Source organism: Vigna umbellata, chromosome 1, assembly GCF_029865625.1.
Source record: "Vigna umbellata cultivar VRB3 chromosome 1, Vumbellata_1.0, whole genome shotgun sequence".
Lineage (NCBI taxonomy): Eukaryota > Viridiplantae > Streptophyta > Magnoliopsida > Fabales > Fabaceae > Vigna > Vigna umbellata.
The window spans coordinates 18,528,760-18,589,707 of NC_142165.1; the positions used below are offsets into that span (position 1 = coordinate 18,528,760).

A 60,948-nucleotide genomic window follows, 5' to 3' on the forward strand; every position below is an offset into this window, starting at 1 on the left:
ACAAAATTTGGCTAAAAAAACTAAATTCACACAGTTCTAAATATCATGGACTAAATTAGTCCAAAGTTTCAAAAAAAGATTAATTTCAATTTTTACTTAAAGTTAAAGAACAAAAAATATGTATAACTATATATTTAAAGTTTTTTTAATCTTAAAGTAATATCATAATTATTCAAATTTTATCTTAATGATATTAATTATTTATTGAATCTATCCTGTTAGCAGTTTTCAAATCACTATATTTGAGATTTTTATATGTAAAAGTTCAGCATCAATTAAAAGTAGTATATAAGTGTAAATCTAACTTTACAAACTAATTTTATAAAATAAAATTATATTTAAAATTATTTTTTTAACATAATATCATGACTTATAAAATTTGTTATTTGTTAGATTTATTTATTTCACACACAATAAAAAAAACCTTAATAGCTCATCCCACAAAATATATATTCTTGGGTTTGAATCAATAATCTTAAATAAAGTCTACACTAGACAATTAGAATCAATGTCTGAGATAATCCGTTTCACTTCAATAATTTCTTTTCTTATCCTTCGTGCTTATTAAATGAATAGGAACCATGAGCCTACAAGAATCACTTTCTTCTGAAAGTGCTTATTATGGCACATGAGAGTACGTACAGAAGTTGATTTAGTTCCACGTTTTGGAAGCAACTACTTGAAGGAATTAATAGAAATCCACTCCTAAAACATGGTTATCCAATTTCAGAAACACTAATCCATGGATGTGATGGCTCTCTCGTTTTGTTGTGTACGTGGTGAGTGCATTAAGCTGTGTATGGGACACAACATTGACGCTTGATGACAAACAAACACAGCCTTGTTTGACACTGCTTTTACTTTTGTGCCACCAACAGAGTTAGGTGTTGGGACCAATTCACACCACAGTGGAGGACCATGAGATTGATAGTTACATCAGAGCTTGAATTTTGGTCGGAAAACGTGAACGATGTTACACTTTCCAATTTTGTATCATTATGAACCTTTATGTATCATCTATTTTCAAAAATTTACAGCATCAACTATCTTCATTAATCTATGCAAACATTCTCATTATATTACATTATAATTTATGATAAATGATAAAATTAAGATTATTCATTGCATTCTATCCAAGAAGGTAATTAAAGTGGCATTATATTTTTTATCATACGTGACTTTGTTTGACTCAAAACCATGGTTTTTAGTGCATTTCTCTCTCCCCCAGTCACCGAGTTGGGTCTTATCACTAGATTATATAACTAGATGGCATTTTAGTCACGTAACTTCTGTAGATTTTTGGTTTTTTCTTCTCTCTTTTTTCTTTTTCATTTAAAATGTGGTCTTCTTTTGTCATGTAAAACTGACGAGTATCTATCATTCTGAGCCTCGAGAAGGACACTACACCTGTTGAACATAGACTTTCTGTGTTCTGACATTTCTTCTTCTGTGCACATAATTAACTGATATTTTAAGGTTTAGTCTTAATTTTATTTATGTTTTGCAAAACATCAAACTGTTATTCTTTACTCATGTTTAATTATTTAAATGTAATTCAGTTGATTGATTTTACTATCATATATAGTACACACCAATTATTGAGAGCTCATCACAGTTGCTAAGGAAACAGTGTTCAAATTGATTAAAGCATACTACAGTTTCATAGCAGATTATTCAACTTCACATTACTGCTATACCAGACATCAGAACAAAGCAACAGTTTATGCAGAAAGAGGTTTCTGAGTTTATGCAGTTCATGCCGTATATATATATAAAAAGAACTTGAGAAATACCATAATCAATTATATAAACATACATAGAAAAAGAACACAAAATCAAGTAACAAAAAGGCCAAAAGAACAAGCTTGAATCCAACACATATGTTTATTTATGAAATAAGTACACACATGTATAGGTATTATTAATTGTATATTATTTTTTTGTATTGGTATATTTGATCCTGAGGGTGGTGTGATGCCATCAAGGTTTGGGTTTATTCTTCTGAGTGTAGATATAATCGACATGCGCAGCTAGTGTTCTTCTCATCAAACATTCCTCAGTTTCTTCTTCGCAAAACTCTCCGTCTACCTCTGCCTTCAGTATTCAAACATGCCAATTCTCAAAACCAGAAAAAATGAACAAAGAACAAACAAACAACTATAGTATTTATCAGACACAGCAATTCATGATCTGATGCTAAAGGAAAATATTTGGACTTACATAACAGTCAATTTTCTGAAGTCACTCATACCCAGAAAAGATTACAGAAGAAAGTTTCACAAGGATTGATTCATTTAACTGTATCTAGATGGATGAAATCAAAGTGAGAAGAAATTAGACGTACCTCATGCAAAGAAGAGAAAGTGTTGAGTGAAGGGTGTGGACGTGAGGCATGGATGAGGTTGAAGCTTAGGAGAAGAAGCAAAGTGAAGAAAGTGGCTTGTTTAGACATGCTGAACTTTCTAATCTTATTGTTTATCACTCAGATTCTGAGTTGAGTGGGAAGAGAGTGTATATATAGAGAAATGAATAGAGGGTATGTTTGGGATTGAGAGTGTAAACACAACCACAAAGAACCCTATCTACACTTCAAACATAAAATTCTCGTGTCTGAAACTTTGTTGACTTTTTACTCCCATTTTGAATGTAGTTTGTATTTTCCAAGGAAGAAATTGATGTTTCTCCTTCTACATATACTTTTACATAGGTTAAGTAAAACATAACAAAATGGTCGAATAAATGTATTTGGTCACAAGTTTATTAAATTTTAGCAGTTTCCAGTGTATTTCTATAAATTAATTTAATTAGGTTAAAAGAATTAATATTGGATACTAGGTTTGTTTTTCATATGCATATTTTTATACAATAACAAGTTAAAATATTATTGTATTAAGAGGATGATTTATTATAATTATAAACATTCTAATATTTAAGATCGTGTAATTTAATCAAATAGTTAATTACATTCTTTCATATTATTTTGCTTGCTCAATAATTAATTGACATTTTTTTAATTTATAAATTTTGTCAGTTTACAAATTTTAAGTTAATTATGAATTAGCTTTTCTTAAGAGGTTAATTCTCACTTTTTTTTTTACTTATTTAATTTTTTTTATAGGAGACAGTTAAATATCGGAAATTTTGAAGAGTCTATAAGATAAAAACATCACGATGATAAAAATTGAAAATTAAATTTATCAACTATACAATTTGCTATATAAAATTAAAGATAGTTTAAATTAGTATTATATAAACGCCTGAATTGTGTTGTATAATAAAAATTAAAAATTTTAAACACTGAAATTTAAAGTGTCAAGAAAACTCGTAATTACTTTAAAAAACTTAAGTAATTTTTTTATTTGCAAAATTATTTATAAAATAAAAGCACAACAATATATTCATGATAAATGATTACAATAAAAGGTGATATTTAAATTAAAGGAAATGCATCATTCGTTTCTTAACCTTTTAAGTCACTACAAAAACACATTTATATGTCATGATATTTTTATGATGATGACAAGGTCATTACAAAAAGGGGGAAATTCTTTGACAAAAATTAAATTTTTGTGACGAATTCTGTTTTATAAATGTATATGATGCATTTCAAAATGAGTACATACTACCTTGTTAAAAGAAATTGTTAAGTTGTCCTTGCTTAAACACACTTAAAACAATGGTACTTATTAAAAAAATTGTTATTATCGTTAAGTGAAATTGTTAACTTGTCACTTAGTATTGAAGACCCTTAAGATATTTTCTCGATATAGATCAAATTTAATCTATTAAAATATAAATTAAAACATCTTCAAAATTTGTGTAACAGTTAATTTCAAGAAGTGATATTGGTTTATTGTTTTATTTACAAAAAAATATAAGAAAAAATTGCGCATGAGGTTTAATAATAAATTGCATCTCTCTAAAATTAATTTTTAATTGTCTGTCGAATATTTGTACTTTTCCTTGTAGTGTATGTAACTTGTGAATATTATTTTAAAAATATTATTTGGAACATAAATAAAAAAAGTTAATATTATATAAAAGATAAAAACAATACTTATTTTAAGTTTTTTTTACACTTATTATGAACTAATAATTAATTTGAAAAAAAAAATTTACTTGCATATTTTCTTTTAACTCATCCGGAACCTACCTCATGAAAAAAATAATACATAATATACATTCAGACAAACTTTTACATAATAATTTCTCGAGAAAAAAATAGTATTCGGAGAAATTAAAATTTTCAATTTTTCCTCTTATTTTTTCTCTCAGTGAACAGATGAAAGCAAATCACTCCAAAGTCCAAACTAATTTGTTGAAACTCTCTCATACAATTTCTTCAAATTTAATTTTTAACTTATGCATCAAAACATTTTAAGTTACCAACAAATAAAAGTTGAGACTGAGAACAGTTTATGTGTGCATTCCTCCTCGTATAATCTTTCGAATTTTAATAATTAAATTTTTTTCAAATTTTCTAACTTCAAAACGGATAATATCTCATGTACAGATACAATGATTAACTCTAATAGTATTATTATTAATTCCACATTCACATTTAATAATAATTAATAATAATTAATAATAATCAAATAGATGATAAAATTTTCACATAGACGAATTCGGTAGCACAATTCGGAAAACTCAGCAATATTGTTTAATTAGTCATTTAATGTGCCAAACGTTTTCTATAGTTTCTCCAATAGCTACGACCCGAATTAAAATATAAAAATTAATAATTTTTTTTAATTAAAATTAATTTTTTGATAATGCAAAATTTTCATCACACTTGCACTGAATGATAAAACTGAAGCAAGATTGAAGAAAAGGAGTTTATTAATATATGAAAAAGAAGCAGAGAGAAATTACGATTCCATCAATCGTGTTGACCCTCTTTAGCATTTTGAGTGTAGATGTAATCAAGATGTGCAGCTAGAGTTCTTTTTCTCAAACATTCTTCTGCCCCTTCTTCACAGATCTCATCTTCTATCTCAACCCTTGAAACACCCTTCAATTCAAACGACCCAATCAGAGAATGAAAAATCAAATTAGAGAATGAAGAAAATTAAATTTACCCCATCAAAGAAAGAGTTAGGACGTGAGGCATCGATTAAACTGAAGCTCAATAGAAGAGCCAAACTGAAGAAGATGGCTACTTTACTCATTTTTCACTTCACTCTCTTTTTTTTCTATCGCTTGTTATTTTCTTTCTTTCGATTGCCTTTTTATAATACAAAAAAATTAGGGTTTTTTTGGGATTCATAATGTAAGCTCCACAAACATTAAATGTAATTAATTTTAGGTTAATAAAATCTTATTCTCTCCCATATCAATTAATTAATAATTATTAATAATAAGAATCACAAACGTATTTTTTTTCTCTTCTTTTACCATGTTAGGTAAATCGTATTGAAACAAATTGAAAATCTTGATCCGTCTTGCCAGTAGATGAAACAGCCAGTTGTTGACACGTCAGTCTACTGATTTTTTTAATTATTTTTCAAAAATATTTATTTTAAGAATTTATATATGTATATATATTTTTTAAGATTTCAATTGAGTGATTAATGTTTTTAATCGGATAAATTAAAATAATTACTTTTATTTCTTTAATTACTTTATTATAATTAATAGTTAGAAATTAATTAAATGTTAATGATTTAAATTACCATATAATTATATATTTACATATTTACAGTAATATATTATAAAAAAGTTAACCTAGATCATTGGTTTACTGATTTGACATACAAGAAAGAGTAGATCATTGGATTGAAAATATTAACGTGACCTCCAAATCTTAACATAGTAAGAGATCGATTTATGGATTCTAACTTATTTTGTCAACTTTAATTAATAAGTTTCAGAAAATAAAATTTATTTTAAAAATTTGAGTATTTTGTTATTGGAATATAGAATTCTTTATAACAGATTTTATGATGTCTTGTAGATCTCCCTTTGGTTATGATATTGTTTCACCGTTCTTTAAAATATTTTTTTCATGACATATAATACTAATTTACCTCTTTAACGATTACTTTTTTAAATTCAAACAATTATTCATAATAAAAAATTATTTTTTTAATTTAATATTTATGATAAAAATATTTATATAATAAAAAATATTTTATAATTTAACAAATTTTCTAACAAATGAAAAAATAAACATAGCTTGTAGTGCACAATGTATGTTTTCGCTAGTGGATAATAAATGTCGTAAGCTAAATTATATATATATATATATATATATATATATATATATATATATAAACATCTGGAATGAATAATTATTTTAAATATGTGATTGAAACTTGGTAACACTTTTGATTCGGTAGTATATATATACATTATGATATTATATTTTATTTAACATTTTGTTATGTTGTAAATTTGATGTTTTCTCAAAGATTGGTTGCAGTTAAAGTGTTAAGCTTAAATTTGTTTGACGACTTTATCTCTTTGGAAATTTAGATTTGAACAAATAAACAATAAAATTCCACAAGAAAAAATATAATTGATAAAAAGATAAAAATATGATTTAAATTAGGGTGTGATTTCGATTTTCCTGGAAATAATAATTGGGCTAGCTTAAATGAATTTGGGATCAGAACTCCATGAAGACATTTCTTTCTTCACCCCCTAAATTTCTTATTGCATTCACATAGGGGTGATGAAATAATGTATTTGTCCTTATCTTTTATATTTAATTTTTCTTGTTTTTATCTCAGTCGTGTACTCCTTTTACATGTTCATGAATGCATTTCTATTTCCTACTATGATTTCTTCCAGGGCAAGTTTAATTTTATTGCCAACAATTTTTTTTTTGTTGAAAAGCACCTTCTGAATTATATACCATTTAAAATGTATGTTTTATTTTTTATTTCAGAAAAAAATAGAATCCAAAATATAAATTTTTATTTCAAAATTTCATTTTAAAATAAAAATTTTAATTTTAGGTTATACATTTTAAGATATAAAAATATTAATGTTTAATGTTTTGATTATATAATTTAGACTTAATTAGTAGTTTTGTTTTTATATTTAGACTCGTGTTCACTTTGATTATATTTTTTATTCAATTAAGCCTAAATATTTGTTAAATATAATTAATTTGGATTTTGAAGATGAAAAATGATTCAAAAATATTGACATATGTTACCTTTTAAATAAATTCAACTTTAATTTAACAAAAATAAATAAATTAATTCTATTTAACAAACTTTAAGACTTAATTAAATAAAAAAATTAATATTAAAATGAATCATACATCTAAACCAAAATAGTGATTAAAGTTGAAACTGAAAATTGTAAATTTTAAGTCTAAATTTGTGAGGGAGCAGAAAGAAATCTACTACACCCATAAAACCAAAAGCATCCAAGCCGAAGGTCAAATTGGTCATTATCAGTAAGGCCTTGTTCACTTGAAGGGATTTGGGGAGAGTAATTGGAGAGATTTTAGAGGATTTGAAGATAAATTTTTTTGTTGTTTATTTGAGTGAATTTGGAGGTAAATTAGAGTGTATTTGGAAGTAAAATTTGTAAGAATTAGTGTAGGATTTTATTGACGTGACAAATTAAAAAAATTTACTTCCAAATCCACTCTCGTTTACCTCCAAATTCACTCAAATAAACAATAAAAAATTTTATCTTGAAATCCTCTCAAATCCTCTCAATTACTCTCCCACAATGCATTGAAGTGAATAAAGGAGAAGTGCCGTGATATAGTAGATACTTATTATATAGAATTAAGAAAATTTCAGTTAATATGTTTTTGTTTATAATTATTACAAAAAATAGTTTGGGATTTTAATCAGATTCTTTTTTGGTTGCTTTTATAAATGCTATAATATATAAACATATTTTCAATAATCGGTAAAATAACTTAAATTAATGCTTCTATAATATTGATTTCCAGATAAAACTTTGATATATAAGCATATTTCCAAATCTAAAATAAAAGACATGGCGAGAAAGGAAATTCGATATGTGACGAAAAGAAAATAATATGTTCATATCTACAAGTGTAAAATAAGTCACTCTAGACTAGCTCGATAAAACTAATAGAATACTTAAAATATTTTATTAGGTTAGTCCAACTCATTCTTTTATACGTATGTTGAACTATCGAATTCTTTTAACTTTTTAAAATAAAATAAAATATATACTTTTAGAATTAGAATTATCATAATAAAATTACTTTTAATTTTAAATATAATTTTTTGATTATATGATTTGCAAGTGGTCTTAATGCATTATAATTTTTTGTTTATTTTAATGGTAAGACCTACTTAGGGATTTGATTTGTTTATGATGGTTGTCACTTTCGATTTACCATATTAAATTTAGGTATTGGGAATGTGAGTTGATTATAATAAGCATGAAGTGATCGAGAAGGTTGAAGGGATAATCAAGAAAGAAAGGCAATGATGAATGGTGCATAAAGTATGCTACATTCACATGATATCCACACCTTCACCTACACACTTCAAATTAGGTCACCATAAAACAATATTTCTAACAACTATCACCAATCATTCTCATGCCCAAATCGCATCTCTACCATAATCTAACAAAAACATATATCTAATTCACAAACTCTTTCATAAAATATGTTATAACAAAAAACATGTATACTTTTTTTTATGTGATAAATGAAGCTATATACAAGTGGATTATATAATATAACTTTCATATATTATTTATTGCGAATGAAGTTTTACATTACTTTTATAAGTTGCGGAACGAAATGACTTATAATTTAATTTAAGAACAAAATATTTTCTAATATGAGAAAATCTCAGTATAAATTAAAAATTTACGGTACATGGTCCAATCAAATCTTTCGCTAATAATAATTAATGAAAATATCACAAGTTATCTTGAAACTTTCAAGAATTAATAAAAACTATTTTGTCCACCAACAAAGTGGATAACAACACAGAAAATCTCAATAAATATTTAACTAAACAACAAAATAAACCTAATATATAAGATATGGTATAAAACATTTTCTTCAAATTAGTTTTCTTACATTTTTAGTGACTTTTTTCTTTTTTTTCTTATCAAAGAAGACATAGACATTCACAACACTAGTCTCTTTGTCTCTAATTTTATTTTCCTCTTAAAATCTGATACAAAGAATTGTATAATTTTAAATTGGATAATCAAGACTTATGAAGAAAAATAATATTTTTTTTCTTTTTTTATCAAGTGCAAACGTAATAAATTGGTGACCCTACGTACATAAAGAAAAAGAGTTTGATAATATTTCACTGTTGTGTAATAAAAAGCTTAATTAATAAAAGATCAAACTTACCATTTTAAGTTGCGTTGGTCAAATGAATATTTTGTTAAAATCAAATTGAAATGTAAAATTGTTGCCTTTTTTTTTCTTCTGCCATCCTTTGAAAGCAATATTCTGAACCAATTATTACTGGGCCCTTCCCATGGCCTGCAGGCCCATTACTGCAATTAGCACTATTGTTTGTTTCTATTTTAATATCATCACCATCATCATCACTACACCAAAACAATCAATAGTACTAATGTCATTGACACCCAATTCTTCTGTTTTTAACAACACACCATCTATATTTTCTGTGCTCTCTTAAAATATCATTATTATTCAATTGTCACATCAACAAATTCAAAGTCATTGAGGGACTAAATTCATATAATTATGATATTTAGATGGCCCAATCAATAGTTATTCACTTAATTATACTTTCAATTGGTGTTTAACTTTTTTTTTATTTAGCTTGATCCCTCTTATTTTAATTATGTTAATTTTACCATTAATATTTATAGGAGATATGGACAAAACTATTGCCTAATATACTTTAAATAAATATTAAAAAATTTCACATGTTTCTAATTCATAAAATTAGGTAAATATGTTTTTAGTTATTCAATTTTTTTATATAATAATCTTCCGCACTTAAAAATACCTTTTTTTTTATGTAATATGACACTTGGACACAACTTAAACAAGGGTCATGGGATCATTTATAATCATTTATGTTAACATCACACGTCTTGATAAACTAAAATATATATTGAGAACATTAATTATTTTTTTTAATTTGAGAAACTAAAATATATATAAAAAAGTTTATTCCAAATCTCATAAAGTAAAAATACAATTAAACAAACATTAAATGTCAAGAACAAATAAATCCAAATTGTTAAATGAAAACAAAAAGGAAGCCTAATTGGGGGAGTGAAAAAGACTAAATTGAATTTCCATTATATTAGGACACCAAGATTGCAATTAAGATTATTATTATTTTTTTAATTTTGTCAATGTTCATCTATATAATCAAATTACACAGTTATAACTAAACCTAGCAAAAGTTCATTAGCTACCAAAACCTTCACCATCTTCTTCTGGTTGTGGCCACTTCAACAGTAGCCATGGCAGCCACCACCACCTCCTCCACGAACGGCTTCTTCACTCTCCGATCAACAAATAGCAGCGAAAATGGTGGCGAAAACAAGGTCAGAGGTTGCGGAAAACCTGATGGGGTGGCCATGTGGTTCATCAATGGCGTCACAACAGCTTTCTTTGCCTCCTTGGAACATTGCTGCATCAGAATTGCCACCCAAGAAGATGTCGATGAGGCCAACGACGACATGCCGTTGATCCTCAACGACGGAAACCTCCGCCACCGCCCCGCCGCCGCCACCACCACCGGAAAAAGGAAAGTGAAAGGAAAGAAAAGTTAACATTTTTCTTTTTGACCCACCTGACAGTAAAAGTCAACGTCTCTCTTTTCTTGGTAAGTGTTGATGTTTTATATAATATAGTGTGAGGAAGTTCTTGGAGTTATGTAATTTCAGCACTGTGAATGAAAAAAACTGGACACCTTTTTCATTCATTGCTTTTGGATATATACAGAGAATGTTTTAAGTTTGCTGGGAAAAAAAATGTTCTTGTAAGCTTGATTGATTTCAAATGCTAAAAGGGTTAACAACTTCAACTGGTTTGGTTGTTGAAATTCTCGACATTCTTGATATTCAGCAATCTTAGTGACAGATTTTAAACTCAGAAGTTTTAGATTGAGTTCTATTCAAACAAGGCAAAGCAGATTGATGAAAAGAAAATACCAGAAACATTAAAACCAATGTGGGTGTGGAATTTCTGAAAAATTAATGATCGAATTTGGAACATTATTACTTGGACCATCATGATCATGCGGGTTTTGTTTTGAGTTCATGTTTGTGAGAAGAATTAGCAGTCATTATTGAAGATTGAGCACGCTCTAACAATCATTATGAGATAAACTTGAAGAAAAAGTTTAAGGTTAAAGATGGTTTGAAATTTTTTGTTTGAAAAAAGAAAAGCTGTTGCTGTGTTTGTGTGTCCCTAACATGTTCAAGATATTCAATGATGTGGTCTTCTTGGTCATGATCATCGCCATCTTTCACTGGGTAAAGTTTCTTTTACTTTTTTTCTACTTTCTTTTCCGTCACAAAAGTGATACGAAGTCCGAGAAAAAGTGAATGTGCGTCAGAGTAGATCGAAATTATTGCTCCTTTTTCGAATTTCATCGGTTTTTTTCTTCTTTCACAAATATGGTAATAGGGTTATGACTTAAAATATATGTTTTTGAACTGTGATTAGAAAAAATGGAAATTTTTAAAAGAGGAAAAATTAGAGGGATGCTGGGGAAATTTGGGAAGCACGTGAAGAATATAGGGTAGATGATGATAAATTATAATTTTAGAAAATACACTTTTAGGTAATAGAATAGTTGAGTAGGTTAAATAGTAGTTATGTCATTATTATTTAATAATTTTGGTTGGATTATCTCTCCCAAAAAAAATAAAAAATTCAATTTATTTATATTAAATTAAGTCATCATATTATTCAACCTAATAAACACTCTTATTAATACTTATTAAATACTACACTTTAGTTAACTCTAAAAATGTTTAAAGATTACATATTTCTCTACTTACAATTTAAATTCAAACGTTTTAGACATTTTGAGAAACATAGGGATAATATATAGAAAGAAAGTTTAGGAATTAAGGCTAGGATTGAATCAAAATATGAAAAACCTTCTTAACTTTACATATATGCATTTCCGATTTGTAAAAGCCTAAACTTTAAACTAAAGAGAATGGGCCACATCAGAAAGTAATAGGCCCAGTGGCCTTTAACCCAAAACGCACGAAATAAACCCAAAACGCAAGAAGCTTTCGTTATAGGCCGAAAGCTGTCTCGAGAACAGAAAGACAGTGTGTGATAGGAAGCATCGAGTGGGAAAGGGAGATTCTAGGGCTTCATGGAGACCCGTCACCGGAGCGAGGTGCTACCTTCACCGGAGGCAAGGAAGAAGACCGGAGGAGCACGGATAACAGGTTAGTAAACAAAACTCCTAGCTTGATTTAAGAAAAGAAAACTGATGTTATTATTTGAAATGAGCATGAAAAATTACAACTGTCTGTGTGAGGGAAAACTCTATTTATAGAGTTCAAGAGGGAAGGGAAAACAAACGGAAAACAAAACAGAAAACAGAATAACTAAACCTAACAAGGTTACTGTATTCAAAAACAGTAATCAAATAAAACTGTAATATTTAATAGCCTCCCCTCAAGCTGGATGGTGTATAGTTGCCAGTCCAAGCTTGGGAACAATCGATCCGAACCGAACTCGGTGAGGAAACTTGGTAAAGATGTCTGCTAGTTGTTCATCTGAGCGAATGGGAAGAAGATGTAGAAGGTTAGCTTGCACTTTTTCACGAACAACATGGCAATCAAGCTCTATATGCTTGGTTCTTTCGTGAAAGCTCTGATTATGAGCTATATGTCTGGCTGATTTGTTGTCACAGTATAGAGCTGGAATTCCAGCTTCCTTAATCTGTAAGTCCTCTAATAGATAGTGAATCCATTGTAGCTCGCAAGTAGTGGCTGCCAAAGCACGATATTCAGCCTCAGTAGAGGACCTGGAGACAGTGCTCTGTTTCTTTGATTTCCAAGAGATGAGTGATGATCCAAGGAAGACACAGAAACCTGTAGTGGACCTCCTAGTATTTGGACAAGTTGCCCAATCTGAATCACTGAAGGCCTTTAGCTGTATGGGAGAGTCAGCAGGAAAGAATAATCCTTCTGAGGGTTTAGACTTTATGTACCTAAGGACATGCTGGATAGCCCGATAATGATAATCAGTAGGAGATTGTATAAATTGGCTTAGCAAATTAATAGAAAAACACAAATCAGGTCTAGTGTTAGTGAGATAAAGCAACTTCCCTATCAATCTTCGATAGGAGGTTGGATCTTTCAAATAGCTGTCATTTCTGTACAGAGTACTCGTGTCACTCAAAAAAGGAGTTGAACAGGGCTTGCAATTCAGCATTCCTGTCTCTTCAAGTATGTCTAAGGCATATTTTCTTTGAGACAAATGAATTCCTTTCTTGGACCTCGCCACCTCCAGCCCTAGGAAATATTTAAGTTCTCCTAGATCCTTTACTTGGAATCTGTTATGCAAAAGGCTTTTTATGTGACTGATTTCTGTCATGGAATTCCCTGCTAATATAATATCATCAACATAAACAAGCAAGGCTGTGAAACCAGTAGGTGTGTCTTTGATAAAGAGAGAGTGATCACTTTTTGACTGTATATAGCTAACAGAGGTGAGGAAACTGGACAGCTTCTCAAACCACTGTCTACTAGCCTGTTTTAAGCCATATAGGGACTTAGTTAGTCTGCAGACTTGACCTTCTTTGTGAACATTAAGACCAGGGGGTGGTTCCATGTAGACTTCCTCTTTTAGGTCTCCATGAAGGAATGCATTATTCACATCTAGTTGATGTAAAAACCAGTTTTTAGAAGCTGCCAGTGCAATGAGTAATCTAACGGTAGTTAGCTTGGCAACAGGGGAGAATGTGTCCAAATAATCTATCCCTTCTTGCTGGGTGTAACCCTTAGCAACTAGGCGGGCCTTGTATCTTTCTATGGTGCCATCAGCCTTGTATTTAATCTTGTAAACCCATCTGCATCCAATTGCAGTCTTCCCTTGAGGAAGCTGTGTTAGAAACCATGTGTTATTGTCCTGCAAGGCTTTAATTTCTTTGCGCATTGCTTCTGCCCATTCACTCACCCCTTTGGCCTCATTATAAGAGTGGGGCTCACTGTTAGCAGTGATAGCCATGGTATATCTTGAGTGTTTTTCTGTCAAAGAATCACAACATAATAGATCAGAAATGGGGTAAGGTGTTTTAAATTTATTTTTCACAGACAAGGATTGATTAACCTGATGAATGTAGTCATCTAGATATCCTGGAGGCTTTCGGATCCTATCAGATCTCCTGTAGCCATGATCCCCTTCACTGTTATTGATTTCATTATCAATCCTATTCTCTTCAACAACATCATGCTGTATCTCTTCTTCTGCACGCCTTTCATCATTATTGGAGGCAGGACTGCCTAGGGAATCATGGAAGAAAGTGATTCTGTCAGCTTCTTCATCATTCACACTTGGGTTGTTCTGCTGATGCTTCCAAGGAAAAATGTCTTCATAGAAAACAACATTCCTGCTTATAAAAAGTTCTCTAGTGTTGATGTCAAGGACAATATAACCCTTGACTCCACTTTTGTATCCAAGGAAAATTCCTTTCCTTGCTCTAGGGTCAAGTTTGGTCCTGCCAGCTTCTAGGGTGGAAGCAAAACAGAGACATCCAAAAGTCTTTAAGTCTAAATAAGTGGGGGGAACATTATAGATACGATCATAAGGGGTTTTATTGTTAAGAATGGGAGTAGGCAATCTATTTATGAGATAGACTGCATGGCTCACAGCATAGGACCAATAGCTATTAGGGATGTTGGATTGAAACATAAGACTACGGGTAACATTTAGAATGTGTTGGTGCTTACGTTCAACAACAGAGTTTTGCTCAGGGGTCTCCACACAACTAGTTTGATGACTAATACCATGCAAGTCATATAAATTGACACAGTTGAACTCGGGTCCATTATCAGTTCTAACAGTCTTAATCATTTTTCCAAACTGATTCTTAATTTTAATAATAAAATTCTGTAATAAGTCTCTAGTTTGGCCCTTGGTGTTCATCAAAAATATCCATGTATGTCGGCTATAATCATCAACAATAGTAAGAAAATATTTATGCCCATGAACAGAAGAAACAGAAAAAGGACCCCATATGTCACAGTGAATCATTTCAAAACATGCAGTAGATAAGGAATTGCTTATGGGAAAAGGCAATTTATGTTGTTTAGCATAGTGGCAAACATCACAAACAGTATCATTATTCATTTGAACATAAGGAAAATGTTCACAAATCTGTTTGACAGTCTTGTGTCCAGGATGGCCAAGTCTATAGTGCCATAGATTTACATCAACATGTTTAAAAGAAAGAACAGATCCTGGAACAATGCACTGGTTAGGATTCTGAAAATTTTGTAGATAGTAAAGGCCCTTGTAAGAGTTAGCACACCCAATCATCCTCAATGTAGAGTTCTCCCTTATCTGACAAAGCTCAGAAGAAAAAATTAGGCTACAATTCAAGTCTCTTATAAGACTTTGAACAGAAATTAAATTGAAAGAAAAATCAGGGATATAAAGCACATTAAAGATAATAAAATCTTTAGAAAACTGAACAGTTCCTGCATGTTTGGCAGTAATAACAGAATTATTAGGCAATTTAACAGTAACGGGTTTAATCTTATAGAAGGTGACAAAATTCCCTTTCTCATGGGTTACATGATCAGTGGCCCCAGTATCAATAATCCAAGAAAGATTACCTGGGTTGTCTTCCTTGTCATTCCTCTGCATTTGATTGATCTTATGTGTAGGCTCATCAGCTTTCTCAATCAGTTTTAGAACTTTTTCAATTTGCTCTGGGGTGAGCTTGTTAAAAACAGTGCTGGTGTCTCCCTGACGAGTATTCTCTGATCCAGAATTGCTTTGGCAGACATTAGTAGAGTTCCAGCCATTGTTTTTCTCTTGATTGCTATCATTCTTTTTGTACCAAGGTGGAAAACCATGCTTGGAGTAGCACTCATCCACAGTGTGATTCATCTTGTTGCAGTAAGAGCACTGTTTTCCGTAATTAGGATTCTTTCCTCTCCCTCTGCCCAAACTATGTGACCCAGCACCACGACCTTGATTTTTCCAGGTCTGGTCTGTTTTCCAGCTGCTGTTCTTGTTAGTAACATTGGCTATGACTTTACTGGTTTCAGTAGAGTGATTATGGCTGGCAGTGCCAGATACAGACCTTTCTTGTCTTTCTTGCTGCATAATGAGGGAGAAAACACGATTGATGTTTGGTAAAGGTTCCATCAACAAAATCTGGGTCCTGACAGTATTATAGGTATCATTTAACCCTTTTAAAAAACATATAACGTGCTCTACTTCTCTATATTTTAGAGAAGTTCTTGAGAGTTCACAGCTGCAAGGGATATCACAGGTGCAGTTGGGTATGGGTCGAAGGGATTCCAGTTCTTCCCAGAGAATTTTTAAGTCAGTAAAGAATTGATTAACAGTTCTTTCCCCTTGTTTGATTGAATGAATGTCTTGGAGAAGGTCAGAAATTTTAAAATAGTCACCTTTAGAGAATCTCTCCTTTAACTCATCCCATAATTCTTTGGCTTCTTCAACATATATTACACTTTCTGCAATTTCTGGAGAAAGTGTTTTTACAATCCACGAGAGTACCATCATGTTGCATCTTTCCCATGCATCAAACAAGGCTTCAGTTTTCTTGGGTTTCTTGATAGACCCATCGATAAATTTGATTTTATTTTTGGATAGGAGTGCTCTTCTCATGCTTCTGCTCCAAGAAGAGTAATTATTCTCACCCAGTACTTGAGAAATGAGGGTTAATCCTGGATTCTCCCCTGGGTGTAGGTAGAAAGGACTGGCAGGCTGGTCTGCAGTATCCATGGTAAAAGAAAGCAAGAAACTAATCAAGAAACATCAAAGAACGAAATCTGGGCAGCGGAAGTGAGTTTCTGCTCTTGATACCATAAAGAGAATGGGCCACATCAGAAAGTAATAGGCCCAGTGGCCTTTAACCCAAAACGCACGAAATAAACCCAAAACGCAAGAAGCTTTCGTTATAGGCCGAAAGCTGTCTCGAGAACAGAAAGACAGTGTGTGATAGGAAGCATCGAGTGGGAAAGGGAGATTCTAGGGCTTCATGGAGACCCGTCACCGGAGCGAGGTGCTACCTTCACCGGAGGCAAGGAAGAAGACCGGAGGAGCACGGATAACAGGTTAGTAAACAAAACTCCTAGCTTGATTTAAGAAAAGAAAACTGATGTTATTATTTGAAATGAGCATGAAAAATTACAACTGTCTGTGTGAGGGAAAACTCTATTTATAGAGTTCAAGAGGGAAGGGAAAACAAACGGAAAACAAAACAGAAAACAGAATAACTAAACCTAACAAGGTTACTGTATTCAAAAACAGTAATCAAATAAAACTGTAATATTTAATATAAACCATAGCTTAATAATAAAAAAAATACAAAAACTCAATATTTAATTAAGATTTGGATAATGGTGTGGTAATGTTTACGAGAAATTTATTATAGATGGTTGTTGATAGAGAATTTTAATAATTAGTATGAAAATATATCATTGGTTCAAAAAGGATTTTACTCGTAAATAAGAATTTTTAAATATGGATTATATTAAACTAAAATATTTAAATATTTTTTATTCGAATATTCCTATTTTTAATTAAAATTATGTATGTTATTTTCAGTAGACATTGTAACAATGATATCGATTTTAGTATGTTATTCTTCATATTGCAAATCCTATTTTGAAAGCTATTCTTTATCTATGGTGACTTTTGAATGATATTAATTGTTTTTAAATTCTTTAATTTGAAAAATATTATCCGCTTTATCAAACCTAGTCTTGTTTGAATTCCGTCTACTATGTGCTTTCTGATTTTTTTATTTGTCAAGCATTATTTGTATCTATTGCTTTCAAATCTTTGTCTTACCGTAATAACTTTCTAACATTGTTTATGAAACTTTAAGCATTACACAATACTTATTGAATATAATATCTCATTATTTTAATGATTAATTGAAGGTTAAGATATTATTTTATCTCATGCTTGATTTTTTTTTACTTTATCTATGATTCACTAAAATATAATTGAGTCATTTTCAACATAACTGAAAAAAAAATCTTGTAATATATATATATATATATATATATATATATATATATATATATATATATATATATTGTTTACTTTCAAATTATTCTTGCATGACTATTTTACTTATTTGAGCATTTACAATATGTCTAAATAATATTGTCCCAATCTTAACAATTCTAAACCAAATGAAGTTAAAAGAAGATTTAAATATGAAAAGCATCATCACTCATTCTCTTTCTAAAAAACTTTAGTTGACTAAATTTATGTATAAACTATTAAAATGATGAACTAAACATATGTATGGTATAAATTGTAAAAGAATTACCATTCAAAACCATATAAAATACATAAGAAGGGATATGATTAATTGTGTATTAATATTTTTTTAAAAACCTTTTACAAAGCTTTGTTTAATAAATACACACAAATAAAGTTTAAAGTTGAACAAATGCATAGTCAAACAAGTATTCTAAACGACTACTACATTTGAAAATTATCTGTCTTATCCAACTTCAAATTAACATAGGTATTACTTTTAGATATTTTTTCAACGATTATTTATTTTTTTAAATATCTCATTTCAAGATTAGTTAACATTAAGTAATAAAAAAATAGAGAGATTTGCTTAAGATATTTGTATACTAATTTACCTAAAACCATAAGTTATATATAGTTTTTACAATATAATCAAGTTTTAATAATGGAGATCAATACTGAAAAGTAAAAAATAGGTAATTATTTAGACTAAACTATTTTCTGATAAACAACAAGTATTATTTGTATTTAATCACTTATAACTAAATATAAGTATTTTCTATACTCAATCATTTATGGTTAAGTACAATTGTTATTTGGAACACTATCAGTCTTAATTAAACACAAATATTATTTGGATCCAACAATCTCTTATTAAATACAATTATTTTCTTGAACACATATCACTTTTAGCTAAACCACTTTGTTGAATGTGTAATCTACAAGATCACATGTTGTTAATTAAAAGAGGGTAACGTCTTAAGACATATAACATGACAAACACTCTTTTAGGTTGCTTATGGACACAAACATCTACAGGAAACGCGCTATTTATCGACGACCTTATGGCCTTTGGTAAAGCGATGGTGACATAATTTACCGAGGGCTTTTGACTATCCGTAATGTCATCAATGGCTTTAAGTCAAAAATTTGGGTTTCGTCCCCAAATTACCCAAATTTCAGAAATCCATCTCTTTCCCAAATTACCTAAATTTCGTCTTGCGCTTGCCCTGTGCCAAACATCAGAAGGTGGAGTGCCATTTTGGTCACCCTAAGGCGTTCTCGTGTTGTTGACGCGAAGCTCTGTTTGTTGGTGTGGTTGGTGTTTTGCGGTTTGTGCGGGTAGGGTTTGTGGTGTTCCTAGTAGGGTGGTGAGTCGTGCTAGTTGGCGTTTGTGGCAATAGTGGTGTGTCATCGAGGTTGGCTTGACAGCGGCGTTGGGGTGAAGTGGGCTTATTAAGTTCGTAGGGGTCATGGTCTGCAGAGGTTGGCATTGTCGACCATTTTGCTTTCGAGGTAAGTTTTACTTTCAAAATTGAATGGTTCTCGAGAACAAGTTCTACTCAAGTGATGCTTGCTTTCTTTCTTATTTTCGTTTTCATGTTGTTTTGTCTCTGTCATTGTGTGTGTGGCAGAAATTGTGTTCTTTTTGTGTGGCCTTAGACCCATAACCACTAGATTCAAGAAGGTACTTCACTCTCAGAACATAATCTTCTGGCAATTCCTTTGTTGTTGAAGGAGCTGCAAATATGTGTTTCAGGTTCTCAAAATAGAAACAGATGATACAAGATTAGCATAATCAAAACAACTAAGGTTTTACTGACTTTCCAAAACAAATGTATCATGTGAATCACAAGTTGGGTGTTGTTGGGGCTGGAACAGGGCATCAAAGTTCCAGAAGTTGCATATTTTCATTCAAATGTAAAATTCATGATGAGAAAAAACTTATAACATTATAGCCTGTCAGATTTAATACTTTTAAAGATAAAATCTATTATCTACATAAGACACATAAGAGTTAAGGGCACAGATTAACAATATGAATCTAGATTTACAAAATATATAAATGCAACTTCTTTTATGATGTTGTAATGCATTGTTCACAAGATAGAACAAGAGTTTCTTCTCCAAGTCTCGATTCACTGTAAGAATAACCTTTCCAAGTCATTTCTCTGTCATAACAAAAGAGAAATAGCTCCACTAGTTACTTTGATGTCATTCAAAGGTCCAATGAAACAGTTTATAGAAGATAATATCATCTTTGAATACTCCAACAAAATAAAAGCTACATTTTTCTGAGTCATTCTTCCTGCACCTCACCACCCTCATCCTGCACCTCCAAAAAAAATTATAATTCCAAATGTGCCCTTTCACAGTCAACGAGGAGAGAGAAAAAAATTATTTAAAAAGGTTCACTCAATTTGAAACCCTAAAACTTATCTCACTCCCTTGTCGCATCTCACCTCACTCCCTGCCGCATCTCAGTAAAACCCTAGACCTACACCCCCTCCTTCCTCCCTCTTTTTCTCTCCGTCATCTGTCTCTGGCATCCGCTGCTTTGCTCGCGTTCCTCGCTGGCGTCCACGTTAGCAGCTTCCATCATGTAATATATTTGTTTCCTGTTATGTGCTTGGTTGGGTTCGTGGGTCGTGATTGGGTTCGTGGGTCGTGATCGGATCGGAGCTCGCTGGAGGTGCACGCCGCAGTTGGAAGTGCGACAAGGATCAGAGCCGCAGTTGGAAGTGCGGCTCGCTGGAGGTGCACGCCGCATTTGGAAGTGCGGCAAGGATCAGAGCCGCAGTTGGAAGTGCGGCTCGCTGGAGGTGCACGCCGCAGTTCGATCTGCGGCAAACGTATAACCGGAGCACAGAACCGGACTTCGATCTGCGGCAAGGAGAAAAGAGAGCGGATTTTAAAAATGGCGTTTTTCAGACTTAGTTTTTTTAATTAAATATAGATAATATATGTGATATGCAGTTTGACACTGTTTCTTCATTTGAATTTGAATTGAATCTTGATCTGTTCGTGTTGTTGCCATGATTATGATATTTTTTTTGAATTCTTTATATTTTTTTTGAAATGTTTTCTTAAGTGTTTTTTATTTACACTATATCCAGAAGATACTAATGTAAAATGATTTTTTTATACTAGTAGATACTAATTTCAAATGGTTACTGACACTATATACACAGTAGATACTAATGTAGTAGATACTAATATGTAGTAGATAATAATGTGAACCAGTAGATACTAATGTAAAATGGGCTTTTTATACTAGTTAAAAAGATTTTTTTATACTAGGTATCAAAATAATATAGAAATATAAAGTATTTATGTGGTGACTCTCTTATTTTCGTATATTTAATTTTATTCAATTTTTTTAATTTTTTTTAAATTAAAATAATAATTAAATTGTTTATTGAAATAAATAATATTTATTAATTTGGAATTTTTTGTAATAATTTAATTATTATATATGTAATTTTTTTAGATTTTTATATTATTTTTTATTTGTTTGAATATTTTTGATTACATTATTAATTATTTTTTTGTATATAATATGTTAATGATATAATTGGTTAATAGATATGGTTAAAACTAGAGGTGGATATCATGGTGAGGCTTCATCCTCTCATAGTGAGCCATCAGATGAAAGAAGACGACCTACAACATCTGCTCGTAGAAGACGAGTAGAAGAATATCGCGTGGACGTTATTCATGAGCATGATAATGAGGAGCAGGAAGAGTTATTACAGCATGGAAATAGTCAGGATGATTACGTTGAAGAGGAGGATATTCAGCAGCAGCATGACTGTAATCAACAAGAACATGAAGGTGAAGGTGAAGATGAAGATGAAGACGAAGCTGAAGATGATGGATTCCCAGGAGGTCCACATGACACCTCCTTACTTACTCACTATACCCAGCATGTTGCATTTGCCATATGGCAAGGCCGGGTTAGTCATCAATCTAAATTTTAATTGTTTAATAAATGTTACATTTTTTTTATATAATTATGTTTGTATTCAGGATCGAAGGGGATAAAGGTTGTCACCCATGGCAAAAAATTGAAGCATTTTGGAATGTATCATGAGGCCATTGAGCCTTATATCTCCATGTCGGGGTTGGGTTGTTTAGTAAACCTCTCATACGAGTATGCCGATCATGGATTGATCGTTGCCCTTTCGGAGAGGTGGCACATAGAGACTAATACTTTCCACCTACCGATAGGTGAGATGACCGTCACATTAGATGACGTTATGAATTTGCTCCACCTACCCATCATGGGACAATTTTGTGAGGTTGACGAGTTAGAGTATGATGAGGCTCGATCTCATATCATGGAGCTGCTTGGTGTGGACCACGATAAAGCTTCAGCTGAGATGAAATAGTCACGTGGTCCAAAAGTTAGGCTCAGCTGGCTACGCGAGGTCTACCAGGAGTGCATCCAGCAGGAGCGTTGGGAGTGTGCTGCTCGGGCGTACTTGTTGCATCTGCTTGGATGCACAATTTTTACGAATAAGAGTGCGACTCTAATTAAGGTATCGTATCTCCTTCTCTTGCGAGACTTGAATGCTTGTTCGAGATATGCTTGGGGAGCAGCAACACTTGCACATACATATGAGCAGCTAGGAGATGCTAGCTTCTATGAGATCAGACAAATAGCTGGATATTCCACTCTTCTACAGGTACATTACCATCTTCTAAGTTTATTTTAATATTGTTTGACAATGAAACCCACGATTGAAGTAATGTTTTTTTTGTAGAGTTGGATATATGAGCACTTTCCTACAATGTGAAGGAGGCAAGTGTCTGAGAGGTACACAGAACTTGATCCACGTGCTTCACGATACATACCCCCGAGGGTGGGTTGGAGTTTGACAGAGGGCCGAACATTTCTGGATGCCCTCACTTATGATGTAGTTAACTGGAATCCATACCTTTCGCACAGACGTACATGTCCATTGATTGCCATAATTATGTACTCGGGATGGATCCGATTAGGCGACATCATTCATCGACATCTACCTGAACGCGTGTTGCGTCAATTTGGTTTTCAACAGAACATACCACGGTCACCTGATAGTCTTCCGATGCCAGACATTCCTACGATTGATCTAAATTGGTTGTGGTATGCAGAGCATGCCATTACTAGTGTCATTGAAGCTGATCATCCACATGCGTGTGTTGATGGATACATAACGTGGTTTAGGCGGGTGTCGCACCCGTACATCACTCCAGGCAACGACGATGAACGACCTAGTCTTGCACCGCGCATGAGGCGAGACATTCCAGATGAGAGGTTGGTGCCTCCAGTTCGTCGTAGACGGTCGGCTGAGCAAGGATTGTTGGTATGTCTTGAAACTAACTGATTTTGATTTTTTTTCATTATCGTTGGTTCTTGTTTACTTTAATAATTTTTTTTGGTTATCTTCATTTTAGGGGGGTATGAGGCGTGTGATCAGGATGTTGCAGGGCATGTTAACCTGTCGAGATGTCACAGAGGGCACTGTAGCTTATCAACGTACTACTGAGACACTGGAGGTAGCTCGTAGGTCTGTTGAGGAGTATGAGTCTAGTACTAGAAGAGGTGGTCGTCATGTGCGTGGATGTGCATCATTTTCTTGAAAGAACACTGTTATGTATGATTGTTTTTTAATGGTTATTTATGTACCGGTTATTTAATAGTTTGACTAATTTTAATATATTTAACATCTTCTATGAATCGTGTTTGTTTAATGAAATTATATAACGACAAGTCTACATAACAAAAGTCTTTAGAACTGGAAAAAAAGTCTACATAACAAACTTAATTTCAGTCTTCTGTAAGATCTACATAAGTCGTATTAACTGTCATTAAATTCACAAATGATTGCATCCTGTGTGTATAAAATGTAGACCATGCTCGCGCTTGTGGGTAACAATAGTTTGACGAAATTATGTCCACCATGGGTAAGGGACAATCCTGTTGTAATTGAACCTGAAAAATTAATATTCGTAAGTAAATCATAACATCCAATGGGTAATGCTTCACTTGTGATATGGAGGTTTACCTGTACGAAATGACATCCATTAACAAATCCAATGCTTAACATCCGATGTTGTGTGACATCTGTAGGCGGTGAAGTTCGTAGTGGAAATATGGTAAAACTCTGAACATATGACAAACATACTAAGATGACATTGTATCGATTTGCAATTGCATAACCAATGTCAGGAATGGTCATCCACTTCTTAGCATTAACCTGTAATACATGTAGGTCATTAAGAAATATTTATGAAAAGAATTACAAAATTATAAATATATTACATGTTTATAAGGTAAATAAGCAATACCTGTGATCGATCATGAACAATCAATGATTGTCGTAGTTCTTCCAATCGATCGTAGCTTCCTACTAATTGTACGTATTCATCACGCCACTAAGTTAATTCTTGGTAGAGGTCATGTCGGATAATGGGCCATGCCTCTTCACCTAGGCCCAACATAGCAGCAATACATCGATAACCACAATGACCATCAGCAACAACATCAACAACATCTACAATGAATGGATGACAAATCGGATGAAATTGATTTAACATTGGTATTGTCCTTCGCGTTTCCTCTTTGGCCTTCGATTTCACTTTGGTTTTTCGTGATGAAGACTCTGTCATCGAATGTAAAGTGTCGACGTGCTCAAAATATGATGGGTCACGTTTCGTAGACCTCTCATGCCGTGCATCTTTAGACTTCTGTGCACCCTTTGTTTTCACTTTATGCGTAGGAGCAACCATAGACGTCATCTCTGGGCAAGCAATTTCGATCATCTTCTGCTTTATGTTGACCTTTTCACCGATGTCAACCTTGTTGAATCTTTCTTGTACCAATTGAACTTCACGGTCAATGCTAAACTCTGGAAGCGATTCATTAGAAACAATACCTGAAATGCTTAAACGGGTCCACATAACATGAATTTCACCAAGTGGAATTATTCCAGGTTGATATCGTGCTAATACACACGCACATGGTAGGCCGTATGTTGAGCTCAAAATGCATCCACAACGACCACTGTCCATACTTATTTTATTGACTCGCTCAATTTCATCAGCAATAAGTCCTAAAGCGTATCGTGAAACACGCCCAACAAGTCTTCTATATATTAAACCTTTGTAAGCATCACTTATTACGTTCAAACTTTTTTCAAAGGACGCCTTGATCTTGTTATGTTGTAGGACTATGACGTTATGCATGGCATCCCAACACGAGCATAGGTCCCATGCTAGAGCCCAATAATCTCTTCAGGTTCCAATGCGCAGACTCAACCCTGTCACATATCACATTAATACATTACACACAAATGTGAAATACATAAGTACAAAAGCCGATGAAAATAAAAATTACCTGTTTGTTGTAGTGTTGCCTATATGCATAACTTTGTTCGTCCACGCCTTGACAAAGTATGTCTTGTACGAAATTATCCAAGTGCGGTTGACATAATAAAAAAATAGAGGCCATGCAGAAGAGGCATACTCAAGACGATGAACATAAGCACTAAACATAGACTGGTCGTCACAATCCATGACATTCTGCCACACTTCCATCAACACATCCACTGACTCAACCTTATCCACTAACATCTTGCATTTGGCTCTAACATTTTTCGCAATATGGAATGTACACAACATCTGATAAGTCTCCGGAAAGACATTATTAATTGCATTTATCAAAGCAAGGTCTCTGTCAGTGATAATAACACGTGGACCGCCCTCTGATGTCAATAATAATCCTTTGAACCTTTCCAATGCCCAAGTGAAATTACTTTGGCGTTCACTTGAAAGTAATGCAAAGGCGGCTGTGAATGTCAAACCAGTTGATGTGACTCCCACAATCTCGAGCAACGGAAGTCGATATTTGTTCGTCTTGTACGTCGTATCCATTAAGAAAACAATATTAAAAGAATTGACTAAGTGCACTGAATCGGGATGTGTCCAAAACAAGTCACTTACCACGTCAGAATCGTCCAAACATCTACTTCTCTGGATGTATTTGTCTCTATCTAACAACATCATCAACTGCTGCATTTCCGTTCTAGACCCTCTCAAAGATCGTTTGTACGTGTACCTCGCATTATATATTTGCTTTATCGTTGTCACGTTATCTTCATTATGTTCTTTCAGAGTCAAAAGAATATTTGACGGCTTTACTTGACTATTAGTCATGTCCACAAGAATTGATTGTTCAGCCGCATTTAACCTACCCGCGAAAGGATGACCGACCAAAGTCTTTGCTAATTCATGGTTGTGATAGCCGCACATAACCTTCAACACCCAACCATCTCCTTTAGGTTTACCCCTCAACCTAAACGGACACTCACATTTTCTTGTGCCAGAGAAACTAGGTTGAACATCTGCCTTATACTTCCTATACTTCCCGCTTCTTTCACAGCCTAACAAAATAAATGTCTTTCTACCAGCTTCACCAGTTGCTGTGTCAGATCTTATAGTGACGACAACAAATCCAAGATCAAATGCAATCTTTCGAACCCATTGAATTAAATCGGCGCGTGTTGGGAATATTTTATCAGTGGAAAATTGATCTGAATAATCACCCTCACCCACTTCTTTTAAAGAATAAGAAAACTCCGATATAAAATCAGAATTTATTTCAGAATCCAAATATGGATAGTTATCCATCTCATATAATTAAATATGACAATAAATATTAAAATTTAAAAATTTATTAAATTACAAATAAAAAATTCAAAAACACTCCCTAATAAAAAATTCATATAACCTAAATATTATTAAAAATTCATATAACCTAAATACACTCCCTAATCACTCCGTAATGACTAACCATAATCCATGAAAAAAAAATTTAAAATAAATAATCATAACATAAAACAATAAATTTAAATTAAAAAATAATAACATAATAACAAAAACATAAAAAAAAAGATAAAAAAACATGTAAAAAAAAGGAAAAAGGATTGCAGGAATTTATCTAAAAAAAATAAACAAAAAAAAAACCATGCATAAAAAAAAATTAAAATTACATATCACTAACCGCACTTCAAAGTGCGGCTACAAAATGAAAAACGCACTTCGAAGTGCGGCCACTGCTTTCCGCACTTCCAAGTGCGGTTACCAGATTCCACTACCCAAACCTCACTGTCTTCTTCCTCTCTCGCTCACGCTCACAGTATATAAATCTCCCAAAACCCAGCACTGACCACCACCCCAGCATTGTACTAATATAATTAAAAAAACATTAAATAAAAAATTTGCATCAGACAAACAAGAAAAAATTAAACTAAAGCATGCAAAATAAAAAAAAAAATATCACAACGCACTTCAAAGTGCGGCACCCTAAATTAAAAACGCACTTCGAAGTGCGGCGGAGTCTTTCCGCACCTCGAAGTGCGGTTGCGTACCTTCGCCGGCGTAGAGTCTTCTTCCTCTTCCTCCTGCCATCACGCTGCTGTATCTCCAAATCTTACAATTCAATCCAATTCTAGTAAACCATAAATTACTTGCTACAGTGAAAAACCATGAACAGTGCACCTAAGGCACCTCAGGGTTTATAAAGAAGGAATATTTTTGTGCTTGTGGTTGGGAGTTAGAAAAATGGTTGGGGGTTAAAAAAATTTAATTTATTAATTACCGTTTTGACTTTTTATTAATTGAAGGGTAAATAGGTAAATTTGGGGGTGCAGGATGAGGTGAGGGAGGTGTAGGAAGATTCACTCCATTTTTCTCTCATTCTTGGAAGGGGAGAATTTTGGTTTCTGAATTAAAAACTCTAACGGTTGCAATGTCCAAAGTCCACGACATTTCTTTGATTTTTAGTTATACTGAAGATTTGCTAAAGAGGCACTTGCCTTCAAACACTTGGAACATTTGTTTCATCTGCTTGCTTGAAAACCTCGGTTAAGACCGAATATTTTGTTTTAGTTGAAAGGGCACATACAAAACTTGATGACAAACATACAAGGAGCTTGATATATAAATTTTTTCAAACATCTCAACAAGTCTAAACCATCCATTTTGAGTAAATTATGGAAATGGCAAGGTGAATATGAATTGCAGCTCTGTTTTGTTCCTAATTAGAGTTCAAACAAGTCTATTTTGATGAATTAAAATTGTTGAAAGGGTTATCAAAGTGTCATAATAGGTTCTGCACGAAATTTCTTCCAAAACCACCAATTTTGGGTCTTTTTCCTGCTGCATAGTTGTAAATTGGGAACTGTTTTTGTATTTTGTCACTCAAAATCATTTTTGGATTGTAGCAAGAGTTGGTTCATTGTTTAAAAATAGTGGTGGTAGTGGTGAAGATAGGCCATGGTTTTGAGCTAAGCGTTGAAGATGAAGTGTATAATGTAGGTCTTTTTGATACACCTAGGTTTTACAATGTTTTTATTTTCTTTTCATAATTGATTGATCGTGTATATAAGTTATTATGCGGGTAAATTGTGTGGCTGAATTAGTATTATTATGCTTGTGCATGACTTTATGGTATATATTAATGTCAATATAATTGTATATTTTTGGATCAATTGTAGTTGGTTTTTGGTTAATAATTGGTTTTTAAAGTTAAAGATAGGAATGTAACGTGTGTAGTGGTAACCTCTTTAGAGGTGGTTACTTGTAAGAACTCTCCAAACAAAAGAAACTACTTCATTGTAGTTTAAATTGACTACCTAAGACCTAAAACTAGTAACTAAACTAGTAAAATAAAGGTAAAAAGTAACCTAAATTCCAAAAAAAGCCCAAAATACTTTGACGAAGTAGCTTAATCTCAACTATTGGCTACTTAAAACCTAAAAAGTGTACTAAATAGGTGACAATTTGGAAATTGATCTAAAGAAACCTAAGAATGTGTAATGTTCTTATCCTAACAAGTTTAAAGTACTTAAATAAAGCTAAGAAAGATGTCAAATTGGATCAAGTAGCTAAATCTCAAATTTTGGCTACTTGAACCTAAAAAGTGTACTAAATAGGTGAGAAAATGGGAATTCATCTAAAGTAACATAAAAATGTGTAATATTGTTATCCTAAAAAGTTTAAAGTACTTAAATGAAGCTAAGAAAGATGTCAAATTGGAACAAGTAGCTAAATATCAAATTTTGGCTACTTGAAACCTAAAATAGTGTACTAAATAGGTGAAAATATGAGAATTGACCTAAAGTAACATAATAGTGTGTATTCTACACATCCTAACAAGTTTAAATTGTTAAATGAAGTTAAGAAACATGACAAAATATATGAAGTAGCTAAATCTCAAAGTTTGCCTACTTGAAACCTAAAAAAGTAGATGAAGTAGCTAAAGATCACTACTCAAACCTCAAAAAAGGTGTACTACAATTGCAAATTGCACTAAACTAGGAAAAGAAACTAGAAAGAAACTATCCTAACAAGTTTATAATTGTAAAACCTAACTAATTAAGAACTAACACTACAAAAAATACCTAAAACTCAAAATATGACAACCTAGAATCTAAAAGTAGTACCTAGAATACAGTAAAAGTGCAAAGAATGCAAAGTGTATTAAAGTACTAATCAAAACAGTAAACGAACTATGTACACAACTTTTAAAAGATAAAAGAAAGATAAAAATGAAGTCTCAATTAAAAAATAGCAAGAAAAGCAAAATTTGACTATTGAACACCTATAAATAGACTAGAATAGGTGAGAAATTTGAAATTCACCTAAATTAGCCTAAGAACGTCTAATCTTCATATCTTAACAAGTTTAAACTAGTAAAATGAATGTAAGAAACATGTCAAATTGGATCAAATACCTAAGACTTAAAATTGGACTTCTTAAAACCTAAAAAAGTTTACTAAATAGGTGAACAACCCATTAAAGTAATTGTCATTCTTATTTTAGTATGTTCATTAATCAATGTTTCTTTTGTTTATTGTAATAGATGAAGGTGCAGTGAAAACCTGAACATGAAACTGCTATACAAAGAAATTTCCACAGTAAAGCATTTCATCGACTGTTAGAAATGTTTAGGGATGCTCGCTTGGCAGGGGAGCGACCTTACTGGGTGGGCGAGCACGTTTGAAACTAGTTACTCGCTCATTGGAATTCACCAGATTTTCGCAATAAGTGTGCTAGAGCCCAAAAGAACAAAGCTTCTGAAAAAAGGGTGACACCCTACATACCGGTGGATCGATCACGGTTCATGAGTATGTCATTCGTATGGTAAACCTTCGTTACTTTTATGTTTCTTTCATATTAATGTATGTATTTTCGATTTCATCTACACTTCTAACTCTAAATTATGTTACAGGCACAAGCTTTAGGACGGGCGGTCCATGTTGATGAGGTCTTTGCACAGATTCGTGTTGGGAAGAGAACTATTGAATTCGTTGATGAAAGGTCTTGGAAGACTCATGTAATCAAATAAAACTGCTACTATTAGCTAGTAATTTTTATTTATGTTACTCTATCATTCCCTAACTTTGAATGTTTGAACAAGAAGAATTTTCTATGAGACTTTCACAGGTTAGATCCGAACATGGGTCAGCTTCTACACCGGATGATGTGAGTAATGAAGACACCGACATCTGTAGGACATAGTAGTAGGTCGATGTCGTTGGTGGGAAGAAAAAGGGACGAGTGTATAGTGCAGGACAACTGGCTGCAAACTACACAGCAGCAAGAGGAGGTACTCTGAAGCACCAACCTTCTTCTTTAACCATCACTGCTGACGAGGCCGTCGAGCACTTGACACAACTACTACAACAACGTGACCAGGAAAATCATGATTTGAGACAAGAATACGCTGAATTGAGAAATAAGTTTACAAACTTTAAGTCCCTAGTCATGAAAGCACTGTCTGAAGCTTCAGACATTCATTCCACCGTCCCTCCGACTCAGCCACAACCCTCCCTGTCACCCGCCGTCCCTCAGCAGCCCACATTAGTCCAGCCCACATCAGTCCAGCCCACACTAGTTCAACCCACACCACTCCAGCCATCTACAGAGTGGCAGGATGATGAAGATCATTCTGATGATGACTATGTAGATTATTAGTTTTATTTTGTTATTGAACATAGTTGTTAGAACATTTGGATGTTACATTATGATTATGTTACATTACATTTGCTAGATGAACATATTGTTTTATGTTTCATGTTTCATTTACAAATACAAGTTCTTAAATTTCAACAATACAAATGATGTTATTATATTGTTGTTTACTCCATTAATGATTGGATGATTTTGGGATGTATATTATGGAGGTCTGTCTGTGGTTTGAAAATGTTATGCAGGTTTGTGTGATTGGATAGCAAATACAAATATCACTTAATTTTTCCTGGTTCTTACCGAAGGACTTACCGAAGGCATTTTCCCTTCGGTGATTACCGAAGAACTTACCGAAGGACAAAGGCCGTTGGTAATTGTTATTGACAAACAATTTACTAACAAAAAACTGGTCGTCGCTAATCCGTCAATAATAGGCATTACCAACGACTTTTTGGCGGTTTCCGACGGAGTAGGATCGTCGGTAATGCCCTTTTTTTTGGTAGATGTAATTGTTAGTTTATCTTTTTTAAGGATGTGTTTTTTTATAAAAGTATTAAGAGGAAAAAAGTTGGTGCCATGGGTAAGTAAAATTAACTTAATTGCATTAAATTATGAATTAACTGTATTATATTATACAAAAATAATATTGTATTGTTCATAATAAAAGTTGAATTATACAATTTTATAGTTTAATTTTAAAAAATTAAATATCTAAAGTTGAAGTTGAGTTAACTACTTATTGACTTAAAATTATTTCGATTTAAACTTTTTACTTATTTAAGAATCTCTAAACTTGCAGTTTTGATTAGATGTTGTCGACTTTACCAAACTATAACAGGTCGAGCATGACGAAGGTCAAGACGACCAAAAATTGATCAAATTTGATCGAGTTGGTCCTACTAAAGTTTGGTCTAGTTAACAATATCTAAAGTAAATTGCAACTTTAGAGACTCTAAAACAAGTAAAAAGTTTAAAACAAAGTAGTATTAAATTAATGAATAATTAACTAAATTTCAACTATAAAGATTGAACTTTTTAAAATTGAAATATAAGATGGTATAGTTTAGTTTTTATCGTAAACACTTAAATTTTTTTTTATATAATATAATACAATTAACCGACAGTTCAATGCAGTTAAGTTAATTTTATCATCCTTACTGAACATGCATATCACAAGAGATTAAATAGTATGAGTAAAACAAGATGATGTGAAACTCGCTTTCTCTTTTTCTTGGTTAATGTTGTAAGAGTTTGAAATATTTTTTTATGTTTAGTGAAATGTTATTCATTAGTAAGACACTTTAGTTTTGACTTTATAATGTTTTTTCTTACTATTTGAAAATATTCTTTACTTTTCAAGATTGTTTCTCATTCAAGACAATCAAATATCCCCTCAATGTGCTAATGTAAAATCCAAGAAAGTGAAGTGGCCATAAAAATCACAGATCTTGAGGATTTTGTAGTAATTTAGTGCAACTATCTTGGTCTAAACTGAGTTGTGAGCGAAAAAGTTTGCCTTTTTAATTTTGTTGTAGGGATGGCGAAAAGTTATGTGCTTTCTTGGGTTTGGAAAGAAAAAGAAAGGGTTGGATTTGACTATGTGTGCATGGCTAGGGGCTGTGTAGGTGACTCTAATAACATTGAATATACTAGTGCTAGTTGTGAAGGAAGAAAAGGAGAAAAGAGATGACGCTGCCAATGCCAACAGTGCCTCGAGTCAAAAATAACATTGACAATATTAGAAGAAGGTGAGGATAGTGGCGGTTGTGACATTACAACGTTATTCTGGGTTCGTGTTGGTGTTCTTATAGTAGCGTTCGATACTCAAAGTTGATGGTCATAACTCTAGTCTTGGAGCTCCCATTCAGCTCTGACGCTGAGGTGCTAGCGGAGGAGAGCCCCTTCAAAGTTAGTAAATTTTTTTTAAACCCTAATCTTCAATTTCCACCTTAGATTAATGGATCATTCGCAAATGTCTTTTGTCACATCATTACAGTCTTTTGCCACATCACCACATAATTAACATAATGATCTTAAATGATACACATTAAACTAACTCTGGATGAAGTTGATATTTTTTTAAAAAATAAAGATCAATAACAATGAAAGTTGAGACAAACAAAATAATTAAACGAAAACATATGTTTTAGATGATTTAAACTTAGAAAATAGTTAAACTTAACTAAATAGTAACTAAAAAAATTATTATTTTAATTTAAAAATAATTAATTTAAACAACCAATCACTCTAAAAATAAAACAATATGTCAATTATTTAATTTAATAAATACATATTTAACAAATAAAATTTATAAAAAAGGTGCACATCAAAACCGATAAACACATCTGATAATGATAATATAACACATGGGTTATATATATATATATATATATATATATATATATATATATATATATATATATATATATATATATATATATATATATATATATATATAATTAAATTTATGTAAACGATCATTTAAAAAAGTCAAATGATAAAATAGTTATTTTTGTTTAAAAATAGTTATTTAAATAATATAATTAAAAAATAGTTAAATTTGTAGACTTAAAGGAGAAAGAATTATAAGACAATTATTTTAATTTAAAAATAATTATTTAAAAACCATAAAATTGAAAAAAAAAATTGAAATTATCAAAATTCAGAATGATATATGTTTCGACCTTGGATTAATTGATCATTCAAATTGTTTGAAATATATTTTCATAAGAAATTTTAACGTTAAACGGTTAATAATTAATGGCACAGTAGATATAAATCACATATGGCTTTATCTTAAATTTATACTTTATCTTTAAATTAATTAACAATAAAATTAATGTATTTTAACTCATAATCGATTAATTTGTTTTATCGATTAATAATCAATCAAATTCGTTAATCCAAGTAATGATTAATTGTCTTATATGTGATTAATCGGATTTTCCTACGAGACATACTATATAATATAAACTTATTTGATTGGAAAAAAATCATGTAGATATAAAGATAATGGTATAAAGTATAGGCTATTGATATTATAAATTATACATACGAAGCTGAATATAAATTAAGATTAACATATATAAAAGTAAACATATAACGTAGTTTTTATTTATTTTTGTTACAGTCGCCTTACTCAAAATTGTTTACTCTTACAGTAGTTTTTTCCAGTTATGTTTTTGAGTCGTTGGAATTCCTCTTAAACCCTAATCCAAAGGGTTTCGATTCGAAACGACAACATAATTTCTGCGAAGTCAGCCAGACGAACAGCTTCGACCTCTGATTCCTGTCTGCAACAGCTGTAGGTTTTTCATCCTTATTCGCTCTCCATTTTCCGTCGTTTTTTTTGTGAAATTTGTGATTGCTCGCAAAAGCGATCTTTCCAGGTGCAATGAATCCTGATAAGTTTCTTTGCTATCTTCTAGGTTTGCAGCGGCTAACCTAGGTTAAGCTTTTCGAGGAATAGTAAAATCCAATAATTGATGAACTTATTTGATTATTAATAATTCTCTTATTTTCTTTTGAACGATTTTCGATTAGACTTTGATAGAATTGAAGATTTCTGATTCTCTTACTTTCCTTTGAGTGAATGATACTGTTGGCTGTCTTCGATTAGGCTTTGATAGGATTGAATATACAAATATATTTGCCTAGCGTGATTGATCTGTTTGAAGTGTTCAGGAACATTGTAACAATCGAGAGTTTGGTTCGTTTTTTGAAATCTCGGTGTCAGTTGAGAGTTCGAGATGATTTTGCTTGATGAAAGTTCCTGTAGATATATATGAACAGTGACTCTACATGTGTTAATTTTTTTTAACTGTTATGTTGTTACTCTGTCAAATGCTAAATATTCATGTTGTCTAAAAGGATTTCTTACCATCATGACATTATAATTTAGCAGTGTAATAAGCCTTCAAGATGCAAATTGTGGAAATTGCTCAGTAGAATGTATGGAAATTGACCCTTTGATTCCATGTTTCCTTAAACAGATATAAAAATGCCAAAAGTAAAGACAAATCGTGTTAAATACCCAGAGGGTTGGGAGTTAATTGAGCCTACACTCCGTGAACTCCAAGCAAAGATGAGGGAAGGTTGGAGATTTACATCATGTGCTTGCCTTACTAGATTATATTGTGTTCTATTAAATTAATAGTTTTATACCTTTTATGTGGCAGCTGAGAATGATCCACATGATGGCAAAAGAAAATGTGAGACATTGTGGCCAATATTTAAGATTGCACACCAGAAGAGCCGCTACATATTTGACCTCTACCATCGGAGAAAGGAAATTTCTAAAGAACTGTATGAATTCTGTCTAGATCAAGGATATGCTGACCGCAATCTAATTGCCAAATGGAAGAAGGTACCTAAAATATGTTTTTATTCTATTTTTTAAAAAGCTTTTGTTTTTTTATCTCTTTTTTCATTGGAGAAGAAACTTCATTGAAGTTCGACTAGATGGAGGACGAGAAGTCCTTTAGTTGCCTAAAACTTAGAATTAAAAATAAGTCTCCCGAACAGATTTGGCTAAGTGTTCTCGAATAGGGCCAATAGCAGGGTGTAAGGTCTATGAGTTTACCACTAATCATGTTAACCATTACCATATGAGAGGTCTTGCCCTTTTTAAGAGGTTTGGATTTTAAAACGGATATATCAGGTAGAAGCTTTTGAAGGTCAGGTGTGCGAGTATGAAATTGAAAGAAAGCTTTGTAGGAGAAAGTACTGGAGGAGATATTATCCAAACTCTTCTATCTAACTTGGTTGAGGGAGAAATAGAATCAAGTAATAGTGTAAAACGAAATAGAATTGTAGTTCTCTATATTATCCATATCCAAATAGTTAATTAAAGTCCCTTTGTAAATAGTAATTTATTTTCTTAGTTGGATTAGAAGTGGCTACTAGGAAAACTTTGCAATCAGATAGATGAAACATGCAGGAAAAGCCTCTGAAAAAAGACCATTGCCCATCTCAAGCTCCTCTCGAAAAACTTTAATAAGGATACCCTCACCTAAACTATAGTAATATATTCCTCGAAAATAAATTTCGAGTTCCAACATCTACCAAGCTGTTACTCATTTACTTAGCATTTTATTGCTCATCAATGAAAATACCTCATGGTTTTATGAGTCTTTGGGTCATTTATGACTGTTTTGATTAAGCAAGAGATAGCAAGGGAAAGTAGCCAAACAGATCCGGACAAGGACAATCAAATCCAAGCAGGTCACTACAGAAAAATTGATTAATTACCATGCAAAGAAATATCTTGGTGGCTTACAAAACCAAACAATCAGTCGTTAAACTGAAGATTGGGGATCACTACGACCAGTTGACTCCCCACTATTATTTGAACTGTGATTTAGGCTCAAACTTTATAACAACTTAAGTAGCAATTTAGATGCATCTACAAATCCATATTCTCCTTCTATAAGGAAACTTTTCAACCAAGAACCTTCTCTGGCCCTACTCTCTCTTAAACTATCCAAATCCATCTTGATAACAAAACTCCCTCATTTTTCTGGCGTCGTGAAACACCTCTTATGCAATAAAAACGTCTGCAATATTTCTTCTTGCAATAAAATATCTGATTTTCGATAATGTTAGTTGCTAAGTGTATGCCCATTCTCATTTAAAATCTGGTGGTGAAATTAGAAACACCAATGATCAGTGTTCATGCTGGTTTATGATTCATAACCAATCAATATTGACGAACTTGTTTACTATGCCTAGATTCATTATATCCCTGGCATTGATTATTATTGAAGGCTTAATCATATCTTTAGTTTTAGGCTTCTTTAGCATTTATGTGTATAGTAGAAAATAGGTTATCTTGTATACATGACATTCACTGGTATAGCAGCCGTCCTGCTGCACTGTTTTAGGTTGCATTGGATGCTTGCATTTCTCTCACTTTTAACCATGATTTTGTCATTTGTAAACTTGTTTTAAAAAAGATCCGGTGTCTGTTTCAAACAGAATTTTGTGATTAAACACAATTTTAATGTAAGATACATTCAGCTTTTGTTCAGATGGGTTAAATTTTTACATAAACCACATTGCTTCAAACTGGCTTTTAATCGAAATCAACTTTATGAAGTCAAAATTGTCCAGTCTGAACTCATTTTCAGTCTGATATTGATATTGAGTATTTGTGAAATGAGAAAATATGTTAATGCTGGACTCATTTGTGCCCTCTTGAAGATGTTAATTGTTTTAAAGTGTTTGATACTCAGCCAAAACAATATTATCGTAATACTGGTACTTGATTTTATTTCTTCTATGTTGGACGTTGAGTACCTAAATCGTGTTTCTGGTCCGAATTGCAGCCTGGTTATGAACGTCTATGCTGCCTGAGGTGCATGCAGCCACGCGACCACAATTTTGCCACCACTTGTGTTTGCAGAGTTCCCAAGCAACTTAGGGAGGAAAAGGTCATAGAGTGTGTTCATTGTGGATGCAAGGGTTGTGCAAGTGGAGACTGATTGGACATCATTTCTTGTATTTGTGTCAGTGGAGGGTTTCGTAGTTCTAATTTCGTGTAGCCTTATTTTCTGTTGTCCGAAACTCGGATGGGACACAACCTCTCCAGGTGTATTGCTGTCTACTACATGAATGTTATGTATTGGAGATATTAGTTATCTGTCTAGTTCAAAATCTGACTTAGTTTTGTGTCTCTTCTTTATTAGCCTAACATGGTGTACTCTTGCTGGATACTTCACAACTTAAAACAATGAGCTTAAATTATTATGCTTAACTTCTAATGTTGTACTTAACTTAGAACAATCGAACAAAGGGTAATATTGTACTTAACTTCTAATGTCGTTTCTTGTGGTAAGATTTGATTTAAACTGCTTAAATTATTATTATTGTTATTGTTGATGTTGTCTTGTGTAAATTATTTTGAGGAAAAAACACAAAGTTGAAGCATTATCTTGAAGTAAATAGTTTTTGTTGCGATCCATTTTCCGTCAACTTATCGATAATTTAATCTTTTAACGAAGATATATGATGTATACGTTGATCTATTTGACAGTATAAAATATTAACAGCATGTTACCTTATACATTATTTTGTAACTTTCTAAGAGATGAGATTTGTTGCAATTTAAAAAAAAATGGTTAACAAGTGTATAAAAAATGCGTGTCGATTTTTTAAATTGCCCTGAAATTATGTTTTTGTTAACCTAGAAAAGAAATTTAAAAGGAAACACGTAAAATACTAAAAGAACAAAACTGGACAGCTTCCCTAGGGACAAAGTACCCCGAACATATATGGTTGTAATCTTGTATACAATTCAACACAGATTTGCTTCCCGAAGAGTGCTTCACTTCACACGTCCATATTTTTCCATAAATTTTCTTATCAAAGTGATCTCATACAGTAATGATGAGTCCATTTTACTGTTTTTGAATTAAAATAACAAGCGCCTCGCTAATTAATATGTATTTTTACTGTTTAATTAATGTGTTTTATTTTTGGCTAAATGATGTGTTTGGATTTTTTCCTACTTAATTCGTTTTGTTCTCTAGCCTTTAAAAGAAGTTAGTTTAGTTTTTTGTTTGTTAAAAAAAATTCAACTTAGACTTTTTCCATTTATTTCATAACGTGAAATGACACGTCATTGATTGATATGATTTTATCTATATCTCACATGTCTAAATATTATTGATAATATTGGTGTTAAAGGTGTTTAAACATTGCAGTTTATTTAAATACAAATATTAAATTTTAAAATATCAGATTTAATTCTTCTTATTTACAAAGTAAGAAAAGTTGAACATCAAAACTAAATATGAGGAGAACAAAAAAACAGTTTGATGTAATTGTGTGTAAAAGAACATAGCAATTTGAAATAAGTATCTTTGAACTTGTGTTCTCATAAGCGGAATGCACTGTTCAAGATAGAACGCGAGGATGAATTTGTAAGATAGATTGTGTTCATTCAGTTGATATATGAAGATGAAATTATGCTCATTTACGAGATATAATTTTTTTTATCTCCTTGTTATCACACTCGAATTTGTAGTGATTTGCATTAAAATGTCATGTTTGCTTTCGATTAGAATTTATAGTGATTTTTATTAAAGTGTCATGTTTGTTAGAGGAAAAATAACACGTAAAAAACGAAGGAACTGGTCTATGGTTAATGTTAATGGGATTGATGGATAAAGATGAAGAAAATAGTGGTTGAAGAAGAAGATTAAAGATGCAGAAGCCACCAAACCATTTTAGGTTAAAGAGAATAGTATTTGGTTCTACCTCAAGCAATAAAAGTGGATGGGGTTGTATTCGGTTCTCCTGGTGTGTATTTGGTTCTCCCTTCTTGTGTATTCGGTTTCATTATTTGTATTCGGTTCCTACCTCTGTGATATTTGATTTCATCTCTATGATATTTGATTCTTCCTTCGGTTATTCTCTCGTGCATAATATTTTTACATTTTAAAAATTAAATTATATTATTTTGTTTCCTTATAAACTTTTTTACAATTATATATAACATTAACAATTATCATTTTATATTATTTTTATAACTAGGGACATTTTGGTAATCTTTAATTTATACCAATTAAACAATCTTTTTTATCTATCACATTGGTCAAATTCTACACTAATTTTCACAAACTTTACTTCAAAATATACTCCAATCATCTAAAGTGAACAACCCTAAATTTACCGATGTAAACTTGATAAAAATACTTATGCATTCGAAAGCTAAATACAATGGAAATCTGTAACCATTTTCTACACAAACTTTATGAATTTTGCAAATTCATGATCCTTTCAACTTTCTTTCGACTTGTTTTATGATTACCATATCATCTTGCAAATTCATTAAAAAATAACTCAACTTATATAGGATAACATTTTTCAAGATTAATATAAACTATATAGTAATGTTTATATTGTTCCGGACAGTGGGGTCAAGAATCATTCCTCTACACTTAATTACTAGCTTTTCTACATTATTTTCGATTTTGGTTATTGTTGTTTTTAATATTCTTGATTTAGTCTTCGGGCTGAGCAGTTGTGTACCTACAAAGACACAAAGTTCAAGTTAGTTACTGAATCCAATCAGTTATTATGACACAATATTAATTTCATAATAAATGCAATCACATACTCCTTTATTTTACTTTTATATTCATAACTTTTGAAATAAACTTTTAATTAAGGTTGACTAAATTACACTTCAATAGCTTATAAACATGTTTAACTATTAGGTTTATGCTCATTATTTCGATATCTAATACCAAACTATGATATATGAAAATGATAATCAATCGGTCCTCGTTATCTCAACTTTTAAAAAATGACAATTTTCATGAGTTAATCGATCGGTTACATAAAAAATGTTATGACCCGATGATTATACATGAAAATAAACTCTTTCAAGATTTTAAAATTGGGAGTTATTCCCATTGTTTGCAAAATCACATTCTCTCCATAGTCAAATAAAAAAACACCTCACTCTTCTAATATGAAAATAATCTTTTTTTTTCTTTATGCATACCTATTTTTAATCCACTTCCATTAGAGTGAAATAATTACAAGGATATTTTTCTTTAACAAAATTAAGAATAACAACTTAAAAAACGTAGCAAAAATAGAGATCACATGAGATGTGATTTTGAAGTTTACTTTTACTTATATCACGGATCTATTAAACACACTTTAACAATTAAATAATAATTCTTTTTATAAATACTAATGAAATACATGTGCATAAGATTGTCTTAACCTTTTCATTATGATAACATCAAATAAAAGAAATTATTTTTTATCATAATTACTAAAATAATTTTTATTATAATTATTAAATATATATATATTTTTAAAATTTTATATAAAATATGCCCTTAAAAATAATTATAATTTTTTTATTATATGTAGTTTTTATTATAAAATTTAAAAAACCAATTACAAAATATAAAAGAAAAAATAATAAAATAAGTTGTATTAAAAAGACTATAATTATTAAAAAGACTGTATTAAGAGAGTTTTTGACTATATATCCCAAACTGAATATAAATTAACACATATAAAAATAAACCTATAACTTAGTCTTTATTTATTTTTATTACATTCTCCATCGTTTACTCTTACTGTGGTTTTTGCCAGTTATGTTGCTGAGTCTTTGCAATTTCTCATAAACCCTAATTCACAGGGTTTCGATTCGGAACGACAACAAAATCTCTGCAAAGTTAGCCAGACGAATAGCTTCGAACTTTAATTCGTGTCTGCAACCGCTGTAAGTTTTTCATCCCTATTCGCGCTCCATTTTCGTCGTATTTTTGAATTTTGTGTTTGCTCGCAAGAGCGATCTATCCAGGTGCAATGAATCTTGATAAGTTTCGCCGCAGAACGATATTCGTCGTTTTCTTCTGTTAGACTTTGATAGAATTGAAGATTTCTGATATTATTTCCTTTGGATGAATGATATTATTGGCTGTCATCGATTGGGCTATAATAGGATTGAAGATACAAAACTATTTGCCTAGCGTGATTGATCTGTGCGAAGTGTTCAGGGACATTGTAACATTCGACAGTTCGTTTCGTTTTTTGAAATTCCAGTGTCAGTTTAGAGTTCGAGATGATTTTTGCATGAGGAAAGATATACACGAGCAGCGATTCCACATGTGTTATTTTTTTTTTCTGTCATTATTTTTACTTGCAAACCATCTCGTTGAGCCTCTCTGTTTGCATATTTTTCTCATACGATTAGGAAAATAAGGGCTTTTGGTTTATAGCATAGCACTATGCTCGAAATGGAAACTGAAACTGGAGAGTGCACAGTTACTGAGTAGAGGTTAAAAGGATAAAATGTGCCCAAAAATATGAATAATTTAATTTTTCTTTCTCTAATGGCTGCCTTCTATCGTTCTTTTTTTTTTCCTGACATGGCATAATAACAGTTAGAATGCAAGCTTTTCTTGATGACCGTTAGCCTTTAATAGAACTAGGAAGCAAAGGTATAACTCTGTCAAATGCTACGTTGTTGGGAAAGTATTCATGTTTTCTACAAGGTTTTATTACCATGTATCACAAAGACATTATAATTTAGCAATGTAATAAGCCTTCAAGATGCAATTTCTTTTTTGCTGATTGATGCTTCCATTTCTTCTTTGCAGGGACTGTTTGTGTTAAATGGCCAATAATTCTCAGCCCTCTAGCATGCAGGTAGTGTATTTCTCTCTCAATACCTACCATGAATCTTGTTACGATGAAATATTTGTTTGTTAACTTGTGGTGATTGTGTCTAGTGACGTACTTGCTTGGATTATGGGAATGTCAAATGGTGATACAAGCAATAGCTCGAGTCTTAATGTCTGACTTATTTTTTTTGTGTTTTCTCTGTTGGGGTTCATGCTGTCTTCACTTTTGTGGAAAATGATGCTTTTTAATTTTCAATTTTTTCTTCAACTCTCTCTCCCAGTGTGTCTGATGGTTGGGTTCCCAAAGTTTTGGTTCATCCTTATTTTTGCAGATTTTATTGTATTCTTCATGATATTAACTACAATTTCTTGATCTCAAAATAAGAATCTATCATAATTTTTCCATCACTCTTGTGTCTTTCGTCTGCAGTTTCGGCCAGTCATTCAAGCTCAGCAAGGGCAACAATTTGTTCCTATGAATTCACAACAATTTGGACCTGCAGGACATGCTATTCCTTCTTCAAATGTGGGAATGCCTGTCATTCAAGGTCAACAGTTGCAATATTCTCAACAAATGCAGCAATTGACTCCAAGACCAATGCAGCCTGGTCATCTTGCTCCTTCATCACAACCTATACCCATGCCATATGTTCAGACAAACAGACCAATGTCATCTATCCCACCTCATTCGCAAACTGTTCCCCCTTTAAGTAATCATATGCCTGGCTTACCTGTTTCTGGAGCACCTCCTCATTCTTCATATTCTGTATGTGCTGCCTTACTTTTTAAAGCTTTATTGTTATAGTTGATTGCTAGGTTTCTCCTGAGTTACTTAGTACCTTCTACACTCTAACATCATTGTACCTTTCAGTTCACACCATCATATGGTCAGCAGCATGATAATGCAAATGCATTGGCTCAATACCAGCATCCACCTCAAATGCTTGCTCCTCCTGGTGGTCAACCTTGGCCGTCATCTGCATCTCAGAGTGTTGCACCTTCTACATCTGTTCAGCCGGCTGGGTTGCAATCATCTGGAGCTACATTGACTGACGCGGTAAGTGTTTTATTAATACTTATTTTTCAATGCCTAGTACTAACTTTGTGTTCATTATATAGAAATTTCCACCAGAGTTCAAATGCTTTTGTTTATACAAGCTTTACTTATATATGACAGTTTGTTGGAATTCCAATGTTGGGGTTCCCTTTTCTTACGCTTTTTATATTGTAGTTGTTATTTACATGACTATGGCATCAACTGTTTCCCATTTGATGGTAATTTTTCCATTGTCAGTGTTGTACTATGTTTCCCCTTGTAGGTGTGTGCTATACATTGTTAATCCTACACCAGTGTAGAGAGGCCACCACCAAAACGCTAGTGGGATGGTTGCTGTTGTGAAGTCTTGAAAACCATGCACAAAATTTATAGTTTTATATCATACATATATAAAGGCTGTAAAAGAGAAAAATATGCAAAATTAATTAGTAAATTAATAAATAAGAGGTGTGGGAGAGATTAAGAACATAGTTTTGAAAATATCTGACAAAAAGGAATTGGAGAAGAAAGGTAATTGAGAGAAGTGGGAAGCTAAAAAGAGGAACAGGTAATGGCTGAATGTTCATATAAAAAAAGGGAAGTTATTGTGGGGGACAAAAGCCTGAATGGCGGCACAAAATTTATAAACCCAAAATTGAAAACAAAATCTTTTAAGAGAAAAGTAAAACAAAACTTTAAAACAGGCGGATTCATCCGCTGAGTCATGGAAAAGGGTTTAACCCAGAAGTTGAAACTGTGGCTACTTGCTTGTGTAGCCACCAGAATTTTTCCACAAAACATAGTCACATCTGCTGCAATAGCAAAGCCACCCTGCACCAATGCAATGATTCATGTGTGTTCCAAATGGATGACTGCTATTTGCTTCCATACAATGTGTGTTAGTCCGAATTTTAAAGAAAGAATTAGGAATATTTTTATTCAGTTCATTATCTCTGTATGTTCCTTAATTTTATGGAGGTTAAGCAAATCTGCGAGATGTGATCCTTATATTGCATGCCTCTGGATTTTGGATTGTCCAAATACAGCTGCATGAATTATATGCTATTGGTAATTAGTAAACAGGCACATGAGGAAATTTATTATGTCACATTACATAAATTTGGTATTATGACAAAATCCCACAATTGTAACACTTATTTTATATTTTATTTTATTTAGTAAATACTGAACCAAGGTTCATCCAGAGCATAAAGCTCCTACAGGCTACATCATGTCGTACTGGAGCGCAGACTTTCTGCCTGAAACATCAGAATGCTGCATGCACAAAGTATCTCCCTGTTTCCTAACTCTATTGTACTGTACAAACTGCCATATTCCCTAACAATAACTGTCTTATAGCAGTTATTGTACTCTACTCTTTACATTCTAAAAATTATCATACAAAAATTGACTTACTCATAGCAATAACTTCCTTATAGCAGTTATTGCACTCTATGTTCTGAGAATCATCGTCATGTTGACTGCCGTACTCCTAACAATAACTGTCTCATGGCAGTTATTGCTCTTTGTTCATACCTGGTGTAAATTCTCCAAATCAGTGGTCTGGTTGAACTTGTATTCTCGCTTGCCTTTCATTTTCTTCTGTCTCTGGGTCTAGGTATCCATCATGGAATATGTTGTAAAAGAATAGTGATGATGCCTTATATTAAATGTGATACAATGAATTACATTTCTTCTCTATAAATAAAATATTATTTGTTATATTATGATTTCTGAGAAATTTGAGCTTATTATTGCAATTCTCAGTGTTTTATTCTGATCAATTTTAGGTAAGTAATGCTACTAACCAGCAATCCTTATCTGATTGGCAAGAGCACACTTCTGCAGATGGGAGAAGGTATTGGTGAACATAATCATGTTCTACTTTGCTAGCAAAAACTAAATATCTTGTATATTTGTCATTAACTATTTTTGGAAATAATCTATTTGTCTTGTGTTTTTTTGATTTACAATTTTTAGAATCATAATTAGAAGTTATTGTTTTCTCAAATTAACCAGATATTACTACAACAAGAGGACAAGGCAATCAAGTTGGGAGAAACCTTTGGAATTGATGTCACCTATTGAGGTGAGTGGTTTTAATAATTTGTCGATGTTCTTGTGAATGTCACTTTTTATTACTGTGGAACATGCTTTGAAAGTGTAATGTGGTCAATCAAACTGGTATCTTATATGGATGTTGGTCATTTATACAATGTTTTCAATGATCATAGAAGGTTTATGGTGCGAATATCCTTTTATGTGCATGTGCTTCCACTGATTTGTAGATGTCATGGCAAGTCAGGAGAAATTTTAACAACTGCTCTATATGGTCACTATGAAGGCGGGTTAGCACTTTCTCAAGGCAGGCAACAGTTTGCTATTTACAATCTTATTTTTTCTTAAAACATAAAATGTGAGATTGTTGTATAGATGTGGTTCTGCAATACCATTACTTGTTGGTTGACCGGACCCTTCCCATCCCATTCCTCCAGTAATTTTGTAGGGTTTTCTTTGTGGTGTCTTTTATCAATTGTATCTTTTGCATGTTTATTTTCTGTTCTTACATACACACACACACACACACACAAGAAGAGATACAAGCTTTATGCTTTCCTTTTCTTTGCCCGCTTCACTTTTTACAATCTTGTGGTGGCTTCTGCATTGCACTGGGGTCTGCTTACATATTTGTGTATAGGAATGTGCAACTTCTGCTTTATTGTATTATTTATTGTAATTTGTTAGTTGTGGCAATAATATCACTTAACAATTTTCAGGGATGTTTTCTTTCCTTTATTTGTTTAGTTTCCACCTATTGTTTCTTGTCACTGCATGTGGTTAATTATCATAACCTTGATACCTGATCTTTCTTGGGTGGTATAATTTTAGCATTTTCAAATCCCACTAATTCTGCTGGATGTGACAGAGAGCTGATGCATCGACTGTTTGGAAAGAATTCACTTCTTCAGATGGAAAAAAGTGTGTTTTCTCTCCTATTGTTTGACATCTTTTTTATGCGTCTTTCTTTGTCATTAATATGTAATGATTTATATTTTGGCTTTGACTTCTTTCAGGTATTATTACAATAAGGTTACTCAACAATCAACGTGGTCAATACCAGAGGAACTTCAGGTTTGTTAGTAATGATTACATGCTTATATTTGTATTTCTTTTTAATTTTCTTCACTTCAACTTTTTTATTTTTCTCATCTCAAATTGAAATATTTTCTTTCAGTTGGCTCGGGAGCAGGCACAAAAAGCTGCAAACCAGGGAATGCAGTCAGAAACAAGTGATACACCCAATGTTGTTGTCTCATCAATTGCAACATCAACAGCAGCTAATGCAGCTAGCTTGAACCCTTCTTTGACATCAAATGGGCCTGCTTCCAGCCCATCTTCTGTCATTCCAATTGCATCAACCGATTCTCAGCAGTTGGTTTCTGGATTATTAGGGACCTCTGTTTCACACGCTGCAGTTACCTCAAGCACCACAGGTGTTGAACCAAGCAGTGCGGGAACAACAAGTGCTGTGCCTGTAGTAGTTACAGGAAGCTCAGGACTACCTGAGAACTCACCTCAACTATCCAAAATGCCACCCATGTATAGACCTCTGTTCTGCATGTTCATTTTTTTCCCTCGTGTGTGGTTTAGTTGTAGTTTTCCAATAATGACTTGTGTATTGAAAATTTTCTGCAGTGTCGAAAATCAAGCATCTCAAGATTTTGCTTCTGCAAATGGATCTTCTCCTCAAAATATTGAGGTAATTATTGTAATTGATGGGGCTTGTTTTTATCATTAATTAACATGCACATATTCTTATGCTCTGTTTGCTAGATTGAAGAAATGAACTGGAAGTGAAAAGAAAGTAAGAAAGAGAGTACAAAAAGAGTGAAAATAGATGTTGTTTGGTAGTAAGGAAGGAAACAGGTGAAAGAGAATGGACATAGAGATTTCTATATTGAAGAAAAGTAAAAAATAAAAATAAGCGGATTTTTAGAATATTTAATTTTGAAAATTATATTTTTATTAATATTCTTTACTTATTCTTATTCATTCTTTGGTGATATTTTTTTTATTTATAATTCATTATTAATATTTATTTATTTATTATTATTTTTATTTACAAGATATTAGTATTTATTAAATCAAAAACTATATAAATGCCTCCATAATTGACTATCTTTGTGGAACCTAAAAATTCAGCCTTTACTTAATTTGCAACATAATTGTTTATGTTGGCTTGTGATAGTTTCCATACTTTTCTACTCTTCCTTTTTGTATGAATTAAGTTTATGCTACTCTGTAATTAATTTGTCATGAAAATTTTATTACATTTGAAAATTGTTTTCAAAACCAAAACAGCATAAACACCCGATAGATGTTTTTTCATTCTCCCATTTTGTGGTCTTAGCTCTAGGGTGTGCCTCGTCTAGAGTGCTGCTGCACGTGGTGGTGAAATACAGGCATGGTGGGCCTGCCTGTTTTCTTGGCACTAAATACTGAAAACAGTTTTTGAAAATAGAAATCAAACATAGTCCAGTCTCTTAAATTTTACAATGAGTGTGATGGAAGTTTTTGTGTTTTCCATGGTCTGTTTCCTTCCTATATCCGGAAAATATTTGATGTTTTTGAAAACCAAAAATATTGTTTGACGAGAGTAATGTTTGAAAACTGTTTACAAAACCAATGTCTCTTTGTAAGTTTTCACAAACAGGAAACCCAAAAATTTCTGTTTCGGTTTTAAGAATGAAAACTACAACCTCCATGACTGCTAATGGTATGGTGACTGCCATTGCCCACTATTTGAAAGTTGTTAAGTAACTGCAGTGAAATTGTGGCCAATCAGTTTTCTGCCATTGCTGCAGTTTAACATTGATCATCATTGATAATAGAAAGCTCGTGGGAGACAATCTCATTCATTTGTTGTCCAATTAAGAATCTGTATTTAGTCTACTGATTTTTTTCTTGCAACTCTTGCAGGAAGCTAAAAAAGCATTGGCTGAGGTTGGGAAAAATAATGTGATTTCATCTGAGGAGAAAACCATTGATGATGAAACCTTGGTATACGCAAATAAGTTGGTAAGAATTCATATAATGCAAATTCTTTTATTAATAATCTTTAAAGAGATCTTTTTTTTTTCTATCCTTATATATAATGCGACATAATTTATTTACTCTTTTAGGAAGCAAAAAATGCATTTAAAGCACTGCTGGAATCTGTGAATGTTCAGTCTGATTGGACCTGGGAACAGGTAGATGGTCTTCCTTTCATTTTTCCACTTTTTTTTTGACTGTGATGCAAATGCTAATTTTTAGTTTTTAATTGTAATTCAGGCAATGAGAGAAATCATCAATGACAAAAGATATAATGCCCTGAAAACACTTGGTGAGCGAAAACAAGCCTTTAATGAGGTGAGAAGCAAGCCTCACAAGCAAATTCTATGAACTATCTTGAAGTTGATGTTTAAGTTTGCATCAATCAAGCAATTCAGTTGCTCGACATAGTTGCTATCATTTTCAATGATTTTGTAATGGTTCTGTCTGGCTTTGTAACATTGAATCAATTTAATCTTTCTTCAGTATTTGGGCCAAAGGAAGAAGCTTGAGGCTGAAGAGAGACGGATGAAGCAGAAAAGAGCCCGTGAAGAATTCACAAAGATGTTGGAAGTATGTTGAATATAATACCTGATTAATTAGTTCTTTATTAGTTAACTACTTAACTCTGCATATTATCCTTTCAGGAGTGCAAGGAACTTACATCCTCCATGAGATGGAGGTATGTTTCTGCATGTTTGGGTAACAATTTGTTTTTAGTTGGTCTCCTTACGTTGAAATAGTCCAACTTAAATTTTCTAATTAATTATTTACTGTAATCAGCAAAGCCATTAGTATGTTTGAAAATGATGAACGATATAATGCTGTTGAAAGACCAAGAGACCGAGAAGATTTATTTGAAAGCTACATGGTGGAACTTGAGAGGAAGGTGAGAATGTTACATTTTTCTTCTTCGTGAACCTTTGAGGTCATGACACACCATTTAAATGTAGATCTTGTGCCCAAGAAAGCTGCATACAATTTTTTCTTATGAGTTGTGAATTTTTTTTACATGTACATTTGAGGAAAAAATTGTTTTATTTGGTGGGTAGTGGACCTTGTGGTAGCTAAGTGGATTTTATTGTCATTTGGTCACATCATAGCACTTAAAATTTTGGTTTGTGTTTCTATTTCATAATGTAGGGAATAATTTGAATTGTATTATTGGCTTTAGTAAATACATTGAAAAGCTTAGCTTAGTTTAGCATCGATCAAGCTTGCATCTTTCCATCTTATTCCAAAGCCATTTTTTTGGTTTTAAACACAATTTAAGGGGACTTGTGGTTTTGTAATTTGTTCACATGTTTTTCAGTGTGCTGTAGGTTTTTATTTCACCGCCTTTTGTCAGGAACTTTGACTTTGTATGCAGTTTATGGTTGCTTTATTTTATTACATGGCATGGAGGACAAGTATATTAGATATGTATCATTATTGTAATTAAAATTATGATTTGAATGCAATTTAAGGGGACTTGTGGTTTTGTAAGTTGTTCACATGTTTTTTAGTGCGTTGTAGGTTTTTATTTGACCGTCTTTTGTCAGGAACCATGACTTTGTATGCAGTTTATGGTTGCTTTATTTTCTTGTGTGTTACATGGCATGGAGGACAAGTATATTAGATATGTATCATTATTGTAATTAAAATTATGATTAAAGAACCACTCTGTGTAATTCATGTGAGAAGAAACTAAAAATAGAATGAAGTGAACAAATGGATTGTAGAGACTTATAATCAGAACTGAAATTCACTCGTTAGTTCTCCGCTGTTGAACATGGATTCAAGAAACAGAGGGAATGCAGTTATTACATAAATTGAGCTTTAAACTATTCAAGGTGCCTATCCTGTTCCTTTTAAAACTTTATTTAGTTCAATTTCTCATACCTCAATCACTAAACTCTAACCCCTTTCCATTCCCAAAACTACATCTTCCCTATGTCCTAAATTTCATGATAGGAAAAATGATAGCTATTTTTGATGTGGAATGTTGTTGTCATAGGCTTGGTTGTTTTCTTCGATGGAGATTATAATTCTGTGTTGAAGGGTCAAGATACTAATATGGTTTTCAAGTACATTGTTGACTACTGAAAAGTTAGTTATATGTTACAAAAGCATAACATTCTTTGATAACATTAAAAAGAAATAGAGCACTTAATATTTATGCTAGAATTTAATGTCCGAGCATTTCTATTACATCAAGCAAACAGCGACCCAATGACTGAAAATAGTTTTATCAACTACATTTCGATTTAAAATTATATAAGCCACATTCGTAATAACTAGAATAATTTGAAAACCTCAGTGATTAGGCACATTGCTGCACTGAAGTCCAAGCTCATTCCCGAAATAAGTAAGAACTAAAAACAAAATGGCAAAAAGGCTATTGCTCTGATGTTATCCAGCATGTAATCTCCTTAAAGTCTTGGGAGTCCAAATTGCATGCTGAGTGTTTGATTGTCACCATTCTCTCAGGAGTTTGATGTTGTAAAGTTGTTGCTAGCACTAACATAAGATCCAAATTCCTTATGCCCTAAGTGTGAATTAAGAGCAAGGAAAGAATCATAGAACCTCTTTCTAGTCTCATTTTGTTAATTGGAACTATGAACAGATGGGGAGGTTGATGAGTCTGCTACTGTTTATTGTTTTGAAATCTGGGGCGGGTACCTGTCTATTGCTGTAAGTGAGGGGTGGATGCTTATAATGTTGACAAGTGGTTTGCTTATTCTGGAATACTGTTTCTATTTGTTCCGAAGAGTGTACAGCAGGCAACTGGGGAGAGTGAATTCTTGTTTAAGAATAAAATATAGCAATGAGATGGTGGCGAGTCAACTCCCAATTTTAATTCAAGTTGCTCTTTAAAATTGAAACGCTAAAATTTGCATAGGTGTATTTCAAATTTTATTTTATGACATTCTTAATGTTATATATACTGTGAAAAATTAAGGAGAAGGAAAATGCGGCGGAGGAACACCGGCGGAATATAGCAGAATATAGAAAATTTCTGGAGTCATGTGATTATGTGAAGGTGCACTTTTTAAATATGAAGTTCATTTTGGTTGTTTTGGTTGCTATGTCCTTGAACCATTTCCTTACTATTTGTATTTCATTTTAGGTGAATAGTCATTGGCGTAAAATCCAAGATCGGTTAGAGGATGATGATAGATACTTGCGACTTGAAAAAATTGATCGCTTGCTAGTTTTTCAGGTATATTGTCTTTTAGTTGGTCATCTATGATGGATCTATGAACTGAGATTGACTTTGGCAGGACTATATTCGGGACTTGGAGAAAGAAGAAGAGGAACAAAGAAGAATACAGAAGGTATAGCCTAAGTGTATGATTAGTGGTTATGATTTAGTCAATATGTTTGTATGTATGTGTGCTTATGATTGTGATATAGGACCGAGTCCGTCGGGGTGAAAGGAAAAACCGTGATGCATTTCGCAAGTTGCTTGAAGAACATGTTGCTACTGGATTTCTTACTGCTAAAACTCAATGGCGAGAATATTGCTTGAAGGTAAATGAATTGTTACAATGGAAGATGGAATAACATGGAAAGAAAAATAAGGTATATTTTCCTCTTTATGTAGGTCAGGGATTTACCTCAATATCAAGCTGTTGCATCAAATACACTGGGTTCCACCCCAAAAGATTTGTTTGAGGATGTTGCAGAGGATCTTGAGAAACAGGTTATCAAATTTGTTCTAGTAATTTCTTTTAAATGTTGATGATGCATTTGTTATTGATGTGCATAAAGGTTTAGGTGGTCTGGGTTGTGTTGATTTTAGTCTAGTTTTTAACCCAACCTAATTAAATTTTATTGAGTTGGGTTGGGTTGAGTTTGTCTTTTTAGTTAGCAACCCAATCCGAATATATTTTGGTTAAATAATTAAAAAAGTATGACCACTTCTATAACTTTTAACGAAAAGAAAAACCTCAGAATCAATACTTTTAACCCTTTTAATCTTTGTAAGGTATGGAATACTTAAAACATAAATATTAACTATAATTCTTAAAATACCAAGATTTCAAAACAATAATCATAAATCTATTTACAACTCATTAAAAGTGGTCCTAAGAAAGGATGTAAGGAATAAAATATTTACTCTTAACATTTGTGATATGAAAATTTAGTCTTAATAGTCATAAAACAATATTTCATTTGATCAACTATATAATTATTTACTCTGTAGCAAAATTATTAGATAAATAACATTTATTATGTAATTTGGTTGAGTTCAGTGGATTTTGAAACTTATAAACCCATTACCCAAATCAAATTGGACGCACTAAATGAAACCAAACCAACTTAATGACATAATCCAATCCTCAAGATGTAATTGGGTTGAGTTGAGCAAGTTTGTAGGTTGGGAATAACCTGCTTACGCATCTGGTTTTGATTTTGGAAACTAGAAGGGTATTGTTAGGTTGTGCTGTTGGATTATTGTTATTTTAGTCAATCATTCAATAGGCAATATCTCGGGTGAAATTCCATTTTGACTAAATCCTACCATGTTTAGTTGATTAATTCCGAGTATTGCAGCAAGGCAATAGAAAGAAAGTAAATTTTCTCCATTTGTATTTAGAGTATTTTTTGCTGACTTAAAGTAATTTAAAATAAATTCAAGGAGCTAAGAGCACTTATAAATTTTAAATTTAGTGTCATTATTGAAGATTTCTGGGATGACATGAATTTAAGTAACGAAGTACTAAATTGTTAGTATTATGATATCTATTTAGTAATTCCTAGTTGTCAACCTAGAGTATTATAGTAACTCTTCGCGTTCTTTGTTTGGAGAAAGTGATTTCTGAATTATCTATTTTTGACATTATTTTTATACAGTATCATGAAGACAAGACACTCATAAAAGATACAATTAAGTCAGGCAAGGTAGGCATCACAAAGATCTTCATTACGTTTTATGTGTAACCTGTTTGATGACAAACCATGCTTACCCAAGTTTTCTGTCTCATTCAAATAGATCATTGTGGTGACTACATCAGTATTTGAGGAGTTTAAGGCTTCTGTGTTGGAAGATGCTGCATGCCAAACAATATCTGACATCAATTTAAAGGTTGATTTCAATTGTAATCTTTCATTTGATTTTATTTCTTGCTTTGAAAATATAAATTATGTGATGCGTGGGAGTCAGTAGTTATCCAAATAAGTAACAATACCTGTTATTACAGTGTAAGGCAATATCAGGACCTCATTATTTGCTTTTGACGTTCTTATTAACTTTAGCTGTTATAGAAAATTGAAAGACAATTTTTTAAGCTCAATTTTATATATCTATGATGGCTGAGTTTTTGTTGCGGTAGTTTCACCACCTTTTGGTTAATTTTGAGGCTCTTTTTTGCAGGTTAGTGATATGGAATTAAATTTATTGTGAAATGTAAAATCTTTAGTTATAGGTTTTGAGCTTGTAAATTCAATTTAAAATTTATTTTCTCATTCTATCAATTGTGATATGCATCTAGTTATGATGCTTATGATTATCTTCAATAGCGTGGGGCCCCTTGTTCATGCTGGAAAAAATCTCTATTAATAGTTTGCTGTTAACCAGATGTTTGATGTTGTTTATGCCTTTGCAACATGGATTATCAGAATTAGGCAATTTGCTTCTCTTTTGTAGCTTATATTTGAGGAGTTGTTAGATAGAGCTAAAGAGAAGGAGGAGAAAGAAGTCAAGAAGCGCCAACGCCTTGCTGATGACTTTACTAATCTGTTATACACATTCAAGGTAAACTAAGATTCTACCAGTGCTGATTTATGTTTTACATTGTTTGACTGGATAAATTAATAGTAAGCATTATATTTTACTTTTTAAGGATATTACTACTTCCTCAAAATGGGAGGATTGCAAGTCACTTTTTGAGGAGACTCAAGAGTACAGGTGTGTTTAGTTTTTTTGTTTCATGTACCCCTAGAAATTGTTCCTAGTACAGTAGTGTGTCCACGATGAACGGCATTTTGTTTGATGTTTTACCATCCTGTTCTTATCCATAGGTCAATTGGGGACGAAAGCTATAGTAGAGAAATTTTTGAGGAATACATCACATACTTAAAGGAAAAAGCAAAAGAGAAGGAACGTAAGCGTGAAGAGGAGAAGGTGCATGATTTTATTTGTCTCAGGTTTTCGTTTTGTTATTTTTTATGTGGAAAATATACTTTTAAATAAAGTGTAGTATTGTGTGATGGAGCTTGTTAACTTTTACTCATGGGCACTGTAGAGCTTTAACAAAGCATTCATATGTTAGCTTCATCCTAATCTTAAATTCAAACTGGTAACATCTTAAATATAAATTTATAAGAATAATATCCTTATCTTCATCTAAATATCCCCAGTATTTCAAACAGTACAAAAGTTCCTAAAATCTTAAATTATTATTCTAATTACAGATCTTTAGATTTGTATTTTCAGTAGGTTCCATCATAGTAGCATCTGTACTATTTTCCAAGACAATCTGCTATCATAAGCTTCACCTTTCAAGTTTTTATTGTATTGGAATGGTCTTGTTTTGTCATTGAAATTGCCCTGATATTTGCAATTTGATTTTAGATGAGATATTGAATCGTATATCCACTTTTAATAGTGGACGTGTGCGGTCCTGAAGGTGAAAATCAATCAACGAAAGAAAACTGTTTTTTATTTCTTTTACACCTTTGTTCTTGGATTGCCCTTGGTTTTTCTTTACCAATTTTCTACTCATAATAATATTGCGGTTTTCTACAATGGTGTGAATATCTTTTTGTGAAGCTTTTGTATTTCCTTGCACCTTATAACAAATCGAGCTTGGCGGGAAACTGCATTGATATTCATTATTGTTTGTAATTTAGTGTTTATATTGGAATGATATTTAACATTATAAATAATTGTTGCAGTTCAAAAAGGAGAAAGAAAGGGAGGAGAAACGGAAGGAGAAGGAGAAAAAAGAAAAAGATAGAGAACGAGAAAAGGATAAGTCAAAGGAACGCCATAGGAAGGATGAAACAGATAGTGATCAAGACATGGCTGACGTCCATGGTTACAAAGAGGAGAAGAAAAAAGAAAAGGAGAAGGAAAGGAAGCATCGGAAAAGGCACCAGAGCAGTATAGATGACGTGGATTCGGAAAAGGAAGATAAGGAAGAATCTAAAAAATCACGAAGGCATGGCAGTGAACGCAAGAAGTCAAGGAAGGTATGAACTGATTTTCAATTTCTATTGAGTTAAATCTTCATTTATGTTTTACGCTTCAGGAATAGGCATCTGAAATGTGTGAGCATATTCTTGCAGCATGCAAACTCTCCTGAATCAGACAATGAAAACCGGCACAGACGACACAAGAGGGAGCACTGGGATGTATCTAGGAAATCTGGGGGTCATGAGGAACTTGAAGACGGAGAGCTCGGCGACGATGTTGAAAACTAATTGTTCTTTCCTAACCCTTTCGCAGTTATGAGATGGAAAACTTCACCTCCATCTTTAAAGAATATTCAATTTCTCTGTCAAAATCTTCACCATGTATGAATTTAGAATCCTCGATTGTAAAGAGATCTTTTAGTCCTCGTTATAGTTTCGACAATTTTATAGCCGCGGAATTTGTACCAAGACTACTGAGTACTACTGCAAATGCAAATTTAAATTTAAATTAAATGTATCATAAACTTTAGTTTGTATGCTCAATGTCTGCAGATGATTTGTGAATAAATGTTGAATCGTTAGAGATCCTATAGATTTAATTGTCTTCTGTTAAGAGCTTGCGTATATGAAGTCTTTTTTACCACAACAATTAAAATCTGCAGACATCAAATGTGGTATGTTTATAATGCAAATATTTAACTTGTCTACTGACGTGAACTGAGGCTGTTAATCCCGAATTCGATTATAAATAAAGCTTGGTTACTTTTCAAAACATTTTTCGATTCGTATAGATTTTGGTTTTAACACACATTTCAGCATTGATGCCAAGTTGTGATAAAACGTATTTTTAAAAAGGAAAAAACCAAGTGATAATAGGTAGAAAATATCATGCAATATTACTATTCCGGTTGTCAAATAGGAAATTAGCCGAGTTATGATCAAAAACCGAATTCAGAAGGAGTTTTGAATGTGTCAGGTGCAAGACATTTGAAGAAACGTTACGTATTTGGTGTCGAAGTTGCAGTAATTTCTATTACAATTTCATTGAGAATGTTATCTAAAATTGAATCGGTGATCTCAATGCTGATGTCCTTGACGTGGGGTTCGAACTTTTTCCATTCCACGATTGAATTCAAGTAATCCAAAGTCAATAAGTAAGTAAGGTTTGCTCCACCTACAGCTACAGCTTGTTGGTCCCATTTGTTTGTTCTCTGACGAAGGAGCTTTCCAATCTGTAGAGGCCCCATAAATTGTCTGTAACCTCTCTTTCTGTCGTCTTCTGCTGGAAGGGTTATGGCAATATCTTTCACGCAATCAAGCAGCATCTTCTTTATCCTACGCAACACCCTTTTAGATTTCAATTTCTCAGAAACATCATCAGTCCCACGAAGAACAACCCTAGTACTTGCACAGTTCCCTTTCTTCTTTGTCTCCTCAACTAGACCACCCCACCTACCAGCTGCTGATAACAACGACTTCCCTCTGATTTTCTTTGGCAGAAGAATATCACCACTACTCTGTATTCTCTGTTGCATTCTCCTAATATCCTCAATCACTGTTCCATCACCACATTTAATAATCTTATCTCATTCGTACAATCTTATAAAACCATTCTATAATATAACACCAACATAAGCTACCATTCTGACTAATCTTGACACATTATCTCCGGAAAAGAGTTAATTAAATTCTGTTAGGAGTCACGTAAATTCTGGTTTTTAAAAAGGCCAAATAAAACAACTTACCATTTGGAGCTCTTGGTACATGAATCTTTCTCAGTAATTCATGACCACCTTCTATGAATCTCTGCCGCTGCCTTCTGTTTCTAGTAAGAGCAACAAAACCAGTTAATAATTTTTTCTAACGTAAGAAACCGAGGTTACTAAAATATTTAAGAATTTGAGTCCTACCTCTGCTGCGGTACCATGTTGTATAAAGTGCGGGAATAAAACAAGTGCTGCTGTTTATGTGAGAACAGGGAGGTTCCCTCTTCACCAATATCTTGGCATGAACTGAACATAGTAAATCTGGTATCTGACGAAAACTGAAGAATATGATCGAGCCGGGTATGTTGAAGGACACCTTCATGTTTGTTTCTCTGGTCATACTCATGAACTTTGGTTAGAAAACTTTCGGTTTCTTTGGGGAAAGAAAGCTTCTTATACAGGGCTTTTAGAACATAGAAAAAACCCTTCTTTTTTGGTTTGTCCGAAGTGTTGGTTGAATCTCCATCATTGGAGCTCCACCTGTTGGAATAGTCTCTTTCTGAAAGGTAAAGCTCTAAGATGAAAGGTTCTTGTTCGTCATTGAGAAACTCTGCTAGTCTCTTGTGTGGTTTGAGTGTTGGTGAGGCCATTTGAGGTGTAAAGGAAGGAGTAGAAGATTTTGCAGTTAAAATGAGGATAGAGAGCAGAGCCATATAAGAAGCTTCTGAGCCTCTGCTACCACACAGATAGATAGGATACAAATTCTTAATTACAATCTTAATCCAACCATATACCATTCTTCAAACTCTTCAACTCCAATTTTAGGCTACTATTATTTTTAATCCAACAAATTTTACTAATATTTTATACTTACATCATATTTTTTAATTTTATTCTTTTTATAATTACAAAAGTTAACTTTTTTAAGGATCAAAATATCTCTAAAGTAAATTATGTAGTTGTGCAAGTGGTGCAAAAAATCATTATTCTTTAAATTAACATATAATAATGACAAAAGTTTGAATTATTACACTCTGAGTGTGGTTTGTTGCACACATTTATTATATATTAAAACTTTAAGTAAATAATAATATAAAATCATTTTATCTTAAAGTTTTGGCTTGTGAGTTTTCTTTGTCCTGTTCTGTCTCAAGATTACGATCAAGATCTACTATTATATGAAACTTGTGTGTGTGTGTCTGTGTATATATATATATATATATTCCATCAGTAATCTTTCTTAAAGTTTGTCATATAATTCTGAACTTTTTTACATGTTACAGCATTATTTTTATATATATATCTTTATTTTCAATTTCAATTAATAATATAATTAAAAAAATTCTCAAAGTATAATTTATTTCACTAACGTTTGAAAATAGAAAAAAAATCGTTACATTAATTTTGGGTTCACAATAAATTTAAAACAATAAAAATTACACAATAATAAGTATTTAATTTATATTTTCTCATAACCAATGGCTAAATATGTTTCAATGAATTTGCTTGAAATTATGGATAAACTTAACTTTAATGTTTATATACATATGCTCTTTTATCAAGTATATTTTAAAGTCATATCAATGATTTCTAATTATTAAAGTAATTGATACATCAGTTGTAAACTATAATAAAAATTGCCACAGTTAATTCATATTTTCAACAAATACAGTACAATATTATATACTTCATTTGTTAAATAGTTTCTCAAATTATTTTTCATTTTGTTAAATAATTTGGTGATATCTTTGACAATTTTCTCTAAACATTCAAGTGTACTCGTTTCAGTAATTCAAACATATTTATTTACATTATCAAGACTTCATCCATATGTTAATATATAACAATGGTGAAAACACCTAATCTTATCATACTTTTAGTCTTTCTTAAAATAATTAGATTTTTTTTATATCTTAATTGGTGCACTTATGGTTATACTTTTATAACTTTTTGTGAGTTTTCCTGAATTCACGATTCAAATTATTTTTAATTAAATATGTTTTATGATTTAATTTGTTGGTTATTCATCTTCCTTCATTTAATGATTTCAATTTTTTTCGTTGAATTGTTAAAATTGAAACCATATTTTCATTTATTAATGTAACGTACAAATTGATTCGTACCCTCTAATCCGAAGAACGCTTTTTGGAGAAAGTCTAATGTTTATATGACGAAAGCAAATGTTACTCTTTAATTTATTGTTTTTTTAAGAAAACAAGTGTATTAATATCCATTTGAGTTCAATAAAATTATCATATGCTACAAAAATCTTTAAAAAGTTTAATGGAAGTTTATGTTATCATCTATAAATTGAAATAACCTCAGTTAATGAAAATGATACAAACATTTACAAATAAAATTATTATTAATCATTAAATTTTAAAGAAGAAATATAAGGATTGAATATAAAAAGTAATACAAAAATGTTTACTGTTAACCTTATTTTTTTTTTAAGTAAAGCAAGATAAATATTTCTTTTGGGTGAGACCATTATAAGTTGAAGAAGAGGAAACTAAACTTTTACATTTAAAAAAAATTACATAACTATAATTCACAATTTTTTTTTGTACAAGCTAATTTACAATTTATAAATTTAAATTATGTTTTTTTTAATGTGATAGCAGTTGCGGAGACAATATTAATTTGAATTCAAAATATGTCAGTATAAACTTTTATATGTGATTAAAGTGTAGTTTAAATATATTTATAATCCTTAAATTTAAATATAAAATTAAAACTTACTGTTTTAAATTTTTAATATATTTTAATTTTTAAATTTAAAAAATAAATAGATATAAATATTTTAATTTAACAACGTAACATTTAAATTAGAATATATCAAACAGCTCAAATATCATTTTAAAATACTTTTAAAAATCTCCAATTTGTTTTTAATTTATTTAAATTATACAACTTTATTTATTTATTTTTTATTTTTAAAGTTTAAAACTCAAACTAATTCAAAATTTAAAAAAATAGAAAGATATTTAATCTTAAATTTTTTGTTTGTTATAATGTGTTTTCAAATCACTCCCATGACTTGATATGGAAACATGTGTTAGTTGGTCTTTTGGTCAATTTGTACATTATAAATGTTGTCTGAAATTTTTGTTTTCTACTCTGAGCTTGAAAAAGTACGATGGTCCTCACAAACATAACCACTCTTTTTCTTGCAAGAATAATTGGTTGGTTGCTTGTTGCTTCTTTAACTTTAACAAAATTGAAAACCAAAGAGAGATGAAAAATAAAATCCAGTCTAACTATTTTAACATGACTTCTAAAAATTATTATAATGAAAATGACCAAAATCACCACACATTATAATTTGTGATTTAGTAATATAAAAAAACATTAACTATTTAAAAAACATAAAACAAAAATGAAAAATTTTAATACATTGAAAATTTCGAAAATTATTTAGTATTTTTGTTTGTTTGTGTTTTTTTTTTAAAAAAAAAATAGAAGAAGCATACATAACATACTAGAAAAATGTGATTATTTGCAAAACTTGGTTGCCGTGAGCATCTGAAATAAATAAATACAAAGTCACCCAACTAACTCAATTTCCAATTACGTCATTGAGAAGCGTGCAATCATGTAAACAACCAAACCCTACAACAATACCATACGCCATTC

General features: G+C 32.0%; 8 protein-coding genes, 1 long non-coding RNA gene and 1 pseudogene across 12 annotated transcripts; 5 read left to right on the forward strand and 5 right to left on the reverse strand.

Annotated features, from left to right (window-relative positions):
• Nucleotides 1-1,768: 1,768 nt before the first annotated feature.
• Nucleotides 1,769-2,565, reverse strand: LOC124832064 (phytosulfokines-like; annotated as a pseudogene).
• A 2,256-nt stretch (nucleotides 2,566-4,821) lies between these two features.
• Nucleotides 4,822-5,210, reverse strand: LOC124832065 (uncharacterized). Its single transcript, XR_015785308.1, has 2 exons — nucleotides 5,079-5,210; nucleotides 4,822-5,011 (listed from the first exon to the last, which is right to left on the reverse strand). It is a non-coding gene; the product is annotated as an uncharacterized LOC124832065 (long non-coding RNA).
• A 5,131-nt stretch (nucleotides 5,211-10,341) lies between these two features.
• LOC148204852 (uncharacterized) lies at nucleotides 10,342-10,978 on the forward strand. The gene has a single exon (XM_088107363.1). The coding sequence runs from the start codon at nucleotides 10,417-10,419 to the stop codon at nucleotides 10,726-10,728; it is 312 nt and encodes a 103-aa protein (XP_087963489.1). The 5' UTR covers nucleotides 10,342-10,416; the 3' UTR covers nucleotides 10,729-10,978.
• Nucleotides 10,979-21,768: 10,790 nt separating this feature from the next.
• On the forward strand, nucleotides 21,769-22,572 carry LOC148204853 (protein MAINTENANCE OF MERISTEMS-like). Its single transcript, XM_088092493.1, has 2 exons — nucleotides 21,769-22,141; nucleotides 22,211-22,572. Exons 1-2 carry the CDS (start codon nucleotides 21,769-21,771, stop codon nucleotides 22,570-22,572), a joined length of 735 nt encoding a protein of 244 aa, XP_087948619.1.
• Nucleotides 22,573-23,154: 582 nt separating this feature from the next.
• On the forward strand, nucleotides 23,155-23,809 carry LOC148204854 (uncharacterized). The gene is made up of 2 exons (XM_088092540.1): nucleotides 23,155-23,532; nucleotides 23,624-23,809. The coding sequence occupies exons 1-2, from the start codon at nucleotides 23,161-23,163 to the stop codon at nucleotides 23,807-23,809; spliced, it is 558 nt and encodes a 185-aa protein (XP_087948666.1). The 5' UTR covers nucleotides 23,155-23,160.
• Nucleotides 23,810-24,604: 795 nt separating this feature from the next.
• Nucleotides 24,605-25,240, reverse strand: LOC148204855 (uncharacterized). Its single transcript, XM_088092586.1, has one exon. It carries the CDS (start codon nucleotides 25,238-25,240, stop codon nucleotides 24,605-24,607), a length of 636 nt encoding a protein of 211 aa, XP_087948712.1.
• A 166-nt stretch (nucleotides 25,241-25,406) lies between these two features.
• LOC148204856 (protein FAR-RED ELONGATED HYPOCOTYL 3-like) lies at nucleotides 25,407-28,393 on the reverse strand. Its single transcript, XM_088092644.1, has 3 exons — nucleotides 28,344-28,393; nucleotides 25,566-26,765; nucleotides 25,407-25,488 (listed from the first exon to the last, which is right to left on the reverse strand). Exons 1-3 carry the CDS (start codon nucleotides 28,391-28,393, stop codon nucleotides 25,407-25,409), a joined length of 1,332 nt encoding a protein of 443 aa, XP_087948770.1.
• A 5,936-nt stretch (nucleotides 28,394-34,329) lies between these two features.
• On the forward strand, nucleotides 34,330-38,069 carry LOC124837509 (G10 family protein). 2 transcript variants are annotated; one of them, XM_088099197.1, is made up of 5 exons: nucleotides 34,330-34,505; nucleotides 34,630-34,649; nucleotides 35,194-35,295; nucleotides 35,380-35,567; nucleotides 37,528-38,069. In XM_088099197.1, exons 3-5 carry the CDS (start codon nucleotides 35,202-35,204, stop codon nucleotides 37,681-37,683), a joined length of 438 nt encoding a protein of 145 aa, XP_087955323.1. In that variant the 5' UTR covers nucleotides 34,330-34,505; nucleotides 34,630-34,649; nucleotides 35,194-35,201; the 3' UTR covers nucleotides 37,684-38,069. The 2 variants fall into 2 exon arrangements, with proteins under 2 accessions (XP_087955323.1, XP_047168840.1); XM_047312884.2 differs by lacking the exon at nucleotides 34,630-34,649 and having other exon boundaries at nucleotides 34,332-34,505.
• Nucleotides 38,070-41,293: 3,224 nt separating this feature from the next.
• PRP40A (pre-mRNA-processing protein 40A) lies at nucleotides 41,294-56,149 on the forward strand. Of its 2 annotated transcripts, XM_047312895.2 has the most exons (28): nucleotides 41,294-41,450; nucleotides 42,331-42,379; nucleotides 42,785-43,120; nucleotides 43,226-43,411; nucleotides 45,181-45,248; nucleotides 45,410-45,479; nucleotides 46,317-46,369; nucleotides 46,465-46,522; nucleotides 46,626-46,990; nucleotides 47,087-47,150; nucleotides 48,371-48,469; nucleotides 48,574-48,642; nucleotides 48,725-48,802; nucleotides 48,971-49,057; nucleotides 49,132-49,166; nucleotides 49,268-49,373; nucleotides 51,426-51,506; nucleotides 51,594-51,686; nucleotides 51,748-51,801; nucleotides 51,881-51,997; nucleotides 52,071-52,169; nucleotides 53,324-53,371; nucleotides 53,463-53,555; nucleotides 54,117-54,224; nucleotides 54,313-54,377; nucleotides 54,491-54,593; nucleotides 55,367-55,663; nucleotides 55,760-56,149. In XM_047312895.2, exons 2-28 carry the CDS (start codon nucleotides 42,347-42,349, stop codon nucleotides 55,892-55,894), a joined length of 3,000 nt encoding a protein of 999 aa, XP_047168851.2. In that variant the 5' UTR covers nucleotides 41,294-41,450; nucleotides 42,331-42,346; the 3' UTR covers nucleotides 55,895-56,149. The 2 variants fall into 2 exon arrangements, with proteins under 2 accessions (XP_047168851.2, XP_087955326.1); XM_088099200.1 differs by lacking the exons at nucleotides 41,294-41,450; nucleotides 42,331-42,379; nucleotides 42,785-43,120; nucleotides 43,226-43,411 and adding an exon at nucleotides 44,592-44,678.
• Nucleotides 56,150-56,592: 443 nt separating this feature from the next.
• Nucleotides 56,593-58,054, reverse strand: LOC124837511 (uncharacterized). Of its 2 annotated transcripts, none has more exons than XM_047312889.2 (3): nucleotides 57,517-58,054; nucleotides 57,352-57,425; nucleotides 56,593-57,161 (listed from the first exon to the last, which is right to left on the reverse strand). In XM_047312889.2, exons 1-3 carry the CDS (start codon nucleotides 58,023-58,025, stop codon nucleotides 56,605-56,607), a joined length of 1,140 nt encoding a protein of 379 aa, XP_047168845.1. In that variant the 5' UTR covers nucleotides 58,026-58,054; the 3' UTR covers nucleotides 56,593-56,604. The 2 variants fall into 2 exon arrangements, with proteins under 2 accessions (XP_047168845.1, XP_047168844.1); XM_047312888.2 differs by having other exon boundaries at nucleotides 57,352-57,431; nucleotides 57,517-58,053.
• Nucleotides 58,055-60,948: the final 2,894 nt, after the last annotated feature.

Coding starts and splice junctions, on each gene's coding strand:
- LOC148204852 (XM_088107363.1), top strand. CDS start 10,417: ATGGCAGCCACCACCACCTCCTCCACGAACGGCTTCTTCACTCTCCGA.
- LOC148204854 (XM_088092540.1), top strand. CDS start 23,161: ATGTACTCGGGATGGATCCGATTAGGCGACATCATTCATCGACATCTA. Junction 23,533..23,623: donor CGGCTGAGCAAGGATTGTTG/GTATGTCTTGAA, acceptor TCTTCATTTTAG/GGGGGTATGAGGCGTGTGAT.
- LOC124837511 (XM_047312888.2), bottom strand. CDS start 58,025: ATGGCTCTGCTCTCTATCCTCATTTTAACTGCAAAATCTTCTACTCCT. Junction 57,432..57,516: donor AACATGGTACCGCAGCAGAG/GTAGGACTCAAA, acceptor TGCTCTTACTAG/AAACAGAAGGCAGCGGCAGA. Junction 57,162..57,351: donor TGTACCAAGAGCTCCAAATG/GTAAGTTGTTTT, acceptor GTGATGGAACAG/TGATTGAGGATATTAGGAGA.
- LOC148204855 (XM_088092586.1), bottom strand. CDS start 25,240: ATGGACAGTGGTCGTTGTGGATGCATTTTGAGCTCAACATACGGCCTA.
- LOC148204856 (XM_088092644.1), bottom strand. CDS start 28,393: ATGCAGCAGGAAAAAGACCCAAAATTGGTGGTTTTGGAAGAAATTTCG. Junction 26,766..28,343: donor GTTTTGGAAGAAATTTCGTG/CAGAACCTATTA, acceptor TGAGGGTGATTA/TTCAGATCAATTTTCCACTG. Junction 25,489..25,565: donor GGCAACACTACAACAAACAG/GTAATTTTTATT, acceptor GATATGTGACAG/GGTTGAGTCTGCGCATTGGA.
- LOC124837509 (XM_088099197.1), top strand. CDS start 35,202: ATGCCAAAAGTAAAGACAAATCGTGTTAAATACCCAGAGGGTTGGGAG. Junction 35,296..35,379: donor CCAAGCAAAGATGAGGGAAG/GTTGGAGATTTA, acceptor TTTATGTGGCAG/CTGAGAATGATCCACATGAT. Junction 35,568..37,527: donor TAATTGCCAAATGGAAGAAG/GTACCTAAAATA, acceptor TCCGAATTGCAG/CCTGGTTATGAACGTCTATG.
- LOC148204853 (XM_088092493.1), top strand. CDS start 21,769: ATGGTTAAAACTAGAGGTGGATATCATGGTGAGGCTTCATCCTCTCAT. Junction 22,142..22,210: donor CATATGGCAAGGCCGGGTTA/GTCATCAATCTA, acceptor GTTTGTATTCAG/GATCGAAGGGGATAAAGGTT.
- PRP40A (XM_047312895.2), top strand. CDS start 42,347: ATGGCCAATAATTCTCAGCCCTCTAGCATGCAG. Junction 47,151..48,370: donor CTTCTCCTCAAAATATTGAG/GTAATTATTGTA, acceptor CAACTCTTGCAG/GAAGCTAAAAAAGCATTGGC. Junction 53,372..53,462: donor ATACAATTAAGTCAGGCAAG/GTAGGCATCACA, acceptor TCATTCAAATAG/ATCATTGTGGTGACTACATC.